At 42.2% G+C, this 51,552-nt stretch overlaps 2 protein-coding genes across 3 annotated transcripts; one reads left to right on the top strand and one right to left on the bottom strand.

Annotated features, from left to right (window-relative positions):
• Positions 1-1,052: 1,052 nt before the first annotated feature.
• On the bottom strand, positions 1,053-22,142 carry PI4K2B (phosphatidylinositol 4-kinase type 2 beta). Its single transcript, XM_026685629.2, has 10 exons — positions 21,808-22,142; positions 14,815-14,972; positions 10,971-11,171; positions 9,801-9,932; positions 8,966-9,119; positions 8,209-8,276; positions 7,771-7,870; positions 5,810-5,943; positions 5,475-5,534; positions 1,053-3,175 (listed from the first exon to the last, which is right to left on the bottom strand). Exons 1-10 carry the CDS (start codon positions 22,073-22,075, stop codon positions 3,002-3,004), a joined length of 1,449 nt encoding a protein of 482 aa, XP_026541414.1. The 5' UTR covers positions 22,076-22,142; the 3' UTR covers positions 1,053-3,001.
• Positions 22,143-25,556: 3,414 nt separating this feature from the next.
• Positions 25,557-49,454, top strand: SEPSECS (Sep (O-phosphoserine) tRNA:Sec (selenocysteine) tRNA synthase). 2 transcript variants are annotated; one of them, XR_015749267.1, is made up of 12 exons: positions 25,557-25,734; positions 27,186-27,340; positions 28,282-28,400; positions 29,367-29,525; positions 31,867-32,020; positions 37,326-37,428; positions 38,399-38,528; positions 39,508-39,599; positions 44,594-44,687; positions 45,710-45,800; positions 47,646-48,926; positions 48,992-49,454. XR_015749267.1 is itself a non-coding variant. In XM_026685627.2 (11 exons), exons 1-11 carry the CDS (start codon positions 25,621-25,623, stop codon positions 47,932-47,934), a joined length of 1,500 nt encoding a protein of 499 aa, XP_026541412.2. In that variant the 5' UTR covers positions 25,557-25,620; the 3' UTR covers positions 47,935-49,454. The 2 variants fall into 2 exon arrangements, 1 of the variants encoding a protein (XP_026541412.2); XM_026685627.2 differs by having other exon boundaries at positions 47,646-49,454.
• Positions 49,455-51,552: the final 2,098 nt, after the last annotated feature.

Below are 51,552 nucleotides of genomic sequence, written 5' to 3'. Positions count from 1 at the left end.
CACCAGGCCAAATTACACTGGCGATTACATCAGGATTGTTAAATGTTAAAAAAAAAAACCAGGGGCTGTTCAATGAAGATGATGATTAGATCAGGATCCTCCCAAGATTTGGATAAAGTAAATAGTAATAATAATAATGAACTGAGCTCCATTTTTTAAATGTTTTTTTTTAATTTAAAAATAAGCTTTATTAAACATTAAAAATATATACATAATACAAAATATTTCATAAAATATGAAACCAAAAAGTTTTACATAACCAATAAACATAAAATGTCTCTAATTGCTTAGATGGTGTGTTTTTATCAAACAATTTTCCAGTACTTAGTTCCTAAATCTGGTATATACTCCTATCATAACCTTTTTATATTTTCCCTTCCCTATTTGTTTACTCACAGGTTTCTATCCTTTATCCAATTATACCAGTTTTCCCAAACTGTAAAATATTTTGAGTCTTATCTTTAAACTTTTGGGTGAGTTTATCCATTTCCGCACAGTTGTAGATCTTCCGGATTATCAAGTTATCAGTTGGCATCTGATCTCCCAACATTGAGCTAATGCTATCCTTGCTGCAGTTATTATATGTAAAATTAAATATTTTATTTCTTTTGCGATTTCACCTTTTATTATTTCCAACAAAAAATTTCAGCCTTAAGTTCTAATTGAATGTTTGTGATTTCTCTTATCATATTCTTATTTCTTCCCCAATACTTTTTGCTCTTTGGACAAAGCCACCAAACGTGGAAGAAGGTACCCCTTGTTTGTTTACATTTCCAACACAGTGGGCTTAAATTTGGATACATATTGGCCAATCTCGAAGGTGCTAGTTTAATAATTAAGCTAGTTTTTATATGCAAACTATTAGAGAGGACTTAATATGTTGCGCTCTATAAAAATCAAATTTAGGAGCAGTGCTTCAGAGACATTTTTTACAATCGTTTCATAGAAAGTATGCTTATTGTTGATTTGGTGATCTCTTCAGAGATCCTCTTTGCAACGCCATGTTTCTTTTTTTGGAGGGGGATAGTGTTAAAAGATCAGAAACACAAAGATTTTTTAATTGAAACAATTCACTTTAATGATAAAACGATCAGGCTGGCTAAAAGTGTTGTCTTGTTATATGGAGTGCTAAGAACATGGAAGATAGCAGCATGACAAATACCATAAACGAGTAAAATGAACCTCATTTTAGGAAGGAAAGGATTCTCTGTTCCAGATGTTTCTCTCCAAAAAAAATAGATTAAATTTAACTGGACAATTGTGGCAGATCTGCAGCAGCACATCTGAGCAATAAATAATTTGGAGGAATGGACACAAACTGAAATCGGAATAAATTTATCAACCCGCAATACAGTCTATTTTCAATATTAAGGCTTATGCATCTTAGAATATCAAGTAGATTATCCCAACAGGCTACATTGGTTTAAACAAACATTAAAAGAAACAGCAATGCAAGAACGTGTGGGGTATTGCTCTGCAGTTAAAGATACAGCATTTCTCAGGAAGCTAGGCACGATTTTTAATGGGAAAAAACCCCCATTTTTCACACAGATGTTTTGAGCTTCAAAACCTGATGCTTAAAACAAGTTTTACTAAATTCTTGGTAAGTGTAAAGTTATTCCGATTATCATTCTTGCAAGTGATGATCAGCTAAAGCCAAATACAAAGTTTAGAGTTGTTGTGGAATTACCTGACAACAAAATGATCGAAAATGGATTTTTTTTTTCTGATTTGCAAGTTTTTTGACCAAGATATTGGTGTTAAGGAAGAGAGGCACTAACGTACAAGTAAACTTTGGTTTCAAGTTAGTGAATTTAACTGGCTTTGGTAAAAGTTTCAAAACCCCAACCCCAAAGTTGCAGCAGAAATATTGTTCTAACAAAATACAGTATTTCCTCAATTCCTCATTCTGACAAAAAAAGAATCACCAGACTGAAGCATGCATTTATCAATACGTATATTCTCAGGAAAATTAAAATAAAAAATAAAACTATGTTCCTTTTTTTGTAGCGTTTTCCCTCATCCAGTTCTTGGTTCAGAAAACCAACAATTTTTGGAATGTGTTACTTCTTGGTACTAAAGTAAAACAATGTTAAAGGTGACTTTGAAAAAGGGTATCTTTAAACATTAATGAAGTCATCTGTTAACTGGCTCGATTATTTTTCTTTTTACACCGAAAACAAAACAACTGAAGAGGCATGAAAACCTGGAAAACCGTGTTCCTAAAATCGTGTATCTCCCCACCCCCCAAAAGCCACACATTTGTAAATAGCATTTTTTTAAAATACAGATGGAGCTAGTAGCTAAAAATGCAGAGATAGGCTGTGCAATAAATTATGCACGCAACCGTGGCGAGGAAGCACTGACCATTCCTTTCCCAAATCCATTCCTTTCCCAAATCAAACAATACACAGTGAAGCAGATGCTAAATTGCACTTAGAACTGCTTGCCTTCAGTGCAAATAAGGTATGAGAGCTATGACATAACTGCAGCATGTTTCCTCTGGACTACCAACATGAATTTAATCTACCTTCAAAGCCCTTTATTTTCCAAATGCAGATTGGTCCTGTAGATTAGATTAAGATGACAGGGAGACAACTATGTGGTGAAGTAAAAGGCCAGGCATTTCAATCCTATCTATAAAAAATTAGATGATAATTTCTGGATATTGTAGGCAACAATTTCTCCCCCCCCAACTGAGTCAAAAGTTGTCTTTGGCATCTGTAAACTTTTATTCCCCCCCCCCAAAAGAAAACCAAATACACAAAAACATTGAACCGTCTATAAAAATACAGTTTAAGACAAGCTCCTCGTTTCCCTGATGTAAAATTTCACAATTTTAAATAAACTGTAAACTGAGTACATTCAATATATATATATAAAATTTCTGAGGTTTTGGCAGTCCAGCATTGGGAGGGAGGGGAGCAAAGAAAAAATTATTCGGAAATCTTTACGTAGTAGAACATCTTGCTTAAACTAAAGGTCTTTTTACTTGGTCTTTTTACCAGGAGGAGAAAAAAGGCTTCCGGCTGTGAAAAGTCTGAGTAAATGCATTGCTCAAGTGAACAATCCTTCCTTGAGTTCCACCGTGGCTTCTCTCCACGATCACCCGAGGCATCTGGACCAGCTGAAGAGGGCTTCTTTCATCCTTTAAGGCCTGAGTAAGGTTCAGTATCTGCAAAAAGGAACGATGCCAAGATAGAAAAAAGTACTTTTAGCTTAGCCCTAACGCTGCCAGAAACCGCCTACCCTACAAGAGATGCTGCTATGCACTCTCTATGGTAACATGGACAAGAGGCGCACGCAGCAGGTCTGTAGTTAATAGAACTATGTCTACGTGGAGGGAAGTGAGCAGTGGGGTACCCCAAGGTAGGTTAGGACCAGTATTCTTCATTATCTTGGGAGTGGTGTGATAGCCTAGAGGTAGACTCTGGCCTCATAGTCAAGAGGCTGTGAATTCGATCCTAGGAAGAGGCAGATATTTCTCTCTGTGGGCATGATGAGAATATATCTGATAGAAAAAAAAACTCTGCACTGGCAGATTTCTGGTCTAAAATAGAGATATGCATACGTGATACGTAGTAGCTAGGAGATTATCTTAGGATATGATACTTAAAAAGTGAGAATTAAAGGGGAGTAATTGAAGTGATATACTAGATAATGGGGTGGCACATTCCAACTGGTAATTAAAGGGGGGTAATCTTTGGAATTATTAGAACTAAGATGTGATTTATTGAATAATGAAATAAAAGTATGTATTAAAATTGCAAATGTTGACAGTTAAAAGTTAAAAAGTATAATGAATATAGAATAACAAATAAGAACTTTAGATATTATAAAACAAGAATATTTAAAGAAAATTGAAATAAGCTAAGATGTGAATTGAAAATGGATACAATAAAAGCTATAGATAAATGGTAAAAGTAGTGATATGATATGAAATTGAATATGAAAGATAAATATGTAATTAAGGTCATGTTTGTATTGAAATGTAAAAACCTGGAACTATGCTGTTCACTAAAAGAGGTTGTTGAAATAAATAAAAAATAAATAAAAATTTATATACAAACAAAAAACAAAAAAACTCCGCACTGGCAACAGGAAAGGCATCTGGCCATTAAAACACTCAGCTAGCTCCTTCAGTTGCCCAGACTCCTCCCCACAAGGGATTATGGGGTCGTTAAAAGAGGAGGAGGAGGACTCTTCAATATCTTCATCAATGATCTGGATGAGGGAATACAGGTAGTCCTCGACTTAGAACAGTTCATTTAGTGACCGTTCAAAGTTACAATGGTGCTGAAAAAAGTGACAGTACCATTTTTCACACTTATGACCAGTGGTCACATGATTTACATTCGTAATCTTGATAACTGACTCATATTTATGACCACTGCAATGTCCCAAGGGTGTTAGGAATGTAAGTCACCTAACAGTTATTTGGGTTGGAAATATATAAACTAGGATAGACATTTTAATACTATGTCTTTAAGAGAATCCTAAAACTGTAATTGGGTGTGGTTTCTCAAACGGCCATAAGATGGAGCCAGAAACCTGGGTTGTTTAGTCTCAGAAGAGAGTGTGACCTGAGTCTCTGTTTCCTTCTGTTGGAGAGTATTGCCGTTCCTCCTAATTGACTGTTCTTCTTGGATTTGATGTAAGTCTGTTACTGAACTGTTTTTGATACTGGCCTTTGTTATTGGATTATCCTTGGACTGAAAACTGACTGATTTAACCGTGAATGACTTGGACTGTGTTTGAACTTTGCTTAAACGTTTATTGAAAGTAAAAATCTACATTTACTGTACAGTGTATCTGTGTGCTATGTGTGTATTATTCAACATTACTCTCAATACGTCTCCCTGTATGCGCTCATTCTCCTAACAGGGAATTACCTCAACAAGGCGAAGGAGCAAAACTCACTTAACAAATTTCTTACTTAACAGAAAATTTGGGCTCAATTGAGATCATAAGTGGAGAACTACTTATAGTTAAAGAAAGCAAGTTGTGTGCTAAAGCAGGGGTCCCTAACCGCCGTCCGCGGACCGGTACCGGGTCATGAACAAGCCTTACCGGGCGCTGGTTGCTGGCGCCGCCATCTTTTTGGTAAAAAGCAATTTTTCGCAAAAAGATGGCGGCGCTTACGCTGGTGAGCTTTTCCGGTAGAAAGCCATTTCTACCCGAAAAGCTCACCAAGCGCTGGCGCCGCTTTTGACGAAAATCACTCCGTGATGTCACCGGAAGTGATTTTTCGTCAAAAAGATGGCGCGCCCAGCTGACGCTCGGAACCGGCCGCGGCGCCCAGCTGACGCCGAACCGGGCCGCGCCGAAAAGGTTGGGGATCCCTGTGCTAAAGTCTAGAAAGAAAGAAAACAAAAACCTAGATTCTATACTTAACTCAAAAGCAACTGCTACAACGATATATGAGGCAAAAATACAAATTTAAAACACATCGTCCAAAGGAAAAATCCCCTTACCTGTCCTCTCATTACAGACATTTGGTTCTCAAAGGTAGCCTTGTCAAACCCTTTGTCAGTCTTTATTGGAAGAAAAATAAACTGATTTGAGAAACCTTCATAAGTCAACTCAGATCCACCTATAAATAACCAGACTTAAAATAATAAGCAAGGAAGCATTACCAAACCATTAAAAGCCTTGTGAAAAGTCCGATGAACTTTCCGTATTTTGACATTTCACCCGTTATTGACAGCTTAGAGCAAACAAATATGTTATAGAATAAATATGCTCAAATGTGCATTATTCTGCCCATTGCTGTGCTACTTTAAACTGTTTTGTCCAAAATTACTTTTACCTTAAAAAGTTCATAAAGGTCTTCACAGAGGTCCTGTACAAAATTCATGTCAGAAATACGAGGAAGTATCAAATCTACTGTCTCTTGAGAAAAGGGGACCTTTGCTTGTGGAAGCCAAGCCCAGTGGAATGGATCTGAGAGAGGGGAAGAGACAAGGGACGTGAAGGTGAAGCCTTTCCGAATAAAAAGGTTGAATTTTCAACTTTTCAGGTGTTAATGCTCAATTAACTGACTTTAGGAAAAGTCCATTTCCTTATAGATGTGGTCCTTGAATCATGACCACAATTGGAACTGTAATCTTGGTCACTTGTTCTGACTTAGGCTTCCTTAGAAAGCATAAAACACAATCGTAGTTCCCGGCAAAATCTCTTTTATTTCCACGGCTGTGAATTGTGTTCATTCACAGCCTGCAAGGCTTCCCAAACAGTCTTTCAGGGGTATGTTGATAAACAGCCACCTTATCACACTTGGAATGCGTCCAGAGAACTAATGGCCAGACGCAGGGCAAGGCCAAACTTGACACAGAGTCAAACAGAACTTTTCAAAGTTTGAATCAACCAGATGAACTAGTTGCTTCCTGCAAAGGCTCACGTCCCGTTCTCTCCTCTTTTAGGTCCTATGGGAGACCCCAATCATCTCCGAGGTGTGGCCTTACTCCTGAGTAGACCCTGCTTTCTCAATTGTTCTTCTGGTAGCCCTGCGCATATGCATGCTGGGAACTGGTTCCAGAAGCTCCCCCGCCTCACTGCTGTCCAAACCCAAAGGCAGCTGCTGACTGCCAGCCTGCCCTGACCCCATCTCTGCCTCTGGTGCAGAGCTCTCGTCCGAGCCTTTCTCAGCCTCCAAGACTGGCCTAGGTTCCTCCCCAACCTCCTCACTACTGTCCGACTCTGCTGGCAGCTCTGGCAGCGGGCAATAACAGTCACTGAGTTGAAGCGGCTGCTTCAGTCAATGACCACCGTCCTGGCACACCAGGTTCTGGTTGTTAAAACGATCACTTGGGTTGTTAAGCAGGTGGAGTCCCAGGTAAAGAGCCTCATGAAGGGAGGATCCGCTCAAGAGCTGAAAATCTTCCCTGCCAAACTCCCAGCAGGGTTTTCAGCCCCTGAGCTTCCAGCCATGTTCCATCCGCCATCCAACCAGGAAATTCAGTCTTAGCAACTGTGCAACTCATTTAATGACTACCGTGATTTGCTTAGGAACCATTGCAGAAAGAAGTCTTGAGATTGGCTTAAGGACTGCCTCACTCAGCAACGGAAGTCCAGGTCCCAATTGTCCCCTTTAAGGTGAGGATTACATGTATAAACACATTTTTATCTAAGGGGGAAAATTCAGAAGGAACATCCTAGCAATCTTGGCCTTAGGAATCCCTACAAGTGTGGCTATTCGAGCTGTATTCTTCCCAACTGAAAATAAAACGATAGACTTGTCGTTCACATGAGACAGGTTAACAGTTACCCAATGTGGCACTTGACAAAATATATGCCGACAATGATCATTGATAATCAGGTATAACAAATCTGAAAGCTAGATAAGCCCTGGTTTATGCCATACTAAATCCTATTCATCATTTCTGTTCACATGAAGTTAACAACTGGAAAGAAAAGCACGAGTGCCTGCCTTCCGTTTGCTAGATGGATATTATTATTTTGCATGTTAAGATTTTTATCCCATGTTTATTATTTATAAGTAATTCAAGGTGGCAAAGATACATAATAGTTCTTCCTCCTCTTTTTGTTCCTCACAACAACCTCCCAGTGAGATGGATTGGCAAGACACGAGTGACTCAAAGTCACCAAAGTGGCTTTCGTGCCTAACACTCAACTAGAACTCACAATTTCCTAGTTTCTGGGCCAGCACCTTAACTTTATGCTACTGACTATCTGTAGATATAATACAATCTGCTAATAACAATACTTGCAACCTCATGCATTCTTATCGAGAAAAATTCAAAACCTCACATGCTCTCCACTCGTCAGGATGCTTGAAAGGAAAAGCAAGGCCATTATCAATTGCTGCAATTTTAATAATAGGTTCCTTTTCATTAATCCATTGGATCTCCTATTGGAAAACAATAAAAACAAAACAAAATCAAAAGTATTCAAGGCACATCTACTGGTATTAAACACAGAAACAAAAAACTACCATTTGAACAGGATATTAAGCCTGTGCAATATATGCCACACAATATTATTTTCCACTGATAATTCGGTGATAATCTAGCACAAGTATATAACATCGATGATTTTAATTACACATGATTTAATTCTTATTCAGTAAGAACATAGGATAAGAAATAATCCTCTATAAAATCCATAATTGGACACATAACTGAATACAAATCACATTATTGATCAGATGGTATCCCTGTGATCAAAACAGAAGAGTCTTTGTCCTACCTTATCAGAAAGATCAGGCCCATCGCTCTGTTTTTCATACTTGACTAACCAATTATCGTTGCCTCTATCTTCAAAGAAATGAAGGAGAAACACAATTAAATGAAAGGCAAATATCAACATAAAATATTTCTATGGTCTTTTTAGAGTTGCCAACAGAAAGGGAGGGGGGAGCAGTGCGGCAGCTTGCAAACTGAAACTGCATTCCATAAATGTATTCAAAGATAGTAACTAGGTGACTGAAGTTTCTGCCGCGCAAAATTCTTAACTGGAGAGCATGATTGATGACTCTGGGCTATGGATGTGTCCCATTGGAGAATATGAATTACAATACACCCAGGGGGTAGGGGGAAACCAGGGTCATGGGTGACAGTGAATGATGTGTCTCAGAGTTGGCTACACCCAGGCAGTGCTGGACCTTTTAACTCCCAATAAATCCTTTGGAAGTTTTGGAAGTTTGGCTCGAGACTCATGATTTAAATGGGGGTAACTGCTGGGATCCTGACAGCAAGGGTGTTGCAGTAAAAAAAATGTCACAATAATGAAATATAGTACAGTTTAGCTTGTCATATTTAAAGATAGCTATATTAATCTACCATGGTCAATCCTAAAGGCAGTGATAATTCAATATATACCATTTAAGCCTTAAAGAGCACGGACATTTTCTAGCCCATTTTCCTTTGCTTGAATTCCATAACAATTCAAGGGTAATGTCATAAGGGATGAATTTTTTTTTTTAAAAAAAAACCCTATTACATACCAGTATTTCTGATAACATAATCAAGCACAACCAGTTTCTCAAACTGTGACTGAAACTGTTTCCTTGTGTTCTCGGGCAAAGGGTCAGTTTCAAATTTCCTGAGCCAATAGTCAGCTTCTTTGTAACCTTCCACGAAAAGCTGGAAGGAGCCAACCTGCAATTGAAAATAAAGCCTGCGTCAATGAAACGGACCTGAACGCATAAAGCATTTAAAGCGCTTTTCACACGTGAAAGCAAATAAAAATGTTAGAGCAAATGCTCTTCCTAAGTAGAGCCGTGACCTTAATCAATGGATATAAAAATAATATTTATGGGGAAAGAAGATTTCCATTGCTAACTATCAAATTACAGTTGGCTGGAGAATGCCTTTCAAAATGTGATGCATAGGGAATTAGCTCCAGGGCTTTTGAGAAACAAGACTGAGTTTTGTCTGTGATTTGATTTTTTTTTTTTTGTATTTTTAAGTTAAAAAATAATAATAAGCAAATCTTGTTTTTTTTTTTCCTTTTGAAGACGTTTCGCTTCTCATCCAAGAAGCTTCTTCAGCTCAGACTGAAGATAGTGGGGAATGGAAGGATTTAGATGATGATGGAGGAGGAGGAGGAGGAGGAGGAGGAGGAGGAGGAGGAGGAGGAGGAGGAGGAGGAGGAGGAGAGGAGGAAGAGAAGAGAGAGAAGAAGAGGAAGAGGAAGAGAGGAGGAGGAGGAGGAGGAGGAGGAGGAGAAGACGACGAAGACTTACAAATTACTCCAGAGCAGGAATGGAAGGAAATTACAACCCCCCTCCAAATAAAATTGAAGTGGGGAACATTTTGAGGACTGCCAAGGGTTTTTACCTTAGGAGGTAGTCCAATTCGGTGAAACTTTTTGCCAACTTTTGGCACTTTTTCCAACGCGTATTTCTTCCCTCTTGACTTGGCACGGTCGATGGCACTGTAGTTGAACGTCTCGCTTACAAACCAGACGACCTTAAACACAGACAGCAGAATAACCTTTTTAACATTTTAAGGGTGACACCATATTATTCATTGTACCCACCTCTTCCTTAAGCTGTACAGGCAAGTCCTTGGCTTACAACAGCTCACTTAGTGACCAAAGTTACAACGGCACTGAAAAAAGTGACTTGGGACCGTTTTCCACACTTAACGACAATTTGGGCATCCTCGTGTGATCAAAATGCAGGCGCTTGGCAAGTATGTCATATTTACAACCGTTGTGGTGTCCCTTTTGCCATCTGACAAGCCTGATTCACTTAACAACCCGGTTACTGACTTCACTGCAATGATTTGCTTAACAAAGGTAGCAAGAAAGGTTGTAAAATGGGCGGGCAAAACTCAAATCAATGAATGTGTCCCTTAGCAACAGAAATGTTGGGCTCAAGTCGAGGACTGCCTGCATTTTGTCTTCAGGCTTTCTAGTAGTAGATAAAGATCAAAGTTTTTATTGCAGAGGTTAGAGGAGAATCAACCGAGGCTCCTCCATGATTTCCTTTGAGGCTATAGTTGCTCCCTTGCATTCCAGCAACCTTTTTGCCAGGCCAGTTTCGGAGGATTACGAGGGCGAAACTGCAAGTTGTCAAATTTGCAAGCTGTTGCAAAAAGGAGGAGTGGAAAAAAAAAGGGTACGGTAAAAAGTGAAAAGGATCCACCCTGAAAAGCTGCACGGTGGTTAAGGGTGATGTCCAGCAGCTCTGCATCTCTAGCAGTGAATTGATAAAATATGCACAAAATTCCAATTGGACCCCCAGGCCAAAAAAGGAAAGGGCCCCTCCCGTAAGCTCATTTTATGCCTCATCCTGACATCTCCCATCAAATTCCACCAAATTCCAACCGAGGCCAATCTTCTTAGCTAATGAACTCCAAAAGTCAAAACTATTCTCCCAGTCTGAAAATTAGTTTAAAGGGTTTTAATTCAACATTTATTTGTTTTGTTTTTGTTTTTTGTAGTTTTGAGCAGAAATACTTTTCGTCATGCTCAATTTATGCCACAAACCACTCTCTTCTTACCTTCGTTTTGGGGACCACTCCTAATCCTAGTTTACTGTCCACAAGATAGGCACCAGCTTCGGAGAGATACCCCTGATTAGGAACAAGGCAGCCTCTGCCAAAACAGCAAGGGCAACAGATTTTGTGAAAATATTTGGTCCATTTTGGATTTAGATGACCATAAGGCTCTTCAGACTTGGGTTTAAACACTCCAATACTTTTCTAAAGGAGAAGGGAATAAAGGAAGAAGGAATCAGAAAAGTGTGCACTTGTTTGCTAGTCATATATAGAAATAGTTTATACAAAACTAGTCCCCTTCTTTGCCTTCTGAAACGGGGGCAAAAACTACTGCAAGTCTCAAGAGTGCATACGTGCCCATGGTAGATTTGGGAGAGAACCAATAAAAAAACCGGGAATTCTGGGAGTTAAAATCCTCCAGGCTTAAAGTTGCCAAGGTTGGCGAGCCCTGGTCCAAAGCTGTCTGGTTATCTAAAATTCAATGTCACCACACGTAGTCCTCGACTTACAACAGTTCGTTTAGTGATCGTTCAAAGCTACAACCTCACTGAAAAAAGTGACTTGGGACCGTTTTTCACACTTACGACAATTTCACCATCCTCCAGGCCACCGAATCAAAATTCAGACACTCGGCAAGTGGCTCATATTGATGTTAGTTGCACTGGCCTGGTTATCACCGTTTATAACCCGACAAGTAGAATCAATGGGGAAGCCAGATTCACTTAAAGACCGTGTAATTAACTTAACCATTGGAGTGATTCAATTAAGAACACTTGAAACGTCAAAAGTTGTGTAAATTCAAAATGCATTATGAGTCGAGCATCAAAATAGAAAGGGTTCATTTTTTTTCTCGACAACTCCCATCTTCCCCAAACAAAGTCATACAGCATTTAAACCGTAAACACAAATAAAGCATGTTTTATTTATACAATATCCATTAGCAGAATAAATAGCATTCCAAAAAATAAATCAAAAAATTCAATACGAGGCTACTGTTTCAGAGTGCTATTGATTTCGGATGGAAGGAAAAGAGGACAAGGCAGCTGTAAGTTCTGACTTTGAACATGAAGGAGCAATAAAACTAGCCATCTTTTGACCCTCACAGCAATGAAATTTAAAAGACCAGAGACACAATAAACCATTAGTTCTCTCTGACAAGAGTTCTGCTTGCCCTCCAATGCAACGGCTGCATGGTCTCCAAATCTACTAGTGTTCACTTGAAGCTGGTTTTAGCCTTTGCCGATAAGTGATGAAAAGCTGTTATTATTTCTGATGGACTACAGTAAGATAACTAACCAGGCATCATGCAGCAACAATCAAGGAGAGAAGCAACTTAGAACTAAGGAGGAATTTCCTGACAGAACAATTAATCGGTGGAGCAACTTGCCTCCAGGAATTGTGAATGCTCCAGTATTGGAGGTTTTAAGAAGAGATTGGACAACCCTTTGTCTGAAGTGGTGTAGAGTTCCCTGCCTGGGCAGAGGGTTGGACTATAAGACCTCCAAGGTCCCTTCCAACTCTTATTCTATTCTATTCTATTCTATTCTATTCTATTCTATTATAATATTAACTCTAATGGTGTCCCTAAAGTTAAGGGTGATGTGTATTATGCCATATGAAATATTGGCAGACTAAAAGTAAAACAACAACAACAATGGGCTGAAGTTGAGAGACTACATGGCAACTCAGCTATAAACAAGAGCAGGTTTCACTAGTTATGCTATTACAGCCTTGTTTCAGTGCCAATCTATGGCTGGCGTGGAGCCAGAGGCACAGAAATAAGCCAAGCCTGTATAAAATTCTGAACCCATTTGTCTTCTTCAATAAAGAACGGCCTTAAGAGGAGAAGGTGGAAACACTGATCTGAAATTTAAAATGGGATTGCACAGATACGAGGACCACCACTGAAGTCAGAGGTCTACTACAAGGTCCAGTTGCTAATAAAATGATTTCATTAGCAATTGGTTTTGGGCAAAACAGCTGCAACATTTGTTTTCATGCCAGGATTCATTATAGATAATTACCTCCAATTTGCCTCCCTTATTTCCTCCAACTTTCTTTTGTCTCCTATGAATCTTAACCTCTGCACCCACATTCAATTACTTGCCTGGTTTGTGTTTACTTCCTAGGAAAGAAGGGTATTTACTGCAAATTCCTAGGCTAAATAGCAGTAATTGTGAAGGGAACTATTTTAGTATGGAGGTAGTAGTTATACGAAAAACTTGTGTTTAATGTTAATGTCCTTTCATCCAAATTTCTTATGCCATCTAATCTCATTATCATATATATTTCAAGTATTTATGAAATTTATTCTCCTTGTCTATAAAGCAACCTGATTTTCTTAATTTTATTTGATCCAGAAATTGTTGATGAAGGCAAAAGGCTCTTCTAATTCAGGTAGTACAGCTCAGTTATATTATTACAACACAAAAGATAACTATGGCCCACATTTTACTGTTTAGTAGGTTCTAGAGGTAGATCCAGAACAAAACAAAGATTCTGTTTCCCAGAAAGAAGATGCAAGAGACAATGCTCTCGTGGATTAGTATCCTTTAGCAACTTGCATTCATTTCACTTTCTGAAGATTTTTCTGAAGTTATATCACAAAAAAAAAACACGAAACCTGGTCTCTCTCAGCTTTTTTTAATCCAACCTCTTTAGATAATATCACCCAAATATTTGACAGTTTTGGACAGCTACTACGAGAATGGAGATCAACGAGAATTATGAATCTAAAGTTAGAAAATGTGTTTGCACGCACACACTGGTACATATATTATGCCGTCAGATTGGTTTCAACTCTTAGAAACCACATACTTTCACAGAGATTACAAACACAGTCTTTTGAAACTCATTAGAGAAAATAAATCAGCTGTTAAAGAATTCTGAGCCTAAAGCAAGAGAATTGTTACGGTACAAAAATGAGACTTTTCTTACAATTGATCATGAAGTCTTTCCATACAGCACTGCACACCAGAACAACTAGACACAAGGACAAGTTTTTTTCCTGAATGTCATCACTCTGCTAAACAAATAATTCCCTCAACACTGTCCAACTATTTATAAAGTCTGCACTACTATTACTATTCATCTTCTAGTCACTCCTTATCACCCATCCCCTCCCACTTGCACTGTATGACTGTAACTTTTCACTTGCATCCTTACGATTTATATTGACTGTTTCCTAGTATGATTTGATTGCTTATTGTACCTTATGACTATTATTAAGTGTTGTACCTGATGATTTTTGACTCTTGATGAATGTATCTTTTCTTTTATGGACACTGAGAGCATTTGCACCAAGACAAATTCCTTCTGTGTCCAATCACATTGGCCAATAAAGAATTCTATTCTATTCTATTCTATATTCTATTCTTATTCTATTCTATTCCAAATATTATTAACTGAAGAAATGTTGATCCAATAAGCTCTATATATATACACAACAAAAAAAGGAATGTTTTAAGGTTGACTAAAAAGTCCCTCCATCCCTGTTGTTTAGCATTACGCACAAAGTAGAACTATGCATTTGTTATTCTCCTAATAGCAAACCATTAGGCAAAACCAAACTTCTGACTCCTGCATATTGGGAGAGAATGAAGGAAGAGATAATCCCTACATGTGCACAATGCTCAACCAACCACGGATTTGCTCAAATCCGTTTAGCAGTCCTGCTAGCAAGATACAGAGGTAGAAAGTGCTTCCTGCTTCTTCGTGCAGATAAGCTGCAAGGAAAGGACCCTGGTATCACTGTGTGCAGATAGGCATGCGCAACCTCGACCATGGCAAAAGAAAACATTTTTTTTTACATAAACCCACAAAGAATGCTGAAGCCAAGGGCACTCACCCTCTTGGAGTCTTTGACGAAGTAGCTTCCGCTGGACCCCTGGGAGATTCTTTCGGGAAAGACTTCGCTTTCGATGGCTTGTTCCGCTCGCTGCATGACTTCAGCAAATTCAGGATCGTCCATACAGAAGTTCATCTCTGCAATGCTTCCCACATTTCCTGTGTGTATTGCAACAACAATTTCAAGTTAGTGCTATCAGCTTATTTTTTTTTCCTTTCCTCAACTCTGTTTCCCCCCACCCCACCCCTTTCAATTTCTTAATAGACACTTAACCCTGGCTTACTTCCTAGTAAGAAACAATATGGGGACTCACAATAGCAATGCCAAAATAATATATACAGCCCTGCAGTTGCTACATTTGCATAATGCAGCTACGTGGTTGGAAATTGGACTCTTTGGGATGACTGAGGAGGCGGTCCATAGGTACAAGGACAGCATGCAAAACAAATGGTATCGGACCCAGATAGACCACCGAATACTGAAGGCAGCACAGAGATTCCGTTTCAAAAGCCAACCTGTGAAGTGGATTTCCCTGAAAACAAACGGACCAGTTGCTTTGGTGGTGTGGAGAAGATAACTTGGTCCTCAACACCAATAAGACCAAGGAGTTGATAGTGGATTACAGAAGGAACAAATCAGACAACCAGCCCTTGCTTATCAATGGAGACCGAGTGGAGCAAGTGGCCAGTTTTAAGTTTCTGGGTGTTACCCTAAAAGAGGACCTGACCTGGGGGGGCTCACATTGCAGCCCTGGTCAAAAGGGCCCAGCAGAGATTATACTACCTGAGGCTTCTCAGGAAACAACAACTGAATGAAAAACTGCTGGTGACCTTCTACCGCTGCACCATAGAGAGTATCTTAACTTATTGCACCTGTGTAGGGTTTGCCAATTTGCACAGTGGCAGATTGCCCAGAGGATCATTGGCTGCCCTCTCCTCTCCTTTGAAGAGCTTTATAGCTCCCAGTGCCTTAAGGAAGTTCAAAACATTCTCAAAGGTCCATCTCGTCCTGGGTGCCTCCTTTTTTTTGAACTATGACCAACTGGCAGCCGGTACAGGATAATAATGAAAACAAGGACAAACAGGCTGAAAAACAGCTTCTATCCCAGGGCAGTAACTCTTTTGAATTCTGCTATATAGCGCAATATGAATGCAGTATCAGGGGTTTTTCAGTTCAATGTATAGAATGCGAAGGATGCGTGTTTGTGTTTATTTTCATCGTCATAATGGACACTGAAGATGGTATTTAATTTTGTTGTACGAGGTGCAATGACAATAAACTAAACTACTCTCCCCAGTCCTAGGACGATACCAATTCTTGCAATAACACTGGCAACAAAGGAACAAGCACAAAAAAGGTCCCCTAAGCCTGCATCCAGCTTCAACAACACTTCACTATTTCTTTTCTTTTCTAAGTTTCATTAGGCCACATTGTCCTCCCACCTTCAACCCCAAAGAGCAAGGATATAACCCCCAAAGCAGCTGCATCCCACCACCCCAATCCAGTGCTTGAGGGACTGCCCCAAGATCAGCCCGTTGGCTTTGGGCATAAGCTGGGACTGGAACTGGCAGGCTCTGCTTCTGCCCTGATGCCTTAATCACTGCGCGTCTTCTCCTTCTCGTCAGCCTTGACTCCAGGCAATTGTCTCTGCCATTTTCCAAGCAACATAAGGTAGTCCTCAACTTACGACCACAACTGAGCCCTTGAAACATTAAGTTAGTTTTGCCCCACTTGATACCCTTCCTTGCCACAGTTCTTAAGTGAAATACACCCCAGTTGTTAAGTTAGCCACACAGGTGTTAAGCCTATCTGATTTCCCCATTGGTTTTCCTTGTCTGAAGGTCGCCAATGGGTGTGTGTGTGTCACATGACTCCAGGATACTGCAACCGTCATAAATATGAACCATTTATGTATAACTTCAAAGGGTCATTAAATGAAGTGTTCTACCTTGTTTTCCCCGAAAATACAACCTATCCTGAAAGTAAGACCTAGCTCAGGGTGGGCAAACTACGGCCCGCGGGCCACATCCGGCCCGTTGGTCTGTCCAATCTGGCCCGCCCCTGAAAAAAAATCGCTGGGCGTGGCGTATTGCCCTGAGCCGTGTGGCCCCCAAAGTTGCAAAACAGTGCGGAGCGCTCTCGGGGTAGGAAAGAAAAGAAGAACTTTGCAAAGGCCTCGGCTGGGAGTTCGAAATCACCTTTGAGTGCGACCTCTCCGAAGGTGAGTCCCCGCCGATCCCCCTTTTTTTTCCAGGGCTTCCAGGCTTAAACTTTGCAAAGGCAAAGTTTGCAGGCGGGAGCGTCTTCCGGCCGAGGAGCGGGAAGGGTTCCGCCTAGTGGGCGGGCTGCTTGAAGCGGGCTGCTTGGAGCCACCTAAAGCTAGGCCGCTGCTGGTGGAGCCTTGCCCTGCCTTGGTGCCCCGTTTCCCGGCTCGGCGGTCCTGCTCGGGCGGCACTTTAAAAGCCTGCTCCCAGCACCCGAGCAACTTCCCAGCAACTTGCGCCTTCCTTTTTCCTCGCGGGTGCTCGCGCCTGGCCTCGAGCCATGCGGCGGAGGGGAAACCCGAAGCACCGCCGGGTTGCCTCCTCCAAGCAGCCCGCCCGCCCGCCGGGCAGAACCCTTCCCGCCCTCGGCGGGAAGACACTCCCGCCTGCAAACTTTGCCTGTGCAAAGTTTAAGCCTGGAAGCCCCAGAAACCTGAGCAACTTCCCAGCAACTTTCGGCTTCCTTTTAACTCGCGGGAGCTCGTGCCTGGCCCCGAGCCGCACGGCGGAGGGGAAGCCCGGCGGGCGGGCGGGCTGCTTGGAGGAGGCGACCCGGCGGTGCTCCGGCAGCAGCAAGAGGCAGTTCCGCCCGGGCTCCGCTCAGGTGTCCGGCTGGGGCTGTCAGGAGTTGCTACCGCCGGCGCAGCTCCGCGCAGCCAGTCCCGCGTTGCCTTGGGAAGGAAAAGGCAAAACCAGGAGCCGCTGAGCTTGAGCCTCCGGTGCCGCTGCTCCCGTTGCAAAGCACCGCCGCAGCTCTTCCTTTTTGCCCTTCCCTTCCCCAGGCAACGCGGGACTGGAGCCGCGCGGAGCCGCACCGGCGGTAGTAACTCCTGACTCAGGGGGCCTCCGAGGGGAGGGGAAGGAGGAGAAGAGGAGGGGAAAGGGTGGGGGGGGGCGATTCCCAAAAAAATCTTGTGCTGACCCGGCCCGTCTGTCAAATTTTAAAACTTAATGTGGCCCCCGAGCCAAAAAGTTTGCCCACCCCTGACCTAGCTTGATTTTTACACATGCACCCAATATAATCCCTATTCCCCCCAAAATAAGCCCTAATTATGATCCCCACTCCAGAGTGCATGAGTAAAAATTAATCTAGGGTGGGGATGGGGGGTGGAGCTGCCCTACTACTTACCTTTGGACAGGTGTAGCCAGGCCTTATACACCCCAACACCTGCCTTGCCAGCCCATTTCTTCTGCAGCCGGCAAGGCTTTCCTGAAGGCCTCTGTAGCTGATAAAGCTCTGGACCGATCCAGAGTTATCAGCTGTTATCTGTTGCAGAGGCCTTCAGGAAAGCCTTGCTGGCTGCAGAAGAAGATCCTTAAGGACTCTGACAGCAAAAAGGAGCCTGGGGGTGACACACACAAGTGAGGTTAGTCAGTGGATCAACATCCCCCCAAAATAAGACCTGGTGCCTTTTTTTGTGGCAAAAAATTTAAGACAGGGTCTTATTTTCGGGGAAACACAGTATCCTGGAAACTGTCCTTGCCTTCTTCCACAGGCTAAGAGAGAGCAATTGGCCCAAAGTCACCCAGCTAGGACTTCAAATCAGGGCTCCTTTCTCGCAGGGACTCCATGAGAGGCCACCTTCCATTCATGGCCACCCGACTGTCAGCTACAATCGAGCCCAAATTTTACATTGCTACGTGGACCATTTCTCAAGGGAGTTTTGCTCCACTTGGAAGACCTTCCTTGCCACAGCCGTGAAGCAAAACACCTTTGTTGAAAGTTTAGCAACACAGACACTAAGCGGATCTGGCTTCTCCATTGATTTGGCTGAGAGTGCAACCATCATAAATGTGAATCAAAGTGTGATGACCCAGAGTGGGATACAAAATCAGGTGAAGCCCCTTTTATTGCTTCACTTTGCTTCAAAGCTCCAAATATCCTTGACTGGAGACAAAAAACTCCCCCACAAGCAGTTGCGAAAAGGAGGAAATGCCATTTAAACTAAAAATGCTTATAAATTATAAAGAGTAAAACAACACAAACCACACTGAAGCAATTAAGGGAACCAGGCAAGATATCGGAACACCCACTGGGAAGGACGCCAAACTCAGAGAGGAATGACAGACTAGAGATATTTCCACGCTTTGTTTCTAGCACTGGTCCATACGCATGTCCGTCCTTTTAACCAGTTCTCACAGATGCAGCCTATGAAGAGGATCAAGGCCCTTTCCTCCCCCTTAGACCATGTCATTCATGTCTCTCCCTTATCCTCTCCTCCCTGCATGCCCTAGGATGGAGAGGGGATGGGCCTGGGTCTTCCTCTGACTGCCCAGCCAGCCTCTGCCCTTCCCCAGCCTCCTCCACAACCTCCAGATCCACACTCCCACTCCCTGTCCACTACTCCACCAGGGGCATGACACAAAGTATAATATTGTTATTCATATCCACAGTTGGTTAAATGGAAACAAAACTTGAAATATGACATGGTTATACGAATGTTTTTGGAATAAATATAAGATTTATTGTGTGGGAAAGAATACCATGTGGAACCCAACTGGGGGGAGGAAAGAAATATATGCATATATAACAGTAAATATAAGATCATTGTTAATACAGGAGGTAGTAACTAAAAATGGCTATACTGATATTAGTTGTTTTTTGTTATATATTGGGTTTAAGAGATAATTATGGTGAGAATACATAAAATAAAAATAGGTGGCAAGATTGAATTGACAATAAAGGGGATAAACATTGGATAATATATTTACAGACTCCTCACATCCCGGACAAAAAGTGTTTCAACTCCTTCCCTCAAAATGGCGCTATAGGGCCCTACACATCAGAACAACTAGACACAAATGTTTTTTTCCTGAACGCCATCACTCTGCTAAACAAATAATTCCCTCAACACTGTCCAACTATTTACAAAGTCTGCACTACTATTACTATTAATCTTCTCATCACTCATTATCACCCATCCCCCCCACTTGTGACTGTATGACTGTAACTTTGTCGCTTGTATCCATATATATTTATATTTACTGTTTCCTAGTATGATTTGATTGCTTATTTGTTCCTGTGACTATCATTAAGTGTCGTACCTTATGATTCTTGACTCTTGACAAATGTATCTTTTCTTTTATGTGCACTGGGAGCATTTGCACCAAGACACATTCCTCTTGTATCCAATCACACTTGGCCAATAAAGAATTGTATTGTATTGTATTGTATTGTATTGTATTGTATTGTATTGTGTATTCTATTCTATTCTATTCTATTCTATTCTATTCTATATCTTAGGATGAATTTCTTTTTCTGGAAATGATGAATGAAACCACATGAAGTGAAAACACATTAAAAGAAAAATGGAATAGGTAAATGATATGATATGAAACTGGATCAGAAAGCTGAAAATATAATTATGATTATGTTATGTATACTACAACCTGGAATCACATTGTTCACTCTAAGAGATGTTTAAAGCAGGGGTCCTCAACCACCGGGCTGTGGACCGGTACCGGTCCATGGAGCACTCTGTATCGGGCCGCAAATTAAAAAAAATAAAAAAAATGGCGGCTTTCTTCGCCTTCGGTGAATGCTGCTGGGATCGGGGATCAAGGACACAAATGAAAGAATAATAACTATTCGCCTCTTTTTATCAGCCAAAGCTGCTCCGAAACGAAGAAGGCAGGCAGGCAGGCAGAACGGACCACTGTGGATTGAACCGTGCATGGGCGGGCGGGGTGGGGGTAAACGGGCGCTTCGGAGGAGCTGCGGCGACAGGAAAAGCCACACACACCCCCGGCTTCTTTGAAGCAGTTTCTTCCTGGGCTGGTGGAGCAGCGAGAGAGCGACTGAGAGAGGAACGAGGCAGACACCTGAGGGAGGGAGGGAGACACCTGAAGGATGGGGCTGAGGGAGGCAGGGCCGAGGCGCTCCCTGAACTTGGTGGTTTGTTGGCAGACGTTTTATTACCCAACTAGGTAACAACATCAGATGTTACCTAGTCAGGTAATGAAACGTCTGCAAGCAAACCACCAAACTCGACTCTCCCCGGTCCTTGAAAAAGTGTTTGTGCTTGAAACTGGTCCCTGGTACAAAAAAGGTTGGGGACCACTGGTTTAAAGAATAAAAATAAAAAATATGCAAAAATAAAATATAATAAATGAGAGTCAGCTGCAAACATCTGAACTTTGACCATGGGGATGCCGCAACGGCCATTAAAGAGTGGGAAAAAACGGTCCAAAAGTCCTTTTTTTTTCAGAACTTTGAGCAATCACTAAACAAACCACTGTTAAGTCTAGGACTGCCAGTATCCAAACTTTGATCACGTGACCACAAGGATGCTGTCGTAGTCGTAAGTGTGGGGAAAGGGTCCAAAGTCCCTTTTTTTTCAGTGCACTTGCAACTTCGGACCATCACCAAACGAATCACTGTTAAGTCGAGGATTGCCTACATCCAAATCTGGACCATGGAGATGCTGCCATTATCATTTAAGTGTGGGAAAATGGCCGAGTCATTTTTTCCAGTGCCCTTAAAACTTCAAAGGGGTCACTAAACGAGGACGAGGTTCTAAATCGAGGACCACCTGCAATTCCCCGCCCACTCTGAGGAACAAGAGCATCCCACGTGCGGCCACGCCCCCTCCTCTGCGCAGGCGCGTTGTTTCCTCACGCAAGAGCATCCCACGTGTGGCCACACCCCCTCCCCCTGCGCAAGCGCGCCTAGTTGCCTCATGCGTCAACGTCTCTTCCGCCTGGCTACGCCTCTGCCTTCTCAGCTCACCTGTTCCGTCCCGGGCCCGGTGGCCCCAGCCCGCGGCCGCCGAGCCCAGGAGCGGCTCTGACTCTTCGCCGTCGCTTTCCTGCTCCTCACAGGCCGCCTCGAACAGCTCCCGGCCGGCGAGGAGGCGAACGGCGCCGCCAGGAGCCGTCGGCGCCACCCGTCCGGAAACCGCCACGGCCGGCGGTTCTGTCTCCAGCTGCAGGAGCTCCTCGTCGGCTTCTTCCTCCGCCTCCGCCTCCGGGGAAAGCATCGAGCCGGCCATCGCCATGGGGGCTCGCGGAGGCAACGGCCGCTCTCCGGTTCAAGCGCCGGATGGCTGAGGGCGCATGCGCCCCAGGCTCGGAGAGGCGCGGGGGGGGCGGAGTCGCGCGCCGGGGCGGAGTCGCGCGCCTGCGCGTAGCGATATCCTGGCGCCTTGGGATAGCAGGGTCCTGGGGCGGGGCCAAGCAGGGGGCGGGGCTTCGATGCCAGCTCCGCCCTCCGCCTTTTCCTGGCATCTATTCTAAAAGGAAAATGAATGAATTCGTGGGAAAATGCGAGCGGTGTCAGAAAGTGGATTTTTTTTCATTGCATTGAGCGGTCTGTCCGAAATGTTGGTCTGTATAAGACAGGAGGACAATAGAATAGAACAGAACAGAATAGAATAGAAAATATATATATAATAGAAAACAAATATATTCATATATATATGAAATGCCACTCACACATCATCAAAATCTCCAGAGCCGTAAAGCCTACAAACTTGAGATTTGGCATGTCTGTTCCTCTTGGCTTCGAGGGGCTCATTAAGAAAGGATTTTGTGAAATGACCATCAGAGCATTTAGAGTATTTCCTATATTATTATTATTATTATTATTATTATTAGGCTCTGATGCTAAGGAGTTCTACTCCCCCTCCCCACCTGGAAAGAAATCTCTTCCAGATGCAAAACACAAGCAGAGGAGAGGAGTTTCAGTTTCACAGCAGCACCAAGAAGCTTTAGTACAGAACAGTTGAGCTAAGCCACACCCAGGCTCCTTGCTGTTTCCTTGCTCACCCAGCAAATATTCTTTCAGTTTCCAAACACCCCTCCACTCTCTCACACACTGACAGGATACAAGCCAGATGAGTACTGATGGACGCTGGTAGGCAGAGGTAGAATTCCCTCCCCCCCTTATTTTCCTTCCCAAAAACTAAACCCGACCACATAGTTTCGTAGCCAAGCATGGGTATTGAGCTAGTAGAAAATAGAATAGAAAATAGCGTAGAATAGAATTAGAATAGAATAGAAACGGAAACGGAAAAAATAGAGAAGATTAGAATAGAACAGAATAGTTTACAGTTAGAATTAGAATACTTTATTGGCCAAGTGTGATTAGACACAATGAATTTGTCGGGTGCATAAGCTCCCCAGTGTACATACAACGATAGATCATTGTCATAATTGTAAAAACACATCATAAAATATTAGATGCAACATGGAGACTAATCAACATAAATCATAGCAATCGAAGCAACTAAATAAACTTGGGCAGGGGGCTGGACTAGATGACCTACAAGGTCCCTTCCAACTCTGATTATCTGTTATCTTTGCCATTATGAATAAGGAAGTCCGTCAGCAGTCCTTGAATAAATGCACAAATCCCTCCTCTTTCCTTATCTACACTCTGAGTAAGTCAACACTGAAAATGTCACAGAGAGGAGGGGTCAGTCTATTCCCCAAAGCACCTGAGGGCAGGAGAAGAAGCAAGGGATGGAAACTTATCAAGGAGAGAAGCAACCTAGAACTAAGGAGAAATGTCCTGACAGTGAGAACAATTCATCAGTGGAATGGCTTTGCATTCAGAAGTAAATGCTCCAAACTGGACATTTTCAAGAAGAGACTGGACAGTCATTTGTCTCCTGCTGGAATGGGGTTGGTCTAGAAGACCTCCAAGGTCCCTTCCAACTATTATTCTGTATCCTTAAAAAAAAACTGGTTGTTTCTTCTAATGATTAAAGTGAATAAATAATTGATATAAAATAAAGTGAATTGTTCACCCATCGCAATCCAACTTTCTGATGGTCCTGCGTAAACTCTTGTGGCTTTAATGCCAAGCTAAGCAGAATAAAACGAGTGCCATTCAAATGGGCTGTTAGTTCCTGTGAATTGGTCCCAATCTTGAAATTGTTTGACCTCAGATGGACACTTCTTGAATTTCCTGCTTATCTAGTTTCACGGCAGAATATTTTGTGATGAAACATTGTGATGAAAAATGATGATGCAAACCATTGGTCTGGAAAGAAAATGGGTTCAATTGTGCCCTCAATTGCATTTTCTTAGAAGGCCCATGGAGCCAATATGGATTAAAAGCATACTTGCAAATACAAATGCCTTCTCCCACTTAAATAAAAGAGACACTACTGATAAATAAAAACAACATCAAAATCCTAGATTTCACTAATTTTATTCACAAGGATTTATACTGTTTTATGCATTCTTTTGACTTCAGATGCATTCCAGGCTAAGATTTCATTTCTACACACGTGGTTATATCAGGTCCTGCCTCCTCACCTGGCAGAGGGAGAAATAGCGTTTTGCAATGTATAATGGAAACCAATTATTGTTATAAATCAGCGCCCTCTTGCGTTTCTAAACCCTCTTATCAGCCTTAATCTTTACTTCAAGAGAATATAGCTAGTGATGGACAGGACTATATACCGTACTAAACTAGAATCAAGGTGGAAAAAAATCCTATATATTTGTTAAAGATTTACATTAATGTACAGTATATTGCCTTTCCGTATCAACTAACAAGATAAGCATTTCCAATCAATTTTCGTGTTCTTGTCAATTAAAGGGGCAGTGAGGACAAAATACTGTATAACAATAGCATTTACATACATCTTCACAGTGCTTTGCAGCCCACTCTGAGCAGTTTACAGAGCCAGCCTTCCCCCCCCCCCCCCCAACAATCTGGGTCCTTATTTGACCCAGATTTGGAAGGCTGAGTCAACCTTGAGCCAGTGAGGATTGAACTCCTAACAGTTGGCAGAGTTTGCCTGCAATACTGCATTCTAAGCATTGTGCGACTCTAAGCACTATAGAACAAGCAATATTTTCTGATAGAATTGTATGAAATAATGGAACCCATCGAGACTGGATACCCAGCCTGTAAATCATCCCCACTGGGTTCCAGCTTCTATGCCTTACAAAGGCAAGATGAAGCCCCTGATTTTTATTTTCAGTTTGCTTTCTTCTCCATATCTTCGTGATGTCCAGCCCAAGAGAGAGCTCTGGGAACTTCAGAAGGCTACAGGTACCAAAGCAGTGTGAGTTGACAAGGCAATCCAAGAGCATTCAGGGCAGCCCCGCTGTCTGAGGACAAAGGGCAAATGACAGGCAGATTACAACACCTTGTGCCGTCATTATGCAAAAGTCACAGCTGTTACACAAGAACACGCAGGCCTAATACTAGCACTTGTAATTTGGGCATATGTGTAGTTTGACAATATTTTTTTAGAAAAGGGGCAGAAGAAAGCAAGCTTGACTCCCTTTTTTTAGAGGAGTCCACTGGTTTCTAGGGGCTTGCCACTGCCTTTTTATAGGATTTTTTTCTTCCCACTTCCCAATTGGGCCAGCAGCCTGAGGATCGCCCGGTGGTCTCCTATCCCAGAGCGAAATCAAACTAAATTGGACCGCCGCTGAGCTTCCTCCTCCCCGCCCCTAGAGGGAGCGCGCCGCCTTCACGCTGCGTCGCGGTGTGGTTCGGGGCGGGGGAGGTTTTCCCGCGGGGGTCAACTGCGCCTGCGCGCTGGTCACGCCTCCCGCCGCTGCTCGCCCGTCGCCCGTCATGAACTCCGAGAACTTCCAGGCCGGCGAGAGGCTGGTGAACGCGGCTTACGTGCGCCAGGGATGGCAAGGCCGCCGCACCCACGAGCTGCGAGTGCGGACGCTGCTGGAACAGGTGCCTCTCGCTCCTTGTAGGGGGGGGGAAAACAGAGGGAGGAGGCGGGGTTTCGGAGGAAGCCCTGCCCCCGGGGGCTGATTAGGCACGCCTCCCGCTGAGAGGGCGGAGCTTGGATCCAAGCCACTGAGTTTGCTATAGCCGTGACTAGGTGGAAAACTCTGTCGCTTTTATGACGTATGGACTTCAATTCCCAGAGTTCCTCAGCCAGCATGTTTTCTCCCCCCCTCAGTCATAAAGGCGCCATAGTTTCCCATCCCTGCTGGCCCCAGGAATCCTGGGAGTTGAAGTCCACATGTCATAAAAGGGGCCATAGCTCTTTCCCACCCACACTGCCGGCTCCAGGAATTCTGGGAGTTGAAGTCCACAAGTTTAGCACCTAGTCTGGGCTGGATGGGAGGCCACCAGGAGAGCCTCCGGATGTCTGCTGAACTTTTATTTTCACCTTTTTGTTTTCCAGACACCCCTGGGGAGTAGCTCACAACCTTGAACTGGACAAACTATGGTTTAAGCTAAGATTATGAAATCCGAAAAAAATCCTAAATTGACTCGCCTTTGGCCTATTGAAAGGAAGGAAACACGTTGTTAGGGATTGGCATAATAGATTTAATGTAGCAAATCCCAGGATACTGGTTGTAACTTAGCTTTAAGTCTTATTTCAGCCAGTAAACCTGATTATATCTTAACAAAACAGATCCCCCCCCCCCCATCTTATAAATAAATAAAAAGAATGGGAAGCTTCAGCATTTTGCAATGACCAAGTATTGTTTTAAAATTAAAACCCCAACTACCATTAAAATTTAGATTTTTCCCATATTCTATTTTGGTTTAATAGCTACATAAGCCGTCAAGCCTTTATTGGTCTTTGAGACAGGAAGTTCAACAGTTTAAAAAAAAAAACCACACAGTTAACAAAATAACAGAGTTGGAAGGGACCCCCGAGGTCGTATAGTCCAACCCCTGTTCAACTATTATTGCTTCTTCATAGACTTGTTCCCATGAACGAAGCTTGAAAACAGGGCAGTAAAATGATATACGTTTATGATATATTGATTGATTGATGTTTTTAATGTAATAAAAGTTTAATAAAATATAGTTTAAAAAAGAAAAAAAGGAAAGTGAAGGAATTTAAGATAAGCAATTTATAGATTAAATATATATATTTGCACAAATTATGTATACTTGTAAATATGCACAAAAGACAGAAATGTATGAGATTGATGTCATAGAATGGTTAATGTAGTGATTATCTTTTTGTTTTTAAAAGACATCAAAGAGTAATAAAGTTTATTAATAATGCAGATACAACAAGTGATAATACCAAACGGAGCAACCTGGAAAGGGATGTTAGGATCCTGGTCATATGGAAGAAGACAAGATTGTGTATTTTTCCCATAGCTTCTTTATATTGTGTTATTATTATTGTTGTACTGTTGTTGTTTTCCCTGAAGGGCAAATGTCCTGAAGAAGGATGGGACGAAAGCACAATTGAACTCTTCCTTCACGAACTTGCAATTATGGATAGCAATAATTTCCTTGGTAATTGCGGTGTGGGTGAGCGAGAAGGAAGAGTCGCGTCCCAAATAGTGGCTCGGAGACATTACAGGTAAAAAGGTGGTTTGTTTTTGACCCAAGTTTTGTTTGGGCACTCCATTGGCTTATTCACACAGGATGCCAATAATAATAACTAGCTGGATACCCGTGCTTCGCTATGAAACCATGTGGTCGGGCTTAGTTTTTGGGGAGGAAAATAAGGAGGAAAAAATTGTGCCTCTGCCTACCAGCATCCATCAGTATTCATCTGGCTTGCGTCCTGTCAGTGTGTGAGAGAGTTGAGGGCTGTTTGGAAATTGAAATAGTATTTGCTGTGTGAGCAAGAAGGAGACAGCAAGGAGCCTGGACGTGGCTTTGCTCAACTGTTCTGTACTAAAGCTGCTTGGTGCTGCTGTGAAACTGGAACTGAAACTCCTCTCCTCTGCTTGTGTTTTGCATTTGGAAGAGTTTTCTTTTGCAGGTGGGGAGGGGGAGTAGAACTCCCTAGCATCAGAGCGTGTTAATAATAATAGTATAGGAAATACTCTAAATGCTCTGATGGTCATTTGGAAAAATCCTTTCTTAGTGAGCCCCTAGAAGCCAAAAGGAACAGATGTGCCAAATTTCAAGTTTGTAGGCTTTACGGTTCTGGAGATTTTGTGATGATGGGTGAGTGGTATTTCGCTTTTATAGAGAGAGATTCCCCTTCCTGTCTCAAGCCACTGTCTAGTTCCCCCAGCCCAAATGAGAATTTTATCTAAGATGGGTATAGAAGTGCTACAAATAAATAAATAAAAAATATAATAAATAATAAATAATAATAAAAATAATAAATACAATATAATTCCAATCTATTAGAACCAATTGTCGTACTTCTCTACCATTTCCCCCAAGAGGAACTTGCTCCTTCCTCGGCAAGATTTCACACCATCCGCTCCTTAGTCTTTCCAATTTTTAAATTGGAAAAAAAAATGTTTTTTTCCTACTTTCACCAATATTCTGTTTGACTTCCAGATTGATTCATGGAATCGGACGGTCCGGAGACATTGCAGCGGTCCAGCCCAAAGCGGCAGGCTCCAGTCTCTTGAACAAACTGACTAATTCAGTGGTCTTGGATATTTTAAAGCTTGCTGGTAAGTACTGAGTAAATCTTGGATCCTATGCATATCCCCAGTGCTTTCGGAGCTTGCTGGTTTTACTGCAGACGTTTCATGACCCAGCTAGGTAACATCAACAGGGATAGAAGGCGGTGGGGTTTTGCTCTCAGTTTATATTATTGTGTCTTGACCAGTCAGTCGGGGTGAGTGGGTGGATGGGGAATGTCTTGGAGGGATTTTTTGAGCTGGGCTGTTTACTGTTAGCTTTTTTGACAGTTGCTTGATTGAGGTATCGTTTACACATGTTGATTGTTGCTCTGTTGTTATTCTCAGAGTTAACCTATGCTGATCTGGGTGCTGGGTGCCAGTGGGGAGGTTCTGGGGTCTGTTTGCTCTTTTTGGAGCTGGTTGATTGTCTCTTGGGTCATACAATGTCTGCAAGGAAACCACCAAGCTCACCGAGCACCAAGGACCCCACAGTTCTCCTTCTCCTCCTCCCATCTCCTTCCAGCACTGATGATGTTACTTAGTTGGGTCATGAAACGTCTGCAAGAAAACAACCAAGCTCAGAGAGCACCAAGGATCCCACAGCCTTTTTCCTTCTCCTTCCTCCTCCTTCTCCTCCTCCTTCTCCACCTCTTCATCCTCCCACTCCTTCCTTATCCTTATCTCCTCCTCCTCCTCCTCCTCTCTGCAAACCTCCCTCCTTTCTTGCACTGATGATGTTACCTAGTTCGGTAATGAAACGTCTTCAAGAAAACAAGCAGGCTCAGAGGGCACCAAGGACCACCACCCCAGTCCTCCTCTTCCTCCTCCTCCATCTCCTCCTCCACCTCTCTGCAAATCTCCCTCCCTTCTAGCACTGATGATGTTACCTACTTGGGTCATGCGATGTCTGCAAGAAAACCACCAAGCTCAGCGACAGCCAAGCTGCAAATCGTCTCCTTCATTAAAAAGATCCCTCTCTTAGACGTTTAAATGCAAATCCTCCTTCCCTTGCAGGGGTCCAGGCCACCAGTAGCTGCTTCGTGGTTCCCATGGCAACCGGCATGAGCCTCACTTTGTGTTTCTTAACGCTCCGGCACCAAAGACCAAAGGCCAGGTATATTCTCTGGCCTCGCATCGACCAGAAATCCTGCTTCAAATCCATGGTTACCGCAGGTACGTCTGATCCGCAGAGGCAGCAGGGGGCTGGTATGGAGTGCGCCATTTCAACATGCCTTGCATTTCATTTTATTGACTAACTGGATACCCGTGCTTCACTATGAAACTATGTGGTCGGGCTTAGTTTTTGGGGAGGAAAATGAAGGGGGGAAAAATTCTGCCTCTGCCTACCAGCATCCATCGGTATTCATGTGGCTAGCATCCTGTCAGTGTGTGAGAGAGTTGAGGGCTGTTTGGAAACTGAAATAGTATTTGCTGTGTGAGCAAGGAGACAGCAAAGAGCCTGGGTGTGGTTTAGCTCAACTGTTCTGTACTAAAGCTGCTTGGGGCTGCTGTGAAACTAGAACTGAAACTCCTCTCCTCTGCTTGTGTTTTGCATCTGGAAGAGATTTCTTTTCAGGTGGGGAGGGGGAGTAGAACTCCTTAGCATCAGAGCATGTTAATAATAATCATATAGGAAATACTCTAAATGCTCTGGTGGTCATTTTGAAAAATCCTTTCTTAGCGAGCACCTAGAAGCCAAGAGGAAGATACGTGCCAAATTTCATAGGCTTTACGGTTCTGGAGATTTTGTGATGATGCGTGAGGGGTATTTCGCTTTTATATATAGATAGATTTTGGAAATGGGCATGGTAGAAATTTCATCCCCCCGCCTCAGCTGGGGGAACGGGCATAAAAATGGGGTCTGTCAGCTCAGGGTTTGTTTGTTTTTTGTAGATCGAGCGTCGTTCTTTCGGGTGATTTTGGAGGGTTGCGGCAACGGCTGTTCCCTTCCCATCCCGTTTCTTTTGAGCACAGCCGGTCCTCGAGCGAGCTTACGACATTTGTGTCACAAAACAAGGCATCAGTCGAGGGCCCCATTGGAGCCCCGTGGTCTTGCCCCAGGGGTTGTTAAGTGAAACACAGGCAGATGTTAACTTTGTAAAATGAATCTGGTTTTCTCCTTGACTTGGCTCGTCGGGGCGGGGTCGCAAAAGGGGTCATTGCAGCAGTTTTAAATATGAGTCAGGGGTCAAGCATCCGAATTTGAATCACATGTCACATGGACTTGTTATGGTCACTGAACAGGTGTGTGTGTGTGTGTGTATGAAGAAAGAGCAGTCAACATTAAAGCTAAGCATTACACATATGTAAATTTTATATTATATACAAAAAGCAGTCAACTTTGAACTAAACTTTACACTAATCTTCCAATCCCTCTGTTAACCATCTGCTGTTATATTTAGCACATAAAAAGTCCACAAACGGTTTCCATCTCGTATAAAGCTAGTCCGTTTTCTCTAAATCAAAGCAGTTCTGACCTAGGCTTCCCCAAAATCGCAAAGCAGACTCCTTGTCCAGACAAAACCCCTTTTTATTAAGCTAATAATGTGAATTCCTCTCATTCACATCCAGCAAAGTCCAGGCCAACAGTCTTTCAAGATAGTTCACAATTACAGACCTTTGTCAGGCTTGGAGGGTTCCCAGGCCGATATCTTTCAGACGCCACACTGCAGCAGACAATACCTGGCAAGAATGCAGGAACAGATCTTCACCCAAATGAATTAATTGTCTCCTGCAAAACCCCACTCCCCTTTTGCTCCTCTTTTATTCCCTCTGGGAGGAGCCATTCACTGTCCACCTGTGGCTTTACTCCCAAGTCAACCCTTAACTGTTCCCTTCTTCTGGCAGCTCTGTGCATGCACACTCTGGGAACAGGCTCCAGCTGTTCTTCTTCCCCACTGATCTCTGACTCCGAAGGCAGCTGATAACTGTCGGACAGCCCTGGCTCCATCTCTGCCTCCAACCCAGAGCCCTCGTCAGAGCCTTTCCCCAGACTCCAGGACTGGCCCATGTCCCACCCCAACCTCCTCACCGGCCGGCCACAACACAGTTAATTTCACCATCTCTGCTAATTCGGTCGATTTCAAAATCCATTCTTCAAATCGTCGGCATCCCTTTTTCTTTCCAGGGTTTGGCAAGTACAATCCATGCAAAGGAATAAGCACCCCCAAATTGTTCTTTGTTTTGTTTTGTTTTGTTTCCAATTGGCTTGTCTGTCCTACCTCAAAAAAGAGAAGCTTCCGGTTTCATGAATATTTTGCACAGCTTAACTATTCTGCACAATCGTCGCTCTGTTTGCCCGGCGCATTTGCCCACGCCTTCGTGAGACCTATTTGTAACCTATTTGTAACCGGACATTTCAAAACTGGCTACCGCTGTGCCCAAATCGAACCAACCAAACCAAAAAATGAAGTGGAAAGGAAGGAGGGGTTTGCAGGTAAAAAGAATTAAATTGCAGAAGGACCCTGGACGCCCATTCATTCATTCCTTCTGTTTGTGTTGTTGGCCGGGTTAGGTTTTGAGCCCGTGGTGATAGAAAATGTTTTAGAAGGAGACGAGCTACGAACCGATCTCCAAGCCGTGGAAGCTAAAATCCTGGATCTTGGGGCTGAGCACGTCCTCTGTGTTCACTCCACGACGTCCTGTTTTGCTCCAAGGGTCCCTGACAGGTAAATAAACCCCCGGGGAAACGGTGGCGCGAAGAGTTTGAAGGACTCTGTGTGCGTAATAAGATTTAGCAGAGTTTCACAGAAAGGAAGAAAATCTCTGGCCCTCCTTGGCTGCTCTCCAACAGATCCTAAAGGCTTGGAAAACAAGGATTGATTCAAATAAAAGTAGGACAGGATCAATCAATCAATCAGAATAGAGCCCTGCTTAAGCAGGAGACCTTGCAGACAAGTGGCTCTTCAATCTCTTCTTAAAACCCTCCAGTGATGGAGCACCCACGTTGTTTAGTGGCAAGTTGTTCCACTGGTTGTTAGGAAGTTTCTCCTTAATTCCAGGTTGCTTCTCTCCTGTATTAGTCTCCATCCGTTGTTTCTTGTCCTGCCCTCAGATGCTTTGGAGAATAACTCTCTCTTCTCTGGGGCAGCCCCTGAGACATTGGAAGACTGCTATCAGGTCACCCCATGTCCTTTTTTTCACTAGACTAGATATACCCAGTTCCCGCAACGGTTCTTCATATGTTTTAGCCTCCAGACTTTTAATCATCAAGTTAATAAAACTTGGGATTGGATTCTACTCTACTCTAATCTACTGTATTCTACTCTACTCTACTCTACTCTACTCTACTCTAATTCTATTCTATTCTATTCCTATTTCCTTCTCTATTCTATTCTTTTTCCTTATTCTATTCTATTCTATTCTATTCTATTAATTCTATTATATTCAAATTCTTATATGCTTCATTCTATTCTATTAATTCTATTCTATTCAAATTCTATTCTATTTAAATTCTATTCTATTAATTATTCTATTCTATTCAAATTCTGTTCTATTTAAATTCTATTCTATTAATATTTTCTATTCAAATTCTATTCTTCATTCTATTCTATTAATTATTCTATTCTATTCAAATTCCTTTTTTTAAATAAAGTTTTATTTGGGTTTTCACACATACAAAATACAAGGAAAACATCTTTTTTGAAAATAGCATGGTCCCAGGTTACACTTCTTTATACAGACACAAAACTCAATTTCATGGTCCTTTTTGTGTTCTATTCCATATCTTATACTATTCTACATTTTCTATATAGTTTTTCCCCTCTTTTAATTTCCTCAATTTTATTTTGATTATCTCATCTTAATTCAAATCATTATATTTATACTTTTGTCTGTTCTGTTTCAATTTCATATTATCTTTTCTCATAAAACAAATTTTCTCCTGTAGTTACTAATTGGAGTATGACACCTTTATATCTTTTAATTACATCCATTCAACTCTTATTTAAACTTCAATATATACCTTAAGGTTATGACCTTCAATATAATACATAATAACTTCCAATCGAATTCTGCTTGGTACATTCTTATAAAACACAGTATATTCTTTAAAAAAAAAGATTATAAATATATGTAATTATAAACCCTCATTCCATTCCAATTCAGTTCTATCATTAATAATCATTAAAATATTAACATCTTTAACACTTCTTTTCAATTAAATATCATACTTCCTTAAAGACACATATAATCTCCATAATTAATTTTTCCCTTATTTCTCTTCACATATGTTTTGTAAATCATTAAATATTCATTTTGTTACATTTATTTATTGACAAGCATTCCACTGAATTACAATAGCTATTTTATCAACATTTTAATCATACATTGTTTCATATTTTCTAAAATTATTTCTGTTTCTAATATAACAATACTATCTTATGTACCTTTGCAGAATCCCCTTTTCTATTAAATTTTCGCCCATTATCTCTAAATAGGCCCTGTTTCTCTATATTTTGTTTCTGTCCTTTATAACTTCCTTTCCTTTCTTTCTTCCCTCTCATCATCTCCCTCCCCTTTTTACCCCCTTGTCTCTCTACTTCTAATTCTCTCTCCTGCATTTCCCTCTTCTGTTGCTTTCTGATTTTATACTTATTTTTCACTCTATATTTTTTGGAGTTGTTTTTCCCAATCTTAAACTTTCCATTCTCTTTCCCCCCCTTTCCTTTTTTTCCCCCACCTAAGATTACTTGTTCATTAAAGATGGCTTCTTCTTTGTCGCAGTCTTCTTGTTCTGTAGGTATTTCTTGTTGTTTTTCATAATTCCAAATCTCCATTTCTAAAAACTGAAATATGAAGCCAAAAGAACCTCTCCCTTCTTGTGCATCTTCTTTGTACTTTTTAAGTTCCATTTTCAGTTCTTCTAAAGGTGGAGCCATTTTTAACAGTTTTAAACAACCACCCGATTGATTTTAGTCATTCAAATACAATAACCAAAAATCCAGAAATCATCAAGCAATCCAAATAGTCCTGAGTAATTTCTTCTTATTTCTTTTTCTACTTTCTCTTCCTGGGGTTTTTGTTGCGATATTTCAGTTAGAATGTATCTTTTGGAAGTCTTGTTGAGATTTTGCTGTAAGTTCTTTTTAATTCCAGGCAGTCTCCTCCCTTCCAGATCCTGCCCTTTTATTCTTTTTCTCTCCTTTCCTGTTTGCAAAAACTTTTGATTATCCAGAAATCTTTATTACCCCTTTGACTTTTTATTTTCAGCATTAAATGCCTATTAATGTCAAAGTGGATTTTTTTCCAATTTCTTGCTTAAGTCTCTTAGCTGTCAGTATAGGAAAAGGATTTTAAAAAACCAAATCTTTTCCCTTTTCCCTCTCCTTCGCAGCTTAAAAATCTTAGGGAACAATATTATTGGGTTTTTTTTAAATAGTTTCAATTCCAGGGTACCTTATTTGTTGCTTTTGCTGTTTGGTTTTGCTTTTGCTGTTTGGTTTTGGTCAACCAAAACTTTCTCTTCTTATCTTTCTCCTGCACATTCTTTTCCGGTCGAGTTCTTCTTTGTGGTGGCCATTTCTGACCACCGCTGCAATTTCCTTCGGGAAAGGGAGTAATGGCCAGCTGGGGAGGAGAGATGCGGCTCTCCTCAACCCTGCAGGCAGTCTCCCCCTTCTTCACCACCTCTACGGGGTGGCTTAGCCCCGAAACCAGCCAGCTCGGGGCGCTCCAGCGGCGAGCATGGATCGAAGCCTCGCAGAGATGAGGTTTCGGTCTGTCGCCAAAGAAGTTCAAACCGGAAGCCCTGTTCTATTCAAATTCTATTCTATTTAAATTCTATTCTATCAATTATTCTATTCTATTCAAATTCTATTCTATTATTCTATTCAAATTCTATTCTATTATTCTATTCAAATTCTATTCTATTATTCTATTCAAATTCTATTCTTTTTAAATTCTATTCTATTAATTATTCTATTCTATTCAAATTCTATTCTATTCTAACTCCTAGAATTCCCCAGCCAACAAGGAATTCTGGGAGTTTTAGTCCACCCGTCTAAACATTGCCAAGGCTGAGAAATGCTGGGCTAGAGCAGGGATCCCCAACCTTTTCGGCGCCGCGGCCCGGTTCCGGCATCAGCTGGGCGCCGCGCCCGGTGCAGCGTCAACTGGGCGCCGCCATCTTTTTGACGAAAAAGGTGGCGGCGCCAAGCCTTCGTGAGCTTTTCGGGTAGAAATGGCTTTCTACCGGAAAAGCTCACGAGGAGCGCCGCCATCTTTTTGACGAAAAGCACTTCCGTGCACTTTTTACCAAAAAGATGGCGGCGCCCAGCAACCAGCGGCCCGGTAAGGCTTGTTCCGCGGCCCGGTACCAGTCCGCGGACCGGCGGTTGGGGACCCCTGGGCTAGAGGGTTTAGGATGGAAAAGGACCCAACTGAAAAAGGATGAGGGGAAATTGAACAGGAGGGTAGTATCAACATACTACCACTAGCTGTCATCCGGTAGACTGGGTGGTTGGTAGGAAATTTGTGAGAGATAAATACATATATATTTTTAAAAGAACCCCTTTTCCACACTGACAAGTAGTCCTCGAGTTATGACTACCATTGAGCCCAAAGTTTATGTTGCTCAGTGAGTGGATCATGTGAGCACGGGGATGCATCCAAGGTCGTAACTCTGGAAATATGGTCCCAAGTCCCTCTTTTTTTTCCCAGTGCTGTCTTAACTTTTGACGGTCCCTAAATGAACTGTTGCAATTCGACAGCTGTCCTGTTTATTGCTTAATTGGGAGGGAAGGAATTCTTTGCTCTTGGAGGTCTGAAAGCAGAAGAGAACTCACCTTGTCCGCTCCTGAAGCTATTTGTGGATAAGCAGACTCATCGAATTGTGCCTCCAGCTCCCTCTTTATTCTTCTTTTTTGCCTTTTCCTCCCAAAGGGTTAAATCAGCAATAATTAAAAATCTCTCTCTCTCTCTCTTTTAAATTTCATCAACTGCATCAAAACCCCATTCTGCATGCTTGATGTCTTTAGTAAGAGGTTTTTTAAAATAAACAAGAGCAAATTTTCACTACCAAAATACCTTTGATAGCAACCTCGACCCCTGCCTCTCTTTTCAAGGTTGAATTATGCATAGTATAATTTTGTTGGTGATTTGGGTCTGTGCAAGGAAGCCAAACCACGAGTGACTAAGCGCATCAATTATGCCTGCCGTTCCCGTATAATGAGAACATTTATCCTTCAATTAATTGTTAAGGTTAGTTTTTAAGGTTAAATTGTCTTTCAAGGAATGGTGGTTGAAAAAGGTTCTGGAAAGAATTTTTCTTACGTGCAAATAGGTATCTTTGCAATCATGTTGGGGCAAACACAAGGAGAGTTTTTAGCTTCTACATGATAGAGGGATATTAATAAGACTGTATTAACTCTATTCTATTCTGTGCCAGTGCCTATTTTCTTTCCATATTCTACAGATTCTCTTCTTTTCTTTATTCTATTCTATTCTATTCTATTCTATTCTATTCTATTCTATTCTATTCTATTCTAATTCTTATTCCTATTGCTATTTTCTTTCCATATTTTACAGTATTCTATTCTTTCTATTCCTATTCCTATTTTCATTCCATATTCTACAGTATTCTATTCCATTTCTATCTTCTTTCCATATTTTACAGATTCTCTTCTCTTCTTTATTCTATTCCATTCTAATTCCTATTCCTATTTTCTTTCTATATTCTACAGTGTTCTATTCTATTCTATGCTATTCTATTCTTATTCCTATTCCTATTCCTATTTTCGTTCCATATTCTACAGTAATCTATTCTATTCTATTCCTTTTCCTATTTCTATTTTCTTTCCATATTCTATAGTATTCTATCCAATGCTATGCCAGGCCATGCCATTCTCCTGTTTTGTTCTCTTCCATTCCATTCTATTCTAAAAAGCTTGTCTGTCATATGCATATAGTAAAATTCACAGAATGTTTTTCAGTTCTGACCTTTTTGCCGGAACTTTCCCGTTTTGTAATTTGCAGATTGGAGGAACTGGCTGAGATGTGCGCCAAGTACAACGTCCCCCACATTGTGAATAACGCGTATGGAGTTCAGTCTTCCAAGTGCATGCATCTCATTCAGCAGGTAAGGTCAGCACCCCACCACAGAAGAAGGCAGGATGGGGGGGGGGGGGGAATAAGGGAGCTAGCAGAAATGAAGAAATTGATTGTTTTAAAGGGAAGAAAGTACCCTGTTTTCCCCAAAAATACAACCTTAGCCCAAAAGTAAGTCCTAGCTTGATTTTTACACGTGCGCCCAATATAAGCCCTAATTAAGATTCCACCCACTCCAGAGTGGATGGGTAGAAATTAAGCTAGGGTGGGGATGGGAGGGTGAAGCTGCCCTACTACTTACCTTTGGACAGTTATAGCCAGGCCTCGCACACCCCGACACCTGCCTTGCTAGCTCATTTCCTCTGGGACCAGCAAGGCTGGCAAGGCTTTCCTGAAGGCCTCTGTAGCTGAGAACAAAAGCTCCCGATCGATCCAGATCTCTGTTATCGGCTGCAGAGGCCTTCAGGGAAGCCTTGAGAAGTTTCTGAAGGCCTCTGACAGTGGAAAGGAGGCCAGGGGCGACGGATGCAAGTGAGGTTAGTCAGTGGAGGACGTTCCCCCGAAAATGAGACCTGGTGCCTTTTCTGGTGGGAAAAAAATATAAGACGGTCTTATTTTTGGGGAAACGGGACTACCTGTTTTCTGGAAATGGTTTGTACTTGCCTTCTTCTGCCAAGACTATCTGGATTTGGATCACGAGACCATGGGGTGGGGGGGTGATAGCTGCAACGGTCATAAGTGTGGGAAATTGTCCTATTTCACTTTTTTTAGGGCCGTCGTATCTTTCAGCGGTCACTAAATGAACTTGTTGTAAATTGGGGACTATCTGTAGTTTTTTTGGGGGGTGGGGGTATCACCTAACCCAGAAAGGCCCAGAGAGCTATGGGCTGTGACATTGCATCGTGCGAACCCAACTTTTACAAGATTAAAAAGGAACTTTTTATCATTTTTTTGTTCTTCCTGATTTGTGTGTGTTTGTGTAATTTTGTCTTTTTTTTTAGGGCGCCCGAAGAGGCCGGATCGATGCCTTTGTGCAAAGTTTGGACAAAAATTTCATGGTTCCAGTAGGTGGCGCTGTCATCGCTGGCTTCAGTGACGCCTTCATACAGGAAATCAGCAAAATGTATCCAGGTAGGTCATCGCTGTTTTTTTTAAACAATATTTTTTATGAAGTTATAAGGTAAAAAGGTAAAGGTTCCCCTCCTTGCACATACATGCTCGTCGTTTCCGGCTCTAAGGGGCGGTGCTCATCTCCGTTGCAAAGCCGAAGAGCCAGCGCTGTCTGAAAACGTCTCCGTGGTCATGTGGCCGGCAGGACTAAACGCCTTTGAAGGCTCACGGAAGTCTGCTACCTTCCCACCAAAGAGGTCTCTATTTTTCTACTTGCGTTTTTTTTACATGCTTTCGAACTGCTGGTTGGCAGAAGCTGGGACAAGGAGCAACGGGAGCTCACTCCATGACGTGGCGCTAGGGATTAGAACCGCTGAACTGCCGACTTTTCTGATCGACAAGCTCAGCATCCTTGACCGCTGAACCACTGCGTCACTATAGAGTATTATAAAATTGGTGGTGGGATTCCACCAGTTAAACTTTCTAAGCAGTCAGTGAGTTCCAGGCATTCTGTTTTGCTGAAGTCATATTTTTTGCAATTGAGTTTGGAGCGGTTTACTTCGAGTTTGTATCTATTGTTTGCTCGTGTGTTATTGCGGTTGAAGCTGAAGTAGTTGTTGACAGGCAGGACATTGTGGCAGACAATTTTGTGTCCTTAGCTTAGGTCAGACTGTAGGTGCCGTAGTACTAGGTTGTCCAGGTCCAAAATTTCAAGCCTGATAGCATCAGGTATTCTATTGTGAGCTTTTACACCTCCAACATTCATTTGACATGCCTTTATACATCTTGGATAACTTATCTGGTGATTACATACCAAACATACATCATCTCGTAGAAATTCTCTCTTAGATTATAAAATTTAATGTAAATTTTAAAATGATTTTTTTAAAAAAATGAAAGTGGAAATGACTTTTTAAACAAAATGTCCCGAGAGGTTTGTTGTTTTCACAGTAAGAACAAATATGACCGATTGCTTTTCTTTCTTTCTTTTTTTCTCTAGGCAGAGCCTCGGCTTCTCCTTCCTTAGATGTGCTCATTACGCTGCTGAGTTTGGGCACCAAGGGATACCGGCAACTTCTTCGAGAAAGAAAGGTAGCATTTCTGGATTAAAGGGCCCAAAGTGGCAATTTGCACTGATGAGCAGGTGACTGGGATGCGTAGGGCTTTGGGTCGTGGGCAGCCTCTGGATTCTGGTTTTGATTTGTAGAAAGTTAGCACCCACCCCATCTCCTAGAGGAATGAAATATTTTAGGAACTATTAAAAAGGCAAGATATTTCCCCTAAAAGAGAAATAAATATCTTAGAGGAAACAGAAACTCTACCCCCAGGACATAACCCTGTTTCCCCAAAAATACAACCTACCCTGAAAGTAAGTCCTAGCTTGTTGTTTTACATGTGTGCCTAATATAAGCCCTACCTCCAAAATAAGCCCTAATTAAGTTCCCGTCTACTCCAGAGTGGATGGGTAAAAATTAAGCTAGGGTGAGGATGGGAGGGTGGAGCTACCCTACTACTTACCTTTGGACAGATGTAGCCAGGCCTCGCTCACCTCCACACCTGCCTTGCCGTCCCATTTCTTCTGCAGCCGGCCAAGGATGGCAAGGTTTTCCTGAAAGCCTCTGTAGCTGATAACAAAGCTTTGGAACGATCCTGAGCTCAGTTATTGGCTGCAGAGGCCTTCAGGAAAGCCTTGCCGGCTGCTGATGAAGTAGTTCCTGAAGGCCTCTGAGAGCTAAAAGGAGGCCGGGGGCGACGCACACAAGTGAGGTTAGTCAGTGGATTGCATCCCCTGAAAATAAGACCTGGTGCCTTTTTTGGTGGCAAAATGAAAATATATTTCTCCTAAAAGAGAGAAAAAATCTTAAAGGAAACAGCAACTCAGCCTCAGCTCCCTCCCCCCAGCAGATATTTTGGTCCCAGTTTCCTGCTTGAGCGGGAGGGGTCAGACTAGAAGACCTCCAAGATCCTTTCCAGCTCCCTTATTCTGGTCTTAAACTTGCCAAGTTTGGGCACTCCTCCTGGATCTAAAAAAATGTACTTTTGCTCTTATGAATTTTAGTTCTCGAAATGTCACAATATCTTCAAAATGCCGGAGTCTCTTTTGGCCTGTTCCAGAATGATAAAATTTAATGCCAGAGGTTTATTACCTTATTGCTCTTTAAAAGCTAAACCGAAGCTATGATGTTCTCCGGAAAAGCTATTTTTAGTGCTGTTTCTATTTTGGTTCTAAACTATACCTACTAGGGAGAGGGGAAGAGGAAAAACTATTTCTCCCCCCACACTAAGGCAGTGGTTTTCTTTTCCTTCTTTAATCCTCACATCAGTACAGATCACCCAGGGTGGGATACAAAAGCAACAAAGTCACAAAAACAGGTGAAGTCCCTTTAATTCCTTCAACTTGACTTCAAAGCTCCAATTATCATTGACTGGAGAAAAAAACTCCCCCACAAACAGTTGCGAAAAGGAAGAAATGCCGTTCAAACTCAAAATACGTATAAATTTTAAATAGGAAAAAAACAACACAAACCATACTGAAGCAATTAGTGAGACAAGGCAGGATAAGGGCTTGAAGACGTCCACAGATATCGAAATACACACACTGGGAAAGACGCCAGATTCAGATAAGAACTGAAAGACTAGAATTATTTCACAGTTTGCTTCCAGCACTAGGCCATGCGCAGTTTGTCCTTTTAAAAAGTCCTCCCAGCTGCAGCCCATGAAGGGGATCAGGGCCCTTTCCTCCCCTGTAGACCATGCCACTCACATTTCTCCCTTATCCGTTCCTCCCTGTGTGCTCTAGGATGAAGAGGGGATGGGCCTGGGTCTTCTTCTGAATGCCCAGTCGGCCTGTGCCCTTCCCCAGTTTCCTCCACAACCTCTGGAGCCACACCCCCACTCCCTATCAGCTGTTCCTCCTTTCCCTCAGAGTCAGACTCCGACAGGGGCATGACAGCAGTCCTTGACTTACGACCACAATCGAGCCCAACATTCACGTTGTTAAGTGAGAACGGTTGTTAAGTGAGTTTCACCACTTTTCCCGCCACTTTGGTTCGGTGCGTCCCTACCGTTGTTAAAGGAGTCAGGCAGTTGTTAAATGAGTCCGGCTCCCCCATGGACTTGGCTTTGTCAAAAGGTTGCAAAAAAAGTGGGGGGAATCCCATGATCTTGGGATGCTGCATCCTTCATAAATATGAGTCAGTTGTCGAACATCCAAATGTAAACCACGGGGATGCCGCAGCGGTCACAAGTGTGAAACGTGATCAGAAGTCCCTTTTTTCCAGCATCATTGTAACTTTGAAATGGTCACTAAACAAACTGTTGGAAGTTGAGGACTACTGGTAGTATTCTAACTTAACAATGGCAGTCATTCCCTTGGGCAAGAAAGGTCGTAAAATGGGGCAAAATTGATGACACAAATGTCTCAGTCAGCAGCAGAAATGATGGGCTCCGTTGTCATAAATCCAAGACTACCCGCAGTTCAATCTCAGATCTTGGAAGCTAAAAGAAATATAGCTTGTGTCAGGATTCCAGCAGTCACCCCCATTCAAATCACGAGTCTCGAGCCAAACTTCCAAAACTTAAAGAAGATTTATTAGGAGTAAACATGCCGGCACTGCCTGGGTGCAGCCTACTCTGAGATACATAATTCATTGTCACCCTTGACCCTGGGTTTCCCCCCCATCCCCTGGGTGTATCCTAATTCCTATTCTTCAATGGGACACATCCATAGCCAAGTCATCAATCATGCTCTCCAATTAGAATTTTTGCCAGCAGAAACTTCAGTCACCTAGTTACTATCTTTGAAAACATTTGTGGAATGCACTTTCGTTTTGCAAGCTGCCGCATTGCTCCCCCCTGCTCCCTTTCTGTTGGCAACTCAGAAAAGACCATAGAAATATTTTATGAGTTGATCGCTTGCTTTAGGTTCAAACTTCCTCATTGGTCTTGCTTAATTTACAACTGAACTGTTTTGTTTTATTTTTGTCCTCACTACAGTGGTGGGAATTCAGCCCGTTCACACCGAGTCAGGAGAAACGGTTCTTATCTTGCTGAGCAGTTTGGTGAACTGGTTGTTGGAAGAAATCGTTAGGGCAGAGAACGGGGTTGTTTAAATTATTGGAATCCCACCACTGCCTAACTCCCCCGCCTTCAGAAATTCAGCTGACACTGTAGTAGGGAATAAACAACTTGTTTAATATTTCTCTAGCATGGTAATATTCTTTTGCACCTGGCTCAAATATGGGATAGGTGATGTAAGAAAAATCAATGAAATTCAGTTACCATTTTTAAAGTTAAGACTTCTGCTTGGGCATCCTCGTAAATTCCCCAGTGAAATAGAACTTAGTATTAAGGTCCATTAATTTATTGCACAGCAAATTGCTTAGCTAGCTGTTTGCAAGATCTAGGAGCTCATTATACTTGGGGGGAGGGAGTTAAATGTATATCGTCTAATGAGTTAAGAGCTCTTTGTTTTATGTTTTTCCATTGTTTTATTGTGCTGAGAAAAAAAGGAACCAAGTCAGAGAACGGTTTCCTCCCATCTATACTTCGTTGGAGCTATGGAAATGTACCTTGGTCCCTTGCAAAACAGCTTTTTCCATAAAAGGAACCTCTATTTTTTAAAAAAAACAGAGCAGAACCTGTGGTCTGGAAAGAAACAACTTCAACCTCCACTAGATTTCTAAGAATGCTGTTTTCATCCTTTTTTTCTTAAAAAAAAAAAGAGAGAAACAATGGTGCATGGAACTGTAAACGAGACTCTAGAAAAAAAAGTGCAGAAAAGAACAATAAAGGTGATTGGCAATTAGAGGCTAAAACATATATGAAGAACGGTTGCAGGAATTGAGCATGTCTAGTTTGATGAAAAGAAGGACTAAGGGGTGACATGATAGCTGTCTTTCAATATTTAGGGATTCCCCAAAGAAGAGGGAGTCAAGCTATTCTCCAAAGCACCTGGAGGCAGGACAAGAAGCAATAAGGATGGAAACTCATCAAGGAGAGAAGCAACTTAGAACTAAGGAGGAATTTCCTGATAGTGAGAACAATTAATCAGTGGAAGGATTTTCCTCCAGAAGTTGTGGGCGTTTCATCACTGGAAGCTTTTAAGAAGAGACTGGATAGCCATCTTGACGAATGTATTTTTTTTTTAATGTATGCTGAGAGTATTTGCACCAAGACAAATTCCTTGTGTGCCCAACCACACTTGGCCAATAAAGAATTCTATTCTATTTGTCTGGAAGGGCAGAAAGGTCTCTTGCTTGAATAGGGGGTTGGACTAGAAGATCTCCAAGGTCCCTTGCAGCTCTGTTATTCCGTAACAAAAAGCGCCCCTAGGGCAAGAAAAAGAGAGATTGTATGAAGAAGCATTTGGCAAATAGGTTCAAAGGTCATAGCTGGTAAAAATCCATGCCCTCGTGGCAGCTGTTTGTATACGGGCCAATCACATCAATTTGGCAAGAGGGGCCCCAACATATTCTCTAAGTTTTCATGCTTGAAATTGAGACGGAAATCATTTTCTTACCTGGGGAAGAAAACTACCCAGTATTCCGTCTTTTGCTTGCTAATTTCGCAGGTCTGTGGTCTCTTCATCTTTTTTTTCAAACCTTTCCTGCCTTTCTTCCCTTTCTCTTACCTGCTCCTGCAAAGAACCGAAGAAAAGCACTCCCAACTTTTTATTATGCTGTCGCCACAGCAACCATTTTGTAATTGTACCCATGAGGGGGATGTTTCAAGATGGTTGCCGGGAGGGGCACCCAAAGAGGAGAGCCTTCCCATGTGTTTGATGCAGGCAACGTTTGACATGCAACTCTTAAGATATAGAGCATTTCCCAGAGATTAGCAAGACTCAAAATGGATTGTTTTCCTTCCTTCCTTCCTTCCTTCCTTCCTTCCTTCCTTCCTTCCTTCCTTCCTTCCATCCATCCATCCATCCATCCATCCATCCATCCATCCTTCCTTCCTTCCTTCCTTCCTTCCTTCCATCCTCCCTCCCTTCCTCCCTCTTTATTTTTTTCTTTTTCTTTTTCTTTCTTTCTTTCTTTCTTTCTTTCTTTCTTTCTTTCTTTCTTTCTTTCTTTCTTTCTTAGGAAATGTTTTCATACCTTTCAACAGAGGTGAAAAAATTGGCAGAAAACTACAACGAAAGATTGTTGGACACACCACACAATCCTATCTCTCTAGGTAAGGTTGGCTTTAATGGAATAACATGCATAAAAATGACTGGTTGATTTCCCTTCCAAAGCAGTGTGTGATATGTCGTATTCTGGGCAGAATAACATGAAGATATTGCACATGGGATGGCATGATAGTTGTTTCCAATATTTATATTTAAGAGGCTGCCATAAATAAGAGTGGGGGTCAACTTATTTTCCAAAAGGCAGGACAAGAAGCAAGGGATGGAAGGTAATCAAAAGAGAGAATCAACCTGGAACTATGGAGAAATTTCCTGTCAGAACAATTAAATCAGTGGAACTACTTCCCTCTAGAAGTTGTGGGTGCTCCATCACTGGAGGATTTTAAGAAGAGACTGGACAACCAGTTTGTCTGACTTGCTACATCAAGAGTCAACTGGACTTTCTGGTTTTTCTTTGAAGAAGTTTTGCTTCTCATCCAAGAAGCTTCTTCAGCTCTGACTGGATGGTGGGGAATGGAAGGATTTAGACTCCTTTCAGGCAGCTGGTCATTTGCATCCTTTTAGAGGGCCATTGAGTCCACTTGGAGGTTTGTTTCTGCCCTCAGGGTCACCTGAGAGGTGCAAATAGGTATAGAGCCTTCTTATAGTCCTTTCAGCAGTTCCAAGAAGATTTATACTCCTTGCAGGCAGTTGGTCATTTGCATCCTTTTAGAAGGTTGTAGAGGCCCTTGGAGGTTTATCTCTGTCGAAGGGATCTGACATCATCTATCTCCTGTCTACAACACAGACCTTTCAGCCATTCCAAGAAGGCCCCCCACCACCCATTTGCACCACTCTGGTGACCCTGAGGACACAGACAAACCTCCAAGCGGTCTCAATGACTCTCTAAAAAGAATGCAGATTCTGATACACCTAATTCTGATTCCAAGGCTACGGTGATCATGCAATACAGTTAAATTTAAATCGATGCCCTTGTAATATTGAACCATGTCAAGAGAGCGAGTTAAATTCCATTATTTATTTTTTATTTTATTTTATTTTTATTGATTGATTGATTTTGTGTTTTCAGCCATGTCCCTGAGAGAACTAGACGAACGAAACCCTGAAGCTGTCACGCAGCTTGGATCGATGCTTTTCACCAGACAAGTTTCCGGAGCCAGGTCGGTCCATTTATGTTAACATTTCGATTCAGGAATATCTCGATTCGTAGACTGGGGTGCGCCCCAGGGGCCCCTCGTGAGGATCTGTGGCCTTTTAACTATGGTGGCCCTTTGAGTTCTTCTTTACCTTTTGCTCTTTTCATCTTTACGGCATTCATTCGTACAGCATTTGATCATCTTACGCCCTGGGCATTATGGATGGTAATTTGGAGAAAAGTTCAGGATAATAGGCAGCCTTTCAATTCAGTGGGTCCCCAACCTTTGCTGGATGGATGGATAGATTAGATTAGATTGACAGACAGATAGATACAGATAGATAGACAGACAGGCAAACACAGGCAGACAGATAAATAGATACGATAGATGATTGATAGATTAGATAGACAGACAGACAGACAGACAATTGATGATAGCTAGATTAGATGAATGGATAGACAAAGACCAACAGATATGATAGATGTTTGATTGATAGATTAGATAAATAGACACAGGCAGACAGATAAATAGATCTGATAGATTAGATAGATGGTAGATAGAGAGATAGACACAGACAGATAGATACAATAGATGATAGATTAGATAGACAGATAATGGATGATTGATAGATTAGATGAATGGATAGACAGATGGATAGACACACAGAAAAATAGATATGATAGATGATTGATTGATAGATTAGATAGGCAGCAGACAGACAATAGATGATTAATAGATTGGATGGATGGATGGACGGATGGATGGATAGACAGACAGACATAATAGGTGACAGATAAATAGATAAGGTAGACAGGCAGACAGACAGAGAGAGAGATGGATTGATAGGCAGACATGATAGATGGTTGATAGATATGAGAGAGGAAGCAAGAGAGATCCACAATTCATAGTATCTGAGAACTTATTCTCTGAATTGATCCCAAAGACTTGCAGACTCGGTCAAACAGCGCATATAAATAAGTCCTTGACTTTATGACTGAAATTACAATGGACTTCCTTGCAGGAACATATGACCCAGTTCTGACAGGTTTTTTTCCCCTCCCTCCCCCTGTCACACGACTCCGCGTCAGCCACTCGGCGAACTAGGTCGCCTTTACAACTGTTTGCAGCGTCCCGCGATCCCGTAAGCGCCTTTTTACGATGGTTTTGCCGAAAGTCGCCAAAAAAAAGTAAAATCGGGTCGGTCACTTGGATCATCACCATTGGTGGTGGTGGTGATGATGATGATGGATGATGATGATAATGGACAAACTCCATTGCAGTCCTAAGACCAGGGCCCCCTGTATACAACTTAACCCCTAAATTTTTACTCAGAAGCAAAACTAACGGGTCAACTCGTAAATCATTCCTATGCCTGTTTCCGAGTTGCCATAAGAAGGATGGGGGAAAGGCCTGAGGGAGCAGTGTGGCAGATGAGAGCCAGAAGCACATTCCCCGCTTATCTTGTGAAGATTGTAGCCTAGGCTACTGGATCTTCTGCCCATGAAAATCCTTCATTGGAGAGTGTGATTGATGACAACCAGCCTGTGAAGGTGTTTTGTTGGAGAATCTGATTTATGATGTGTCTCAGAGTTGGCTTCATACAGATTAATGCCAGACATGTTGCTCCTAATAAATCTTTTGGATTCCTTTGAAGCTTGGCTTGAGGCTCATGATTTAATTAGGGCAATCATCAGAACCCTGACAGCAAGCCAACTCAACGGACAGCAGGTTTTAAAGGCACTTCCATTTTGGGCACATCCACCCTGGGTTGGATTTTAGGTCCTTTGGCTTGTAGAATTGACCCCCTCACTTATTCCAAGTCAAGAAGTGGAAGGAACCCATTTTGACTCCCTGTTCCTTTCCTTACAGAGTGGTGTCTCTTGGGACTCTGCAAACCGTGAGTGGGTATACCTTCAAAGGGTTTATGGCCCATGCAGACCAATATCGTTGCTCCTACCTCAATGCCGCCTCAGCCATTGGGATAAAGAAGGAAGATGTGGAGATGTTCCTGAAAAGGCTCGACAAATGCCTGAAGGCCCTAAGAAGAGGAAAGGACCAACAAGATGGACCACTCCCGCCCAACGTAGATATGGATGCTGATATGGAAAAATGCAAGATAGGAGAAGGAGATGATCCCAAAACATTATTTGCAGCTTAGAATGTTTTTTTTTCTTTTTAAATAGAAAAATAATCAGATGTGAATGAACTCAGGGCCTTCTCCTGCGTTGTCCCGTTGAAATGAATAAAGAGATCGTTATGCTCCCTTCCTTGGATTTTATACGTCCAAAAGGGCATTTCAATTTAAATTCACCTTTAAAATCCCATGTTAAATTGTCGACAGCTGAGCTGATCGTTTAGCGTTCCTAAAAAGAATTGGGACAGTCACCAGGACAGACAAAGATTTCAGTGCTTTGCACACAAAATAAATAAAATAATTTATATTGGCACAACATGCGCCATTGACGAGGGCTGCCAATACAAAATTACAAGGTTTAAACACGTTAAGGGCAGATTATGTGCCTTCTCAAATTCTAATTTCCCCTGGGAAGTGGCAAAGCAATATGACATCCCCAATAATAAATTCTAACCAATGTTATAGGTTCAGTTCCAGGAAAATACGCTGGCGTGTCAGGGGTGCAAACACAGCATTTACTGGCAGCTCATTAAAGCAGCCACATCTTTTCCCAACATTCAAGCACACTGATTTTGTATGTGCCTCTGCTTTCTGGGAACTTAACCCAAACTGCTACAAAGCTCCATGGGAGAGACAAGAGAAGATAGTTCACGTGTACCTCCTTGCCTTAATACACTGTTCACCCTTGTTTCAGCCTACTCGGTAAAGCATTGATGATATGTGCTGTGTAAATTATTTATATACGAAGCTGCTGCAGTAGTCATCAATAAATAAATGAAATAGTCCCGTCAGTGGTGCCAGAATCACAAAACCATTCTCAGGGGTGAGGAAGCTGTATCTCTTGTTCCAACCTTTGACATAATCCTTCACAGACCATTTATTTTGAGACAGCTTCTGTGGAATGACATGGAATTTCATTGACCTCATTAAAGCAGCTACTTGTCCCATTAAAGTGGCTATTTGTCTCATTAAAGCAGCTACTTGTCTCATTAAAGCAGCTACTTGTCTCATTTAAAGTAGCTACTTGTCTCATTAAAGCAACTACTTGTCTCATTTAAAGTAGCTACTTGTCTCATTAAAGCAACTACTTGTCTCATTTAAAGTAGCTACTTGTCTCATTAAAGCAACTACTTGTCTCATTTAAAGTAGCTACTTGTCTCATTTAAAGTAGCTACTTGTCTCATTAAAGCAACTACTTGTCTCATTTAAAGTAGCTTCCTGTCTCATTAAAGCAGTTGTCTCATTAAAGCAACTACTTCACCAAAATCATTTAGTCCTATTTCAATTTCTATCTTGTCCTTAAATTATTCAGAAAGCAAATTCTAATTGCTTGGGGGCTCTAACTATGGGCAGAGGACAAAAATGGCAATTATCAGAAACTATGCAAAATTGTTCTGGGTACCAAAGGATCTCTTGATTTGTTAACATTAAGGCTGTTCGACAGGCTTGGACGTTGATTGCTTGGCATGTGGCCAGTCTCAACCGATGTCGGTTTCAGATTTGGTTTCTCTTCTGATGAGATGAAATAAATTAAAATTAATTTATCTTCGGTTTTGCGTGTTTTATGGGACATACTCTGATAGATAAATGACATTTCGCTGACATTGGTTGACCTAAAGCAGGGTTCTCCAAACTTGGCAACTTTAAGCATGGCTGGCTGGGGGATTCTGAGAGTTGAAGTCCACAAGTCTTAAAGTTGCCAAGTTTGAAGACCCCTGCCCTAAAGGCTGATGTGTTTGAAATACATGCATTTGGCATCAAAATATCAGAAAGGATGCCTCATTGAGCTTGCTTGTTTTCTTGCAGACATTTCATTACCAGAGTAGGTAATATTATCAGTGCTAGAAAGGAGTTAGATTTGCAGAAAGGAGGAGGACTAGGGTCCTTTGTGCCCTCTGAACTTGCTTGTTTCCTTGTAGACGTTTCATGACCCAAGTAGGTAACATCATCAGTGCTAGTGGGCTTTGCTGTCAGTTTATATTCTAGTGGTTTGCCTGTCAGTGTTGGTGGGTGTGGTCTTGGAGGTTCTTTGGTTGGGCAGTTTCCTGCTGGCTTCTTTGGCCGATCCTTGATTGGGGTATTGTTGATTTTATTGTTGGCCTGCTGCTAACCTTGGAGTTGATCTATGCTGATCCTTCCCTTCCTACTCTTCCCCTTCCTCCTCCCCTTCCTCCTCCCCTTCCTTTCTGCAAACCTCCCTCCCTTCTAGCACTAATGATGTTACCTAGTTGGATCATGAATCGCCTGCAAGAAAATAGCAAAGCCCAGAAAGCGCCAAGGACCCCACAGTCCTCCTCCCTTTCCTCCTCCTCCTCCTCCTCCTCCTCCTCCTCCTCCTCCTCCTCCTCCTCCTCCTCCTCCTCCTCCTCCTCCTCCTCCTCTTTTCCTCCTCCTTCTCCTTTTCTTCCTCCTCCTCCTCCTACTACTAGTCCTACTCCTACTTTCCACAAATCCCACTTCCTTCTAGCGCTAATGATATTACCTAGTTTAGGTCATGAAATGTTTGCAAGAAAACAGCAAAGCCCAGAGAGCACCAAGAATCCCACAGATGTCCTCTCTTTCCTCCTTCTTCTCCTTTTCGTCCTACTACTACTACTACTTTCCACAAATCCCACTTCCTTCTAGCACTGATGATGTTACCTAGTTTAGGTCATGAAACGTCTGCAAGAAAACCACCAAGCTCAGAGAGCACCAAGGATCCCTCATGTCAACCCTGAGCTGCAAATATTCTCCTTTATTGCTGCATAATGTTCAGTGGGGTAGTTTTTTTTTTCCTTCCTTCCTTCCTTCCTTCCTTCCTTCCTTCCTTCCTTCCTACCTACCTACCTACCTACCTACCTACATTGCTGCAGCACAGAACATCGGCAGAATATAAAATGCAGCAGTCCGATTTATATTAAGGAAAACAAAAGTGCGGTGAGTGGAAAATGATGGCACTGCAGCTAGATCTGGGCAGACCAAACATTTTCTACTGTACCATCAGCAGTTTTGGTTTTTTGTTTTTTTTTGGAAAAGAGGCTGGTGCACCCAACGATCTGTGTTGCATCCATGTTTTCTTCCTTTTCTTTCCCTTCATTTCGCTTGGGCTTGCTGTAGATCCTCCTTCCTCTGCCCTACTTTTCAACAATGTCTACTTCTGAGGAAACAAAGGTAGCCTTCCCTGCTTGCAAATTTTGCAGTTCTTCTCCCGATGCCGTCTAGGCAGCTGCCTTCTGGAAGATGCCAGAAGCAATTAAAGTTCAAAAGGAGCCGCATTCAGAACGTCTTGTTTCCCGATGATTCATCCTTAGATGATTTATCTTGATCCCGAACTGATCAAAATGTGCATCCTTAGTCATTTGCATGCCGTGTTCCTGCATGGTTGCAAACAAAACTGTGCCATTGCTTTTCCTGTAGATTGGAGGTCTCCAACCTTGGCAACTCTTGTAAGACTTGTGGACTTCAACTCCCAGAATTCCCCAGCCAGCATGGTTTTGAAATTGCTAAGGTTAGACGCCCCTGGTTTAAATTATTATTTAATGACTAGAAATCATTATGCCATATGTTGAGTTAAGGAATTGTAGGCGATGAGCAGGCTGAGCCCCAGGGAGGTGTCAAAACCAGTGGTGGGATTCTACCCGTTTCCCTTCTGGTTCAGTGATT

Source organism: Notechis scutatus, chromosome 4 (genome assembly GCF_049901735.1).
Source record: "Notechis scutatus isolate UNSWTSFEM ecotype Mainland chromosome 4, rNotScu1.2, whole genome shotgun sequence".
Classification (NCBI taxonomy): domain Eukaryota; kingdom Metazoa; phylum Chordata; class Lepidosauria; order Squamata; family Elapidae; genus Notechis; species Notechis scutatus.
The sequence above is the reverse complement of the archived record's forward strand: the minus strand, read 5'-3'. Positions and strand labels throughout refer to the sequence as shown.

Bases quoted from the DNA above. Each gene is read 5' to 3' on its own strand.
- SEPSECS (XM_026685627.2), top strand. From the start codon at position 25,621: ATGAACTCCGAGAACTTCCAGGCCGGCGAGAGGCTGGTGAACGCGGCT. The intron at 25,735-27,185 runs GTGCCTCTCGCT...TTTTCCCTGAAG, and splicing joins TGCGGACGCTGCTGGAACAG to GGCAAATGTCCTGAAGAAGG. The intron at 28,401-29,366 runs GTAAGTACTGAG...CTTCCCTTGCAG, and splicing joins GGATATTTTAAAGCTTGCTG to GGGTCCAGGCCACCAGTAGC.
- PI4K2B (XM_026685629.2), bottom strand. From the start codon at position 22,075: ATGGCGATGGCCGGCTCGATGCTTTCCCCGGAGGCGGAGGCGGAGGAA. The intron at 5,535-5,809 runs GTAAAAGTAATT...CTTCCAATAAAG, and splicing joins ACCTTTATGAACTTTTTAAG to ACTGACAAAGGGTTTGACAA. The intron at 3,176-5,474 runs GTAAGGGGATTT...TCCTTTTTGCAG, and splicing joins TGTCTGTAATGAGAGGACAG to ATACTGAACCTTACTCAGGC.